The sequence below is a fragment of the Molossus molossus genome, unplaced genomic scaffold (assembly GCF_014108415.1).
Source record: "Molossus molossus isolate mMolMol1 unplaced genomic scaffold, mMolMol1.p scaffold_m16_p_5, whole genome shotgun sequence".
In the NCBI taxonomy this organism is placed as follows: domain Eukaryota; kingdom Metazoa; phylum Chordata; class Mammalia; order Chiroptera; family Molossidae; genus Molossus; species Molossus molossus.
In genome coordinates this window covers 26,303,300-26,375,388 of record NW_023425388.1, presented here as the reverse complement: position 1 = coordinate 26,375,388, position 72,089 = coordinate 26,303,300, and the positions used below count along the sequence as shown (strand labels likewise).

Sequence of the window (72,089 nt, the reverse complement as noted above, 5' to 3'; positions counted from 1 at the left end):
ACAGTCTGAGGAACAGGGTAGACCCAGAAACACGGAAGTAGGGTACAGACTGACAACCCTCAGAAGAGGGGGTGGGACGAGATGAACCACAGAACTTATATGCATGTATGCATAACCAATGGACATAGACAACAATGCCGGGGACGGGGCAGGGGGGATGGGGAGGAGGGTATCAATGGGGTAAAAAAGGAGAAACATCTGTAACAAAAATAAAATAAAATAAAATAAAATAAATAAAAAATAAACAAAATAAACAAAAAAAGAATCAGAGTCAGACTGGGCAGTAGAGATCCTACCCATTCATTTTACAGATGAGGAAGCTGAGGCCTAGAAGGGTTAAGGAACTTGGATGAGGCTGTCAGAAAAGCTGGGGCTGGAGTGTAAGGTTTTCTGCACCAAGCAGAGTCCTTTGCTACTTGAAAAGTAACATCAATTTCCTGCTTTTGCATTCTGCTCACACCTCTGTTTATTCACTGTGTTTCAAATTGTGTGGTCCATTTCCCTGTCCCAAAGAGAAGTGAATATGTCGGTTCAGCAGGAATTTTCAGAGAGCTGAGCTGAGAAAGGCAGAGGGAGAGAGGGGGTAGAAAGAAAGGGGAAAGGAAGGAGGTTGCACCAGCAAGAATGCAAACCTACACATAAGGGCCTGCAGAGCTTAATGTAACCAAAGGAATGTTAATCGACAAACATTATCCAGATTTAACAACACTTGAGATAGTATAAATTGACACCCGTACAAACATATGAAACACAGAAAATAGGATTAGCCTTTGTCTTCAGGGGAAGTCATGCCTGCTTAAGGACAATCCATCATCAGCTGGCTGATACCTTGATATCGCCTAGGATTCTGCACTTAATCATTGCAGGTAACAGTCGTGTGGTGCCAAGTGAAATGGGATTTGACATTTTCCTGTTTAATGAGTGCAAACAAATCACATAATTTGGCATTCAGTAGATTGTGTTTTACTGAAATTTTCCAGTCCTGCAGCCTGTGTTGATCAAATCAACTAAATTATTGCCACTCTGGCTGTCTGTGAAAAAACACAATTAAAAATCCTGGGGCCTTATCTGCCACCACCTCCTCCTATAACACATCTGATGGTGGTGAAGTATCCCATTCTGCTGAGTCACAGTAGTTTCTCCCCTCCTTCACTTAGGGTGGGTCTGTGAGGCACAGGGACACTTTGGGAACGTATGCTGCCTTACATGTTTATATGCCCGTCTTATCTTTGCTAATCTTAACCTTGTTCCTTAGGAATGGGTCCCAAGTCTTCTGTACCTCTGACCCACCCAACAAACATTACTTACTGAGTGTTCACGGCACAAAGGTACCAAAGATACAAAGACACCATCAAGGAACTCACAATCTCGTGGTTGAGACATACGTTCAAATAAATAATAGCAACATAGTGTGGTAAGACAGACTTTGCCTGGGTGGTTATTAGAAAGTCTGTCCAAGAGCCACAGGCCCTGTTGTTTCTTCTCCTGTTCATCTCTGTACTCCTTGACCTTCATCCCTGAAGGCAGCCATCATGTTGACACCCCATCTGGAAGTCGGCTCAAGTGTTAGACACAGGAAAGGTCCCCAACCCCTCACCTTCATTTCAAATGCCACTTTTATCCCGATCCCCTTTCTCGGGCAGATGGGCAGAAGCTTTAAGTTGATAAAGGGGTGTGGAAAATAAAGTGGGGTGTCAACAATGATCAATTTAGATGAAGGACAAACATATTGGAACATCATTCACATTCATTTTTATCTAAAAGTTTTAAGAAAAATCTTAAATTTCCCTATCTTTTAACTTCTATGAGCTTGGCACTAGGCCTTCTGTTGGATGGGCACATGTCAAGCAGGCATAGTACCCTCAGGAAAAAGTGAGAAGTTCTCCGAGCAGAGGGTGGCATCTGCAGTCTTTTTGCCCATGTTTCAGGTTATCTGTGCTTGGTTGAGTGGATTTGAGAATTATAGGTTGTGGGCCCAGTCCCCAGTGGGGGGCATGCAGGAGGAGGCCAATTAATGTTCTCTCTCATCAATGTGTCTGTCTCTCTCCCTTCTTCTCTCTCGAAAATCAATAAAGAAAAATAATTATATCATCCTAACTCTAGGGCTGGCAAACTGTGGCCATGGCCAAATCCAGCCTGATGCCTAGTTTTGTAAATGAAGTGTTATTTACACAGCCATGCTCATTGGTGTGTGTCTTGTCTTGGCTGCTTTCAGAGAGCAATGGCAGAACTGAGCAGTGTGGGGTCAGGAGGCGTCCCCTTGGGGTATGCCACCATGGCATGCAGATTATTTCCAGCTGAAAACAATGAAAGCCAACAAACTCAGGGAGAGTTGTTGTTGTTGTTGAACTCCTCCAGTTCCTGCCTAAAGAGATTCAAATAGAAGAACCTGCTTCAGGAAGGGAACCTTAGCATAATCACCTCAGTACACTCACTTTAGCACACATGAATTAAGCGTGGCAGACAGGGAGGATTCCAAGCAAAACTCTGCTCACTAGATTCCCAGGAGTGTCCCATTGCTTCTGGTGGCCCCATAAGAATTTGTTTACCGAATGTTTGCTCTCTCTCATCTACCTGCGAATTGCCTACTTTCTCCTCCCTTAGTCCAAAGTGACATATGTACCTCATTTTGCTCCACTGCCTTTGGAATTTTCATGCTTATGTTAATTCCCCATATACATGCATTAAAACTTTTTCTCCTGTTAATCTGCTGTATATTATTTAAATTATTCAACCAGCCAGAAGAATGAAAGGGGAAAGGGACAATAGTTGCAAGAGAGATTGTATGGCTTGAAAATCCCGAAACATATACTATCCAGCCCTTTACAAAAAACAATGCAAGTCTCACCCTACATAGTTCCGTTTTTGAAAAATTGTGTAAAATGAGGAGAGAGGATAGCGGCCGTGAACATCTTTACATCACACTGAGGTTCACTGGTTTTCTCATGACAAAGTTCTTGAAAGAAAGGTAGAATTAAAGATGAATCATGCATTTTTATTTTATGAAAACACTAATGTTTCAAAGTTGTCCTTTTTTTCTGATGACAAGTAGCTGACTCTAAGAAGATATTTTTGGAAAAAAGACTCAAAACAAACAAACAAAAAATCCCCCATACATTTAAATTGTCATTTTAAGTGAAACTGTCTTTTCACTTTTGAACAATGTGTGAGAAATGATTATGTATTTCACAAGAAAGTGCCTATAGAGAGAGTATTTTGAAAAAGAGTAATTTGATGTGTTTTTACTTTATGTGATTCTGTTTCTAAAAAAAAAATAAGTGTATCACATTAAAATGTTCGCATGTGTATTCCTAGACACACTTGGAAGCAGAATTTTTCTGTTTAAAAACTATCTAAATGAAGAGTTTCAATTGAATTTGAAGCCATATGTTAAAAATATAAAAATTCAACACTTTTCTACTAGTTTGCAAGAATGACTGATAGACATCTGAAAATATGAATATTTACTAGCTGAATTTCAACAGAAATCTTTATCTAAGGAGGTTAAGAATGAAAAAATGAACATCGTGATTTAGTAAGCTCAGTCAATGGTAGACTTTTTTCTTTTCCATTTGGTTATGTGTCTTTGTGATATACTTTTCCCAGCTACTAATATTCTTTTTAAAAGCGAGGACAAAATATATTTGTGTACATTTAATAAACATAAAAACATTATATTTCTTGTTTCTAAATTTTAAAAATATTTCATATGCCCTGGCTGGTTTGGCTCAGCAGTTAGAGCATCAGCCCACAGACCAGAGAGTCCCGGGTTTGGTTCCCAACAAGGGCACGTACCTCAGTTGCAGTTTGTCCCTGGCCCCGGGTGGGGTCGTGTGGGCGGCAGCCAGTCAATGTCTTTCTCTCATGTCTGTGTTTCTCTCTCCCTCTTCCTCCCTCCTTCCGGCTCTATCTGAAGATGAGTGCAAAAATGTCCTCGGGTGAGGATTTAAAAAAAAAATTATATTATTTACTTCATCTTTTTCTTACCCATTTTATCTCTATTTTCGTGTCAGTTTTATAATGTATATTATTTATTAGTGGAGAAGAAGATATATGTAATTTATAAATAAATAAATATACATGCCCCCAAAATTTTAAAAATAGGAATGTATCGTGACAGTGTTGGGAGACCACTGGTTTTGAGAGTGAATTTGGAATTTGGCGAACAAGTTGAAATAGGGCTCTGCCACTCACTGTGCATTATTGATCAGAATAATTTATTGTAAGTCTTATTTTCTCAAGTATAAAATTGAGACAGGCCTGTGAAGCACTTAATATAGTCTTACACATAGTACATGTCATAATGTATATCAATAATTTTAAAATTGATTCTAGAAAGGAAGGAAAGAGAAGGGGGAGAGAGAGAATGAACATCGATATGAGAGAGATAACATTGATTCTGACTGGGAATTGAACCCTCGACCTTCAGGTGCACAGGACAATGCTTCAACCAAATGAGCCACACCAGCCAGGGCTCAATAAATGTTTTATAAACATCAGTAAACATTATTATTGTACCTAAATATCTCCACATTCTCTAGCCTTCTAGGATCACCCTTTTCTTTATTATCCCAATAAAATAACTCAATTCCCCTCATCTCACTCATTTATGGGAAGACCAGCACATGTCCCTGAATTTCTACAGAAGGTGCTTTAGTTTTGGGGTAGTTACATTTTTCTGTGGTTGCCTGTTGCCTCTCTCCTGGCTCAGTTGTCCATCACCTGCAGGCTTCTGTCCTATTCCTTCTCCACATGTCCCCAAGAGAGGACATGATGTCTTTTCCAGCACTCCTTAAGACTCAAGGCTGTTGTAAGACTTTACTTAAGACTTGGGAGTAACACAGGGTAAATACAGTTCAGAACAGTAAGCAACTTAAAATCTAGATATCATACAGTGCCCTTTCTAAGTTCATGGACTGCTGCCCACGGCTGAGGATTCTCGTGGATTCTGTACAGCCTTAGGCCCAGACTGTCTTCCTGTTGTTGACGCCATTCTTTCCCTTCAGAGAACTTTCTGCCTTCTTAGCTCTTCCTTGAAAACAGTCCAGCCTGTTTCTCAGACCCCTCCAGCCTACTCTGTCATGCCAAGGCCTTAAGCATAACATCAGTCTGGGCATTAAACTCCTCTAGGGATGAAATTAACACTGATGAGAGAATAACACTCCCTCAGTAAGGCAGCCTTAACCTTTGCCATCAACAGTGGAGGTGCATGGAAACACTTGATTTCAAAATCAAGAAGCCATTAACATCACTTCCTAAATAAAAAACCTGGACTCTTTCCTGATGCCAAATATATCAGATTAAATTCTAAAGCAGGGTTCAAGGTAAAATTTTTTTCTCCTTCCTTCCTTCCTTCCTTCCTTCCTTCCTTCCTTCCTTCCTTCCTTCCTTCCTTCCTTCCTGCCTATTCCTCTTCCTCCTCCTCCTCCTCCTCCTCCTCCTCCTCCTCCTCCTCCTCCTCCTCCTTCTTCTCTCTCTCTCTCTGTCTCTCTGTCTCTCTGTCTCTCTGTCTCTCTCTCTCTCTCGTCTTTATAGTGGAGCTGAGGAATAAAAAACTTAATACTTTCTTTCTAGATCTTTTTTCTTTTCTCTGTAATCAAGTCCTAGGGGTCTTGATTTCTTCCCCCTTTCTACCACCACCACTACAAATAACAACACTACTATATCATCACCTTCACCACCACTATGATCTACATGACCACCTGGACCATGAACATCACCATCCCCACTATCATCATCACCACCAACACCATCAGCAAATCATCTTCTCCATCCCCATTATGTCACCATGGCTACCATTACCAACACGACAGTCACCATCGTTATGAAGGAGCACTGTTATCACCTCGGTTGCCAAGATCACTACCACTATAGCCATCATACCTCCTTGTTGGCTTTTCAGAGGCCCTGTGGCAGTTCTCTGAAAAGCTGCCAAAGCTCTGTAGAGTTTTTATTTTTGGAAGTCTATAGGCATGTCTGCCAGCTGTTTGCTTCCAACATTTTTTTTTTTTTTTTGGCTAAATTTTTACCCATTACCCTTTTCCCCCATTTGTAGAGAAGGCTAGAACAAAACCCATGTTCCATTCCTGATTTGCTTCTATACAGCCCAACTGCAGGCTCTAACACTGGCTCCTCAGACTTGGGTCTGATCCTCAGCCTTACCAAACATATGGTCATGATTCTGTAATGGTTTTCTAGCCTTTCCACCCTGCTGTCCCCCTTGGTTCTCAGAGAGAGCTCCCTGCTCTATTTCCTGACACTGGAGAGGACTGTCACCATTCAGACAATTCTAACATGAAGGTGGGGAGTGAGAACAGAATGTGATTCCTTGCCTTTAGGGGCTCTTTTAGGCCCTTGGCCATCCTATGACAGAAAACCCTCAACGTCATCAAAGTTCTCCATCCATGTGGGACCCCCGTAAGAGACTCTCTGCCCTCTTGGAGCCAGTTGGTTTCTTATCTACTCTGCCCTCTGATGTGAGATTTCTGTTGAACCGAAACAGCAGGGATGGGATGGCTTTTCGCCTGGTGGGTCTAGCAGAGCAATGGGGGAAGCCTTCTCGGGTTCCTCACGAGCCACCGCTGTCCCCGAGCGGAGAACATGCATTTAGCACGCCTTCACAATAATCTCAGGCACAAAGCATAACCTTCCTAAAGGCTTTCAATTTGCTTTGAATTGAATATGGTCTATTATAGAACAAAGAGGGAAAATTAAATTTAAAAAAGTAATAATCATGCTTTCCCTGTGATTAGGAGCACAGCTATATAGTAAGAGCAAGAAGCAAAAAATTAATATATTATCTGGACATCTCGAGTAACAAATCAAATAAAAACTGACTAACTTTGGTTCGATGATTTAGACTGAAAGCGGTGTACAGCATAGGCAGCAGCAGGCTAGAAGGAAGGTGTACTGAAACAGTGCCAGGCTCATTCACTCACGTATTGTCTGGGGCTGCGCTTGTGCTAGAATGGCAGAGTTGAGTAGCTATGAGACTGTATGACCTACCAAGTCTAAAATATTTACCCTCAGGCTCTCTTTTTAAAAAGTTTGTTAACCCTTGCTCTAAATAACAAATACTTTTCTCTTCTTGGAATTGGCAGGAACATGAGTTGTACTGGTCTTTCTTTATATCATAGAAGTAAAGGCTGATAACCCACTTACAGTATTAGAAGTAGGGACTAGCATTTGATCCTAAGCAATAATATAAAAATTAGTCTTCGGCCTTGGCCAGTTTGGCTCAGCGGTTAGAGCATCAGCCCGTGGACCAGAGTCCTGGGTTCGGTTCCTGCTAAGGCAGTGGTTCTCAACCTTCCTAATGCCGCTCCCTTTACTACAGTTCCTCATGTTGTGTGTGGGCGTATCTGCATGTGGGCGGACGGAGATGGACAGAGGAGCGGCGTCTCGGTTCCTAAGACCATAAAAAATAGTGTTTTCCGATGGTCTTAGGTGACCCCCAAAGGGGATGTGACCCACAGGTTGAGAACCACTGTGCTAAGGGCATGTACCTCGGTTGTAGTTTGTCCCCGGCCCCGGTTGGGGTCGTGTGGGTGGCAGCCACTCGATGTGTCTCTCTCGCATCGATGTTTCTCTCTCTCTTCCTCCCTCCCACTCTATCTGAAGATAAATGCAAAGAAAAAAGAAAAAAAAAGATAATGTCGGGTGAGGGTAAGAAAAAATAAAAATAAGATAAAAATTAGCCTTCCAACCTTCAGTTAAGTGTACTTTGAGATTAGAGCCAAGACCCCCACTAATAAAAGTCTCTTTGCTTTGCTTCCTTTGGGCTAGTATCTCCTGAGATCTTGTGGGGAGATGAAGTGACTGATCCAAGGCGGATTTGGGTATAGCCAGAATTGGGTATTCCTGGATTCCTCGGTCAGAATCCTGCCTGGTAACATCCTAATTCCTTCAGATGTTGGTTTGCATTAATGAAGAAATTTAGTTGAGTTAGCTTCCTGGTAATGAATGAGATGATTTAACGTTATCATCTTCAAGTAGGTTTATCTCACTGCCAAAAGATCAAAGCCTGTCCTAGCAAATTCTGAGGAATGAAAGTCCATTTCTGATGCTGTTCATTGCCAATCTCATGTCTCCTCCCAAACTGAGTGAGAACTCGCCTTCATTGCAGTTCCATGAAGCTGGGAGGTTGGCGTTGATGCTGAGATGTGGTAGACAGAGTTAATTTTTGTTTTCATTATATTGATTAGCTGTATTTTATTATAGTTGCAGCTTATAAATTTTTAAGTTGTGACTGAGAAGTAGGAGATTTTGAATCTAAAACCAAGGAAACCATATGATTTAACTTTGCAGGGGTTTATCCCTACTCCCAAATATCAATCTTCACTTTGGCCTCATTCGAGTCCTTGGACTCAAGTAATAAGAGTCAGCATTATTACGGTGCTAAATGTTTTACATGAATTCGCCTTTAATCCTTAGATGGTCCGTGAGGTTATTTATTATAAGGAAACTGAGTCTTAGAGATGCTTACCTGCTTGTTACCCCACATGGAGAAAATGGTGCTAGGATTCCAACCAAAGTAATCTAACCAGAGTCTTTGTTCCTGTCCCCCATGCTGCAGAAGCCTTCTAAGTGTCAGTCCATAGGAAGACCAAAATTTCACATTGAAAACAGCCCTACTGAGAATCTGGAAGTTTCACAAATCAGACAGTAGTAAATACAGTTTTAAGTCAGTTCATAAGCTTTCTGAAACACCATTTTTGCTTCCATAACCATTGGTCTTTAAGTAAATGGATACCTGGAGTCTTTGTGAAAAGAGATTGAAAAATTTTCCCAAGGAATGCCTTTCAATGCAATCCCGTGATTAACCTCGCAAAACATGTATGACAGGTAATTGCTGGTTTTTCTCCCCAACAGCCATTTTCCTTTTTCCTAACAAAACCCCAATCTTTTCAGCTGACTGGACTACTGAACACATTGACTACTTGCTTAATGGATCACTCCCCTGCACTAGAGGGTGAATCTTGGTTAGACCAAATCATTCACAGTGATTCTGCCTCCCTTGCCAGGGATTGGTTTCGGCATGGTCTCAGGACACTAAGACAAAAATGGCAGTCCACTGGGAGCTTTTGTAAAGTTTTCCCAATTCTTGAAAGAAAAAAAAGCACTGATGAAGACCATCCTTCCTCCTTCTGGATGTTGCAAATGAGATGTAGAATTCGGAGCCAGAACAGTAATCTTGTAATGATGAGGGGAGAAGCAAGAGAATCATTCAAAATCTTTGGAAATGTTGTACCTTTGAATTAATCAGTGTTGGAATAACCTGTTCCCAATTTGTTATAAGAGAGAAAGAACTCATCATATTCATTATGACAAGAACACCTTTATTTACCAAAACAATCTCATTATTGTGACCCTCTCTATAAAACTCTTTGGAATAAGATACAATAGAGAAAAGCAAAGCTAAGTAGATGTTCCTTTCGTTCAAAGAAAAGCTTCAAGTGAGGTCCTGTGCTAAGAAGTTCCTGACTGAAAAAATAAGAAGCTAGTTAGGAGTTAGGTTATTCTCAGTTAGGTTTGAGACTTTAACAAGGTCTCTACAAAAGACAGGGTTTTCTAATATTCCTTAACAACGGAGCTGAAGAAAACCCTATACCTCGCTAAGTTATATCCTGGAGCACAGTGCCCTTTGAGTTGCCGAAACCTCCCCCACCCCTCCACAGTGCCCTTTCAAGGAGGAATTTCAGGGGTTCTAGGAGTTAATCAACAAATGTTTGTTTATTTATTTAAATAGCTGTGTACTATTTCCCACATAAGAACAAGAGATCAAAGGAGACTTGAATACGTGAAGTAAACCCACTAAACCACCTCAAATGCTAAAATTTCCATCCCTCCATTTTTCAACAAGCATTTGAATTTTTCATATTTGTAGTGCTTTTGTTATTAACTTATAAAAATAACTTCCTGAAGATTCTTCAATATAATTTATATTATACTTACTACTTGTATTAGCTTCCTATTGATGCTGTTACAAATCACCACAAACTTAGTGGTTTAAAACTACACAAATGTATTACCTTTTAGTTCTGGAGGTCAGAAGTCCTAAAATCACTGCAGCAGGGCTGTGTTCCTTCAGGAGGCTCTAGGGTAGAATGTTTCCTTACCTCTTCTGGCATCTAGAGGCCACCTGCATGCCTTCGCTCATGGCCTCATCCTCCACTTTCAGTCAGCAGCACAGCATCTTCCCATTTCTTTCTGACCTTCTGTCTCCCTCTTATAATAAACAACTCTGTGCTTGCATTGGGCTCCCCAGAATAATCTCCCCATCTCAAGATCCTTAATTTAATCACATCTGCAAAGACTCTTTTGCCTTATAAGGTAACATATCCACAAATTCCTGGGATTAGGGCTTGGATATCTTAGGGGCATACCAAATCTTTATTTGGAATAGGATGTCTTTATTCAGCCCACCATACGACTATTATTACTACTACTAGCAAAAATTTGCCAGGCACTGTGCTAACTGCTTTACATTCTTCATCTCAATTAGTCCACAAGCCACATACTAAGGTTGTGTAACTTTCTCAGACAGGCTTATGACTAAGCCATTGCTGATAATGACAGTAATTCATCACAAAATTGAGTAACAATCATACAAAATCTGCATTCCCACTCCTATCGAGCACTGACTTGTATATACCTACAAGTTTATTATAAGATTAGACTTGTATTTCTAGAAAAATGTAGTTATATGGGTAGAAATCAGCATTTAGAATAAATTCAGCTACATTTGAGTGGTTGGAGCAAAAGCTTGTAGTTACTGGGTTCAGTTAGCTTAAGATCATTGAGACCAATGCATTAGATTTATGATTGCTACTCTTAAGTGGTACAGTTCATTGCACTTAGCTTTAAGAAACTGTCTAAAATCCTTGACCAAAATGCTATGAAATGCAAACCTTCAAAAGTAGGACCTTTTTAAAAGTGTAGGTTAATGCCCCCAAACCATCACTGCTGCTCAAACCCAATCTATAAACTGAAGAATGCACAAGAATTTGTTAGCATTGAAGAGTCCCACATTATCATGTAGTTGAGTAGCATCTGTTTAATGTACTTTTGCCACTCAAATCTGTTAGATGCGGTCCTTAATGTACTGTGAAACACTCTGAAGTGCAGCTGATGTATCTAAACATAGGGCCCAAATGACAATTTGGCACCTAAGACTTCCTAAGTATTAGGCGGGTTAGAAGCTCTTGAACGTTGGGTTGAGCCTCTTAGCTGTCTGATTTAAGGCTATTTTAAGATTGAATATAATTAAGAAGTTATAAAAACCTGAATATATAGTCTAGCCCAGTAATTTCCAGCCTGTTGGCTATAAACTCTAGCAACATGTGGGAGTTATTGTAAGGAGCCCATTAATCCATCTGAGCACCAAATGTTGTCTGTAGACTATATCCTACATATCAAATGTTGATATGGTTGTAATGAGTAATAAAAATTTGCTTAAAATATCACTCAATTCATAGAAGCTTTTGGTCTTTTTGCATTTTATTAATATTTAGGCACTTAAGTACAATTAAATCTGTGAAATTCTGACATCCTCAAAGTGGTTGGGCACCTCTGCTCTAGCTTGAATTTAGCCGTGGTCAGGAAACACTTCTTACACACACACACACTTCCATTCATGTAAGATTAAAGCTTTAAAAGAGCTGTCATCTGAAAGTTCTATTCAGGAGTGAGTCTCCCATAAAGATGTTGAGGAGTGAGTTAAGCAATCAATTAAGACTAATAAAGCTGCCCTGGCCGGTTTGGCTCAGCGGTTAGAGCGTTCACCTGCAGTCCGGAGAGACCCGGGTTCGGTTCCCGCTAAGGGCACGTACCTCGGTTGCAGTTTGTCCCCGGCCCTGGTTGGTCGTGCGGGTGTCCCTTTCACATCGATGTTTCCCTCTCTCTCCCTCCCACTCTGTCTGTACAAAAAATGGAAAAATGTCCTCGGATGAAACCTTTCAATAGCATCTTTTTCTTTCTACAATGATAGCTTAGAGTAAGTTAAGCCCTGGCCGGTTTGGCTCAGCGGTTAGAGCGTCGGCCTGCGGTCCAGAGAGACCCGAGTTCGGTTCCCCCTAAGGGCAGGTACCTCAGTTGCAGTTTGTCCCCGCCCCTGGTTGGGTTGTGCGGGTGGCAACCATTTGATGTGTCCCTTTCACGTCGATGTTTCTCTCTCTTTCTCCCTCCCTCCCTCCCACTCTATCTGAACAAAAAATGGAAAAAATGTCCTTGGGTGAGGATAAAAAAAGTAAGTTAAGCAAGCTCTTGAATGTAAAAAAATAGTTTTGTTTCCTTTCTTTAACTTGCCTTCAAAGAGTACTTAAATCAATAAATTAGATGGGTCTGTTTTTAAAACCCAACACTATCTTTTCTAAGGAAAATGTCTGGCTTTTAATTTGTAAATAAATGCTATCAGTTGCATAGCACTTCACAAGAAATTTTTGCATTGTAGGGTCCCAGAGTTGGAACATTCTTATCATTGGTAGATTGTCAAAAAAGAAAAAAAAATCTCTACTTCAAAGATGAGAAACCACATGAAAGGCTAAGTGATTTGTCAAACATAGAAGAGTTACAAAAATAAATAAATAAAAATACATCACATACTAGCAACAACGTAAGTGACATGGATTAATTAGAAGTTAGAAAAGTGCTACACAGAATTTTCTAAATGCATTTTGATGATCCCAATGAAGAAAAACTAGAACCATTTTGTGATTTTCTTACCTGAAGAGGAATAAAAACCTGATTTTAAACTGACAGGTACAGTTTGGTTGTTGACTATATTCTCTTTTTTAGTTATTTGCAGACTTAGTATAATAAAAATTTCTCTTTAAATATCAGTATTTCAGGCCTGAATTATTTTTATATGTAAATAATTTACTAAAATAAACAGGTTTCTAGCTAAAGGCACAGAGTAGAGTTTTAGAACTTATAATTACAAAGGATCCAATATTTATAAATGTTTAATACATTAAACATTCTTCCTGTGTATAGGATTGTATGGCACTAAAATACCTTGGGGAGTTTGCACACTCTTCCTAGAAATCTTAACCACAGTTTAATTAAGAGTAAGCTCCAACTTTCTGAAATAATGTAAATTACAGCTGTGCCAGTAGGGAGAAAGATTTACTGGATGCCTTTCAGTATGTTTTAAATCCATGGAACTATTACAAAATTGAGACTCCAAAGTTCTTGCTTAGTGAAAACCACATACAATACTCTAGAAGAATTTCAAAGTTATTACACTGGAGGTTAAGTACTGTCAGATGCTCACCCTTACCACCAATCAGATGACTAAACGGGCTGAAAGCTAAGGTGCCTGACAGCTGACAAGATTTCTATAGTTCCCTTTTATATTTCCTTCAGCACCTGTTGAAAGGGACATTCTGCTCATATTTCGCACTATAGCTGTTTGCTGATATAAAACATGTCCTTTTACCCCAAATACTTATATGCAAAATAAAATATTCACTTTTCTCTGGTGACTTAACAGTCGACTGTTAGATAATACCCTTTCTGCTGATTCCCAGAACACACGCTTTAAGCTAAGCAGCAGGTCTGGTTAGTTTTGCTCATTCAGTCATTCACTCAATTCATTTATTCAACCAACCAACCAACCAACCAACCAACCAGCATTTACAGATCATCTACTACATGTTGAATTCAGTTATTTTAAATGGAACCAAAGCAAAAAGTTTTAAAGAATTACCAGAATTTTTATTTTTGTTTAGTTTTATTAAAAAAATAAATATATCATAAAGCTTTTTTTTTTTTCCTTTAGAGAGAAAAAAGGAACAAGTTTCATAAAATCAAATAAGCAAGGGTAAGGTGTCTTAACTTGAAAAAGACTGGGAATCACAGGTTTACAAGTTATAATCGAATGAAACAACTGTAACAGCCACAGTTGGCTGCTTCATGCCAATGGCAGCAAACAAGATCAACTAGAGCAAAATAAATAACTGTGTGGAAGCCCTGAAAAGTTTTTAAACAAGACTGATTCACTGAGACATCAGTAATAGATATAGCTTGCTTTAAATAACACAGAAGTTCCTGAAAAGTTTTGTGTAAATGAAATAACCACAAACATACTAGGAAAGCTTGGTATCTGAAGAAATTCTGTGAATTCTTTTGTGAACAGCCACTTCCACTTTTGTAAATCTAGGTGTTTGCTTTGCTTAAGGCAAAGTATACCTAGCTTCCACCTCTCTGAACTGAGGCATCAGTGTATTCATCTAACACTGCTCCAGCTGGGCCAGTAGCACAACTTCCAAGTTTGTGTTTCTATTAAGTAGTGTAAAATACAGAGTCAGCCAGGGAACCCAGCTGCATTGGGCAAAGCAGGCATAGAGGTGGGATTACCACCTTTAACAGTATTTCCAAGTCAGCAAATACTTTTGAGAGTCTACTTTGTGCAAAGCACAGTAATAAGCCCTATCAATTTGGTTACAGAGATACTTCCTTTCTCTAAACCTTCAGTCAGGGCCTAGATCTGGAACCCTTAAAGTAATACTTCTAATCTTTAAGACTGGCTTTAACCAAATTAGCTTTCCAACTTCTTCAAATTGAGTGGATGACAATGAAAGAGACTGAGTTTTCCAAGCGCTGAAGTTTAACACATATAATCACATATAACTGGCTAGTGGGAAATTTTGATGACAAAAATTTTTGAAATAGTTTCCTTTCTTTTTTTCAACTTTCTCTAAACAGAACTCTGAATTCTCAGGCAAACTCTGCAAAAGTTACTATTTGGTTGGGTGACACATTTCAGTCTTGCTGACAGAAATACTTCTTTCCGTTCCAGACAGGGAGTTATGTATGATAATACTAGTTCCAGTCAGTTTTATCATTGTAAATATATCAAGTCCTCACTTTGTTCACAGCTCCCATTTTATTTGGCCAAACTTCTACCAGGATTAAGTCACATTCAATTAGCGAGGCTGTTCTTTTTCTTAAAAAAAAAAAACCAAAAAACAATGCTTCTAATAACATTGCTGCCTATATGTACAGGTGTGAATGAAGAGTATGCAATCGGTAGTCTTTCCCACACTGAGTACACTAACAACAATTAGTAAGTAATTAAAGAATAAGTGGTCATTTTAAAACTTGCTTTTCTTTTAAAAAATTGTACTTTCTAGCACTTAAAAATATGGGTCTTAAAAGTGCCCTATTAATGTCCAATGCTGTTTCCCACTCTGTCCTACCCATCCAAAACCTGCTACAAATGCTGGATTGAGTTCTTATCAAATAATTTATCAGTACCAAGATTTTTCAAATGGAAACAGTGTTACTGACTTCTTCATATTGAATAACAAAATAAGGGTAACTCTGGTCATCATTAAAAATGACAAAAATCTGAGGCTCAAAGAAATTATCCACACAAGAGTCATACAGGTCACTGGTGACACTGCCCGGATTGACGGGAGGCGGTCTTCTCATGCCATGACTACCCATCGTGTATCTGCCAGTTAGCACTTTGGCCAGAAACATGAAATGGACTCCTTTGGAGGACTTCTTAGAAAAGTTATGAGAGTAGCTTGCCTTCTTTGCAAAATAACTGCCTTGTCCGAACATTGTAGCATGCTTTCCACAGACTCGAGGGTCAAAGTTGTGCTTACAGATTCCATCTACCACATCCTGGGATGTTCCATGAAATAAATGTCTCTCATTTATTATTCTGTCACGGCCACACATTTTCCTGTTCATATATTCCTTTTTCCTAATGCAAAGAGTGGATAGGGAATTCAGAAGAAAGAAGGTATAGATCAATTTAAAAGGCAAGATGTAGTCATAAAGTTTTCTTTATGGTTTCAATGGGGAGGAAATGTTAAATTTAAAGTAGCTATCAACAGCAAAATGCCATCCAAGATCATATTAAAAGTTTAAACTTATCTTTTCCACTGCAGACAAGAAAAGCCCTTTTCTTTTCTCCACTGTCAATATGCCTTCTCTTCCACTTTAAAACTAGTTCTCACATTTTACCTTCTCAGAATGCCTTCCTTGTCTAATCCCACCAACTAAGTGTCTATTAATTCTGAGATTCCTCAAACCTACATGTATTCCTTTTGCACTACATTAATTTGTTTGTTGACTTGAGAGGCGGCCCAGTAAAGTAATTAAGAGTAAGGTGTCTGGTGCTAGACTGCCAGGGTTCAAATTCCAGCTGCTTAATTAACTATATATCCTGTGGCAAATTACCAAACTTTTCTGTGACTCAGTTTCCTTTCTGTAAAATGTAGATTGTAATACTCCTTAAAGGTCTGTTATAAAGATTATATGTGAGTTAACATATTAAAAAATATAAATATATTGAGTTCTATGCAAGTCTTTACTATTAGGTCCTTAGCTATATTAAGAAAAGCTCTTTAGCCCTGGCTAGTTTGGCATAACAGCTAGAGTACTGGCCTGTAGACAAAGGGTCTTGGATTCTATTCCAGCCAAGGGCACATATCTGGGTTGCAGGTTCGATCCCCAGCTCCTGTTGGGGTCGTGTGGGAGACAGCCAATCGATGTCTCTCTCAAATTGATGTTTCTTTCTCCCTCTCTCCCCCTCCCTCCATCCCTCACATACTCTCTAAAAATCAATGGAAAATATCCTCAGGTGAGGATTAACCAAAAAAAAGAAAAAAAATAAGAAAAGCTCTCTTAAGCTTTTCATACTACTGACTCACCTTTTATATTTCTCCCAAAGAAACTGGTTTTGGACTCTCAATATTTGCAAAATTCTGTATTTAAACTCAGGCACAGTCTTATGAAAAAGATTGTAAATGATTCGATAACTTTTGTCCTCTGCAGAAACAGGCACTTGGATAAAGTCCTGAGATGGATGCATATAAACCCAAGTTTCAGGGTAAAAGTTTGCTGAGGTGACCCCATCTGGGCAGATGATTTGTGATGATGAGGTTGCTTCGAGAGGTGAAGGAGCCTGCATGGGAACACCACCAAGTGTCCTAGAACAGAGAAGAAGAAACATCAATGTAAAACCACTCAGAAGAACATTTCACATCAGAGTGCTCTACAGCAATACCTAATATTATAATCTGTACAACTTAAAAGCTTGTTTAAAAAATAATATATAAATTGCTATCAATTAAAGAAAAAGGAAATCTTAAGAGCAAAAACTGCCTATACACAGATATTATTTGCTTCCTCCTGGCCTTCTCTCCTGTGAAAAACTATAGAATATACTGACTGCTACAAGATAAGCAAACAAGCAAGAGTGGATTTATAAATATCTTTTATTTTTGAATCCTTGGACTCCTCTTTCACTTATAATAGTTAAAGAAACTTTATTTCAAGAGAGCAATGATAATTTATATGTGTTCTTCAAACTGCTGTACTAAACAGAAAACATATCAGTAATAATATCTATGTGGGGTGGGGGGAGCAAAATAAGGAGTAGACAAAATGAGGCAGGCAGCAAAGAGGGAGCTTACAGAGAGAAAACACAAAATATTAAAAATAGAAAAGCTTAAACTTTATAATTTTGTATAAAAACAAACAAAAATCATGGATGGCAAAGGTATTGAAAGCTTACATTTGGTACTTGCTTCATTTTTCAGTATCACACACACAAAAAAACTCACCAATACTATTCAATTTTTACAACTTTAGGTATGATGGCTCTAATTACTTTAAGCTCTAGACACCAGAACGCATATCCTTGAACCTTTCAATTCAGGCCTGTTACTTTGAAAGATGAGTTTAGATAAGCAGCAACTTTCCTCAGTTACTTATTCCTGCCTGATTAATACTTACATTCAAATCATATTCCTTAGCCACTTTCAAAACAGAGCAAAAGGGAAGAAGCAGAGAGAAAGGAAATCTTGACCCTGAGACTCAGATTCAGGGTTAAGGTACTGTAACACTCACCAGCATATAGTGTATCACAAGGAAGCAGTAAGAATGCCAAATTGCCAAATGGATTAGGAAAGTGAAATTTTCAAGAGCTTTGTGACACCAAGGTTACAACTGTGGGTGAACATGGATCTAATCTGCAGAGCGTATCTCATCACCCTCCTCATAATCATAGCCACCTTACACTAAGTACATACTATGGACCAGGCATTTTACACATACATTACTGTCATAACCACCCTGCAAGATGGCTTGGATAACCCTACTTTTTCAATAAAAGAACTGCTAGTGGAGCCAGCAAAGACCAGAGACAGGATTTCAATCAAGGTCTATCTAGTTTCTAAGGGCATATGTGAAATATGTGGAAATAGAAGAGTACATAGTTTTCCACCCCCACCCCCCCCCCCCCCAGTATATATAAACAAGGCTTGAAAGTGATAGATACCAGGATTACAACTCAGGTTTGCCTGGCTCCCACTTAACACTACCACCAGCTCCCACAGTGTTTTGACTTTTAGGAGATGGCTTGATAAGAAGCTAAAAATTATAGAGGCAGGCTGCTTTCTCTAATCCCCACCCCCTTTCAAGCTGTGCCTTTGATTTATCCTGCCTCAAAGTCCCTGTATGAGAGAGGTGAAGTTCTGGGTGGATCCGGGGCTTACAGAACTACCCAGGTGCAAAATTTTAAGTTCAAGGGTAGATTTAAAGGGGTACTGATTTCTCTAACTTTCATGAAAGAAGGCCCAACAGTTCTTGTCTTCTGGAGCATTTTTACCAAGCCCTGACAGATTCCTTCAGAATCTTCGTTCACTGGTACATCTTTCTGAAGAGAGGCCCCACTGTTTTAATCAGATTCTGAGAAGTCTGCAAATCCTTAAAAGCCATCACTATTCTGAAGGGTGGCAGGAAACACAGAATATAAGCTCCTTATTTTTAGGTGTCCCCTCTATCCCTGCTCTGCAAAGAGGGTAAATCTCAGCTCACCAGGTTTTCCAGTATTATCAGGGATTGAAGTTACCAACAGAGGTTTCTGGGTTAAGGGAGAAAGGTAAGATTCTCCTCAAGCACTCTACCCAAAACAGGTTTTAGGCTGTTGCAACTGTTTTGAAAACCTGGCACTACCAACAGGACTCTGTTTCCTTTTCTTTCTGATATCATTGCTGCCTAAAATCCAGTTTCATAAAATAAAAGCTTCAAATGTATCTTTTCCTTTTTCAGGGGGGACAGGGTCTATTATTTACTCACACATGCAAGAAGATGAGCCTGTGAAAATATATCTTACCCATCCTAAGATATTAGATTATACATATATATATATGGTCAGCACCCATTCCTACTAATAGATGCTTACGTTTAACAAGCCAACAATCCTAATTAGGCTAAAACGTAAAACACAAAAATACATTATAGAGCCCTGGCCAAACTGGTTCAATGGTTAGAGCTTTGGCCTGTGGACCAGGGTCTCAAGTTTGATTCCGGTCAAGGGCATGTACCTTGGTTGCGGTTTGGTCCCTGGTCCTGGTTGAGGTCATGCAGGAGGCAGCCAGTCGATGTTTCTTTCTCTCTCTCTCTCTCTCTCTCTCTCTCTCTCCCCCCCCCCCTCTTACTCTATCTGAAGATAAATGGAAAAATATCCTCAGGTGAGGATTAAAAAAAAATGCATATAGACATGTCTAATGAACTTATACACTGTAGTTGCCATGGGTTAAAAATATATATTCCAAGCACAGTGAGAAATGTGGTTTTATTTTCTGAGAATGCTGAGCTTATAGTCAGCTCATGGGTATTCCAAAAACATACTGTGTGCTTTACAGTGCTGTACCAGTCTTCTTTAGGGAAGCAAAGTTGAAGGGTAAGAAACTTGTCCTCAAGGATCTCTGAAGAATGGATTTTCAGAATCCAAGGTCACCTTTTATCACTCTCCTCCCTCTCTCCCATTTTGTCATTTTGAAAGATGTTTCCTAAATCAACTTCAGCAAGGAAGCAAAAACTAATTTACTTTATCCTTCTGGGGAGAGAAGCCAAAGAAATTGTATCAGGCCTTCTCATGACCATGAGGTGATCGCATGGGATAGATGTCCTTTCAGCTAAAAAGAACTCAAACCTCTAAATCTGAGATTTGTTTGCTTTTAAGCAGCCTCAGCACAAGTACTCTAAGAATATTAAAGAATAAGCTCCTTTTTATCAACCCCATGGAAAATAAAAAGCAAGCACAAGAAACAAATTTTTGTAACTATGAGGTGATGGATATTAACTAAACTTACTGTGGTAGTAATTTTGCAATACATACGTATTTCAAGTTGTTATGCTATACACCCTAAACGTACACAGTATTGTCTGTCCAATTAATTATATCTCAATAAAACTGAAAGAAAAAAAGGAGCAAGGAAACCCTCATTTAAAGAGCTGAATTTACAAGAAATTCATGAATTAAGCCAGCCTCCCTCCCCCATCATCTATTACTTCCCCACTCTGGCATTCCCAATTCTTAGACATCTCTGACTTCCTAATTAATTGTGGCTTTTTTTGACACCTGCTTTTCTTTGACCTTTCCTATTTACTAACACTTAACAAAACTTTTTTCTGGCTAAGATCATGGTCTCTCTGAAATCTATTTCTGAAATCTGCTTTTTAGAACTACCCTACTCCTCTTTCTGCCCATTCGGCCAGTCTGAGTGCCCCTGAGGCCCAGACTCAGGTGAATAGGAACTGAAGGGCTACAATTACCCATTCCACTCTGGTGAACTGCTGCTTCTCTACTCCTTTCTCACTGAAGTATCTGCACAATCTCTTTGATTTGCTAAACTCTTATTTATACCTGATTATGACTGTTTCAGACAATACTAAAACAGGAAATTTAAAAAAGAAAATGGGCCCTGGCTGGTTTGGCTCAGCGGTTAGAGCGTCAGCCTGTGGTCCGATGAGTCTTGAGTTTGATTCCAGTCAAGGGCACATTATCTCGGTTGCGGTTCGGTCTGGCCCTGTCCGGGTCATGCAGGAGGCAGCCAATCAATGTGTCTCTTTCACACTGATGTTTCTCTCTCTCTCTCTCTCTCCTTCCCTCCCTCCCTCACACTCTGTTTGAAGATAAACAGAAAAATATGCTCAGGTGAGGATTAAAAAAGAAAATGGAAGAACTTTGTTCTCTTTGAGTCTAAGTTATAAATAGTAAGGCCATATTTGTGGCATTGCAGTCACCCCTCGTTTATTGCAGTTAATCTATTCCAGACTCTAGCAGTTGCACCTGGCATTGAAGGATTCCTGGGCTGCTCGAATACATAGGCCTACAGTCCATACGTACAGTAATTTTAATTTTAATTGTAATACAGGGGTGTATATAATTGACTCAGACAACGAAGTGTGCACTATCATTTTCACTGTCTCGATCAACTTTTTAATGAATATATTTGAAAAAACCGTGACAGAGTGAAACTATGAAAAGTCGAAGCGTGAAGTGGCAAGGGACAACAGTAATTCTACTACTGCTTATATTATTTTTATAGTTCATGCTTTTACAAAACAAGCCTAAATTTAAAAAGGGGTGGAGAGGGAGGGAGTATTTCATAATTATTTGTCTTAGAATAGAAACAAATCAATTTTCACCATTCTATAAAAGTCCCTCAACAATGGAGCACTCAAATGAGCATTCTTTCTTTCACACAGAAACTACATCTCACTTGATTGGCTCAGCATGACAAGATACTGTTCTCACTAATGAGTTCTACTGTCTCACTAGGAGGACGATATGTTAACTACTGGACGCTGACACTATCTCCAGCTGTGCTAATGAAATCATAGAAATGGCATCTTTATTAACTTATAATTTAAAAAACCCTACAAGGTAAAATTTTTCACACTTGGAGTAGAAAGAAAATACACATTTACCCAAGCACATATATATTTCTAAAATTAGCCTTATTACACAGTACTTTCGGATACTGAGAATTTCAGGAATTTTTATTTGTTTGTATTTAGTTTTGTTTTTTTTTTTTTTTAATCCTCACCCGAGGATATTTTTCCATTTTTTTGTAATGGATAGAGTGGGAGGGAGAGAGAGAAAGGGAGAGAGAGAAACATCGACGTGAAGGGACACATCGAGTGGCTGCCACCCGCACGACCAACCAGGGCCGGGGACAAACTGCAACCGAAGTACGTGCCCTTAGCAGGAACCGAACCCGGGTCTCTCCGGACCGCAGGCTGATGCTCTAACCGCTGAGCCAAACCAGCCAGGGCTGTATTTAGTTTTTAATGTTCCCTTTCAGTATAAGAATTAGAATCATTAAGATTCTGTCATAATGATCTAGGAAAAACAGTATGGGCTCAGGGGAAAAAAATACTACTACTAAGAATATAAAAAGAGCATCTTCACCTCAGATGAGCAGAAGAGACCAACCAATATTGCTCTAGCTCTCTAAAGTTCATAAAACCAAGTAAACCCAGTATTATTTTAAAAATCAGGCTCTAAATATAGTATATCTAACTATATATAATTGATTCCCTTAGAGATACTAACTTTCAAAAATGGCCATGCTAATGGCAATGTGCCCCACCTATTCACATCTATGAAGATGTGCCAGTGGCCTATCTAGACAGAGAAAGAAGAAATAGCACTTAGGAAAATGAAAGAGCTCACCTGTAATTCAGAAAGATGAGGTCAGTCTCAACCTAAAAGTGCCACAGGTAATTTTAGTAAGTATTACAGGAAGATGGGCCTTACTTAGCAAATAAAAATGTAAATTATTTGAAAAACTGAAGTCTTCCCAAAGAAGAATTGAGAACACCACCTTGAAGGACTCTCCCTACGTGACCAGGCATTTTACTGGGGCTGGGAAGTAGTTCCATAACACAGAAGGGTATCATCAGAAAACTCAATCTTCCATGAAGGAGGCAAATGTAAACTCTGCCTCATTCCAGATATAATTACTTTTAGTTGTAAAAAAAAAAAAAGAAGGTAGCTCTGTTGTGCTCCCAGTTTAAAAAATCGAATACAATACTTACTATTTTAGTGTTGGGTTAACTGTACCTTATCTGAATTCTACTTAAAAAATTTTTTTTTTCTCTTTAATTTTAGAGAGAGAGGAAGGGAGAGGGAGAGGGAGAGAGAGAGATAGAAACATCGATTGGCTGCCTCCTGCATGCACCCCACTGGAGATTTGACACACAACCTGGGCACGGGCCTGGACCGGGAACTGAACCAGTGACCTCCTGGTGCATAGGTAGATGCTCAAACACTGAGCCACACCAGCTGGGAAGAATTCTATTTTTTGAAGAATTAAACCCAAAGAATAATTTAGAATTTCACATTCTAGAGTTAATAACTGAGTTAGTTTTTTAATTTAAAATTTTTTTCTCTTTGGCATTCAGTTGTACATTTACATAAAATTGAGTGAAAATGAGACTTCACTGGACACTTACTGTAAATACGGAAGCAGTATAAAACAGGAGCGAAAGAGGGGTCTCCTTTTTATTTCTCTCCTGAAAAATGAGTTGTGGAGGATATAGTGGTTGTTCCACATCATAAATCGAACCTCTTTTAGACCCCGAGAGTTGGCTTCTTCAATCAATCGAATAACAGTCTATGGAGTAGTAAACAGAAGGTAAAGAAAAAAAAGCACGTTAATAGATAATTAATATAAAATATAAAAAAGGTTAATGCTACTAAAGCCAGAAATAGTTAACCTTGCTGTTAACATCAGAAGAGTTTCAGTAAGTACAGTAAGTCAAATTAATTCCTTTTATACATAGAAATTTTTTCCTTTTTATCCTCACCTGAGGACATTTTTCCATTTTTTGTTCAGATAGAGTGGGAGGGAGAGAGAAAGAAACTTCGACATGAAAGGAACACATCAAGTGGCTGCCTCCCGCACGACCCAACCAAGGCCAGGACAAACTGCAACCAAGGTATGTGCCCCTGGCGGAAACCGAACCCGGGTCTCTGGACCACAGGCCAATGCTCTAACCGCTAAGCCAAACTGGCCAGGGTGGGTATGCCTCTATTTATGTTTTCTTTTTGGTACATGCCCCTAGCGGGAACCGAACCCAGGACTCTCTGGTCCGCTGGCCGATGCTCCAACCGCTGAACCGGCCAGGGCTCCTTTTCTTTTTATGGAGCCAAGATGCAGGGTAGAAAGATGCTCCCTATTTAGAAGAGCATGGATTTCCATCTTAAGAAACATGTGAGGCCTGGGGAACTGTTCTATTCTATTTTGAGGCCTTAACAATGTCCTAGAGATCTTTATTTCTTTTATTATTTCGCCTTTTAATAGTTTTTATTACTCAAAAAAGCTTCATTTTTCAAATTTAGCTTTCTCACTCCGAGCTAGTGCTGTCAACACTTTCACAATGATATTTAGCTTCTCAATAAAGCAAGCATGCTTGATCCTGTCACTGACACATTTAGCACACACAGATCCACCATAGGCCCTGCTGACACATTTTTTTCATTTTAGACAACCTCATTACAACTTTAGGTCTCACAGCATGAACTCTGCGATGTCAGCCAGAGCACATGCCACATGCAGATTATGGTGCTTTCCCAACCTTCTTGGTATAAAGGTAAACAACTCTATGACCAGGGGTTCAGGAAAGCCTAGTTTTGTTAAGAGGCTGTATTGTAGGACAGCCTCCAACAGTGTGTCAAGCACTGAACCAATGCCTGAAGACACTGTCCCCAGAAGAGGAAAGAAGATTTTCTATATTCCTTCAGGGAATTTTCAGAAGAGGATTAAAGATGGTAATGTTCAAATAGCTCAATTAAATTCCAAACCTAATCTCTCACAGGGAAAAAAAGGGACAGTACAAGTATTCTGAGAATACACTTTTAAAAAAATTTTAAATAGTTTTTATTGATTTTAGAGAGAGAGGAAGGAAGAAGGAAAGAGAGAAACATCTATGTGAATGAGAAACATCGATCGGTTGCCTCCTGCACGCATCCCTACCAGGACCAAACCCACAATCTGGGCATGTGCTCTGACCAGAAATTGAACTGGTGACCTTTTGGTGCACAAGATGATGCTCAATCAACTAAGCCACACTGGCTAGGGCTAAGAATACATAACCTGGGCGTGTGCCCTGATCGGGAATCGAACCCAGGACCTCTCAGTCCATGGGACGATGTTCAATCCACTGAGACACACCAGCTGGGCAACCATCACCATTTTAAAACCTTGTTTTGTGATAAGCTATTCTTACCACCTTAGGTTAAGGATGCATGTGCACATTTGATACAATTTTAAATGACTAATGTGCTTGACCACAGCTCAATAAACATTTTCAAGTACTTCTTCCAGAGGCCTAAGAGTGATTGTTTCCCACTGGACTTCTGAAATGCTAAGTACAACACATGACCTAATCAACATGAGCCCAGGAGCCAGATACAGCCAAAAGTTACACTATCACTCATCTCATTAAAATTACTCCAAAAACAGCACTGCGCCTGAGTACTCACAACTGTAAATACCTTCTCTTCGTAATATAAGATACCGGGGAAGCATTTTCTCTAATAATAGTGGTCTTCTACTTATGGATTCCAGAAATTTAATGAAAAAAAAAATGCATTTTCAGAAGAATTACGAAAAAAGTGTTACATATCAGGTTGACATATATCAACAAGACTCAATTTTATATCCATAAACTCTTTGATATGTAGTTCTGTCTAGTCATTGTTGGAAAGGAAGAACGAACAGTGAAAGACAAATTTAAAATGCTTTTGAAGGGAAATAAAAAACACTTGTAAATACCTCAGGATACTCTCTCCATCCAAAATGGTCTCTACAGAAGAATTTCCAGACTGTGTGGTAAATAGCGTTGACATTGCTAGAGGGTGGTGTGGACAGCCTTCGTAGTTGGTCGAATTCAGTTGTTTCATACACATTCATGGCATTCAAATCTGCCCAAAATTCTTGTCCCCTACAAAGACCCAAGAAAAAGTGATGTTAATATTAATACACTTACAAAATAGAAATACTTAAGTATCTTATTGGACATTAAAAACATATGGTATAGAAGGGCATTACTGATTGTTTCCCCATTTCCTTCATGCCTTTGCTTAACAAGACCGAAATCTCCAGGCCATGGAGTTATGGTAGAATTGATTCTATCCCACGGCATCATTGGCCCAAACCATTAAAAGAATTCCACCCTCCCCACCACAGCTGGATGAGCCAAACCCTTCTGTCAGCCAATCAGGGAGTCAGATTTAGGATGATACTGACCAAGCAGACAGAGAAACAAAAGAAACTTATCTCAAAAGCTTGTCCTTTTTTTCAGAGGCATCAGTTTACCTAAGCCAATATAGGACTACATAACTACACAATACTGACTGATGAAAGACCAGGGGAAAAAAGAAAGGAAAAATAAAATGACTCTAGAAGTCAGTACTGCTGATTTACCCACCATCAATATTTTCTTTTATATTCTGGGTGAAAAAGAGAGTTGGCAAAATATGAAGAGAAAAATGGTTTGATTATGAGGTTTAGCTATGAGATATTATTATTTTTATCTTCACCCAAGGACATTTTTGCATTTACCTTCAAACAGAGAAGGAGGGAGAGAGCGGGGAAGAGAGAGAGAGAGAGAGAGAGAGAGAAAGAGAGAGAGAAACATCGATGTGAGAGAGAGACATCGACTAGCTGCCACCCACATGACCCCAACTAGGGCTGGGGACAAACTGCAACCGAGGTACATGTCCTTAGCGCAAATCGAACCCGGGACTTTCTGGTCCGCAGGCTGACGCGCTTACTGCTGAACCAAACTGGCCAGGGCTATGAGATTATTTTTGTCATTTTTGTTATCTGATCTCTCCTGAATCAGTACTTTGCAAAACGTGTGAATACTGTTGGGGGGAAAAAATCCCACTGCATAATCAGAATTATTTAAGAAACTAATTTTGCCTGGCTGGTGTGGCTCAGTGGTTGAGTGTTTACCCATGCTCAAGAGGTCACTGGTTCGATTCTCGGTCAGTGCACATGCCCAGGTGTGTGCCAGATCCCCAGTGAGGGCATGCAGAAGGTGGCCAATTGATGGTCTCTCTAACATCAATGTTTCTATGTCTCTCTCTTACTAAAATCAATAAAGAAAAAAGAATTTTAAAACTAATTTATAAAGAGTGGTCCAATTAAAATATTTGTGTTTCTTTTAATGGAACTTCATCTAGTGTCTGAAACATCTGAACCATTATTTCAAGTAACTAATAAACTGTTCACTGCTCCTTTTTCTTTTCGTGTATGTTTCAAAATTTCCCTGAGAAAATAAAAAGTTAAATATATCATAAAATAATATCATAGATATAATTTCCATCCTTCCCACCCAAGATTTCTAAATAATGTCTATAACACAAGGGATACTCCAGATCCAGTGGTACTTAGAATGACTAGTTCATGTGAAACACAGATGTCTGGACAGATAAGCCAAATGATTATTACCTTGTTGTAAATTAGGATTTTGAAAAGGGTATTAATTTTGACCTATGGGTTTTGCTGGTTAGTGCAATACTATTTTCCAAACTCTGCCCTTAGAAAATATGTTTCAATGACTGTTAATAGGTATTCTGTGCAAAAAGCATTCTGAGGTCAAATGTTTGAAAAAACTGTGGTTATACAAAATTAAACAATTTATACACTGTGGCTACTCCTCAGCCCTTTAATATGCTAAAGTAGACATTGAAGTACCATGATGAGGGCTATAAAGTATCCTTCCAAACCTACCTCTCCCTTTCCCCCCCATGAATACCTGTTAACATCTCTCAATAAACACTCCTGACAAATGTCAGGGAAAGAAAATCTATTTCCCACTCACCATCATAATGTTCATAATTTGTGAAAATCAGCTTCTATTTAAAAAACAAACAAACCAACAAAAAAATCCTCAAGTTGTAAACCCAACTGATGGTACCACAAAGCACGTAACTTGTAAAAAACAGTATGGTCTTTAAAAATTCCTAAAGTGCTTCCAAAACCCCTAATTTCTTGTTCAGAAAGAGTACTAACTAGTAAGACCTGGTCTTAAAAGAACATATAATTTTTATTGTAAAATGTGAATAAGACAATAAAGTGTAGTTTAAAATCACATTTAGACATTGCTTTGTTTAAAATGATTATGGTAAATAGGAATATTCAAAAAGAAAAAAATTATTTATGGGAAATCCTTAAAAAAAAAAAAAGAAAAAAGAAAGAAAAAAAAACCTGAAAACAAACTCCTATACCCAAACTTCCCATCAACTTGCTGTAAATAATTTTCACTTAGGAGAATTTTTTTTAATCCTTACCCAAGGATATAGTTTTTATTGCTTTTAGAGAGAGGAAGGGAGGGGGGAGAGAGGGAGAGACACACAGTGATGTGAGAGAGAAACATCAACTAGTTGCCTCCCATAAGTACCCTGACCAGAGAATGAAACCACAACCTGGGTATATGCCCTTACCACCTTTTGGTGTATGGGACGATGCTCTAACCAACTGAGCAACACCAGCCAGAGCTTAATTTTAGGAAATACTTACCTCTTAAGATCACTTCCAATATCTAAACAGATTTTCCTGCTTTATGTTTATTTCCCAATAACTGTTCCTAATTATCAGTTAACAAATCCTCAGCATTTTCTTCTAAAAGTTCTCAGAATAGCAGTCATTATGTTAACATGCATTTACACATAGCCAATGCTTTTTGCTATTGAAGTATTAGATTTTATTCTGGACATCATTCTAGCAATTTCTGTTTAAGCCTGTATTATTACGATTTCATAGATAATGATTTGCATGAGAAAGACATCTAAAACTGCAGCTTTTGGTACATTCTCTGTGTATTTCAGTCCTTTGGGCATTATGAAATTTCTATGACAAATCCTAATTTACTACAATCAAATGTTCCTTGGATTGATGTATCAAAGTACTGTTTTAGCTCTATCTGATATTCAATATGCTTTTCTAGACTTGACAGAGACAAAACAACAAATCTGAAAAACATTAAATTATCTTTTTATAAGATTAATTTTACCACCTGCTCTCCTATAAACAAGCATTGCTTAAAAACTCTAAAGCCAAGAGTTTTTTTCCCTCCTCAATCTGCATAAGTTTAAATGCATAAAATACAGATGTCAAATGTTCAACATCTACCACTCTTCTTTATCAAACCTTTGTTTTCTATTATCAGAAAGCAGTTTTAAGTCATGTATGTGGTAATAGTGATAGTTGGCTGTTTAGGCAATACACAAAGAATTAAACAGATGTAGTCCCTGGCTTCCATGGACTTCAAGAGAGAAAGAAAAAAACAAATGTAAAACCAAGTAGTACTTCTGTCTATTTAAATTCATCAGTGACAAGTACAATCCTGGAATGAGAGGACAAAGAATAGGCATATATAGCATTATGGGAAAGAAGGTGGTTACTGGCACCCAGGAGTAGATAAAGGTCAGGAAAAGTAAGAGGCTTTACTTTATCAATCCAAGATAACTTTCTGTAAAAGAAAATATGCTAGGAACAATTTAAATAACAGGAAATATTGCCAGTAAGTAAAGGGTTATATGGAACAGCAATAACAACAAAAAGAGTTCTTCAAGCACTTTGCTTCTTGGAAGAAGGGCAGGAACAGAAGCGGTGCAGATAGTTGGGAAAAGAAACCTAAACAAGGGTACAGAAGAGATGAGGAAATGTGAAAACCAGAGTATATTAGGCAATGTGAAAAATGTCAGGCCATTTGCTAACGAGGTAAGTCCAGGGTTGCAGAGCCTTAAATGAGGGCAGGAATTTTAGAGTATTGAGCAGACAGTGATAAAGGGTCAAAGAAGTAAATAAAGGATGTGTGAAAACTGAGCTAGAGCTTGGGAGGACTTAGTAAAAGCAGAATGCAATAATCCTGGTGGATAAGAACCCTATCTAGCCCAAGGGATCCTTATTGAGAGATAGTGAGAAAAGAGTATGCAAGACAGCCACTGTTCAGTAGGATTTTAGATTTTGCTAAGTATATCATGTGGCTAAATCAATCAATCAATCAATCAGTATTGATTTACCCAAGATACAACTTTATCTTGATGAATCAAAAAACAAACAAACTTGTGAACAGACTGCTAATTTTTGCTATAAAGAATGAACCTGGCCCTGGTCTGTTTGGCTCAGGGGCTGTTAGAGCATCCATCAACCCTCAGACCAAAGGGTCATGGATTCAATTCCCAGTCAAGAGCATGTAACTGGGTTGCAGGTTCGATCCCCAGGCAGCCGGGCCATGTGGGAGACAACCAGGCCATGTGGGAGGCAACCAATCGATGTTCTCTCTCTCATATTGATGTTTCTCCTTCTCTTTTCCTCTCCCTCTTTCCTCCCTCCCCTTCCATTCTATCTTAAAAAAAAAAAAAAAATGAACTTGAAGTGTTTCCACATGCTTCATCAACAAACACACCACCACACACACCCATATAAGAATTCAGATACAAAACTAGTTTAAAATTTTGAAAAGGACATCCATTCTCATAATTTAGATGCTTTATAACAATGGTTCTTCTATTCAACAAATATCTCGACAGAGCAATTAAATCAACATTTTCCAACATTCATTGGCAATACCAACACCCACAGAAGTCAGAAAGTATGCCCCCACACCATCATTTCTTCTGTGTATATTTCAGTTACTAAAAATAAAGTAAAATGGGCCTATGGAGTAAATGATAAACAGCTGTAATGAATATAAACCAAAACTACTAAAGAAATAGTTGCTGAATGAAATACAAATGAGTAAAAATATGATCTCTTTGTTAGAAAAATAGCCCTTGGGATTATGCATTTGGGAGCTCAGTAGAGAATGTAACCCTTTGGGGTAATTTCTCTACAAACTGTATGAAACTAAGAAAGAAATGTTACAATTAAAGAAACAATATAAGTTTAAGAAGCCTGGCTGGTGTGGCTCAGTGGTTGAGTGTCAACCCATGCACCAAGAGGTTGGCGGTTCGATTCCTGGTCAGGGGACATGCCCAGGTTGTGGGCCCAATCTCCAGTGGGGAGCATGCAGGAGGTAGCCAATCGATGTTCTCTCTCACATCGTTGTTTCTATCTCTCTCTCCCACTCTCTTCCTCTCTAAAATCAATAAAGAAAAAATATTTTTAAAAAAAGTTTAAGTAGACATATTGATTAGTCATTGGGCAACGTATTGGAGAGAAGATGAAAAAAGCAAAATGCCAGTCAGTGGAGGGGCAGGGGAAGACAAAAAAGATAAACCCTGTGGCATAGTATGAAATGTGACACAAAGGTGGTTTGGGAACAATTCAGATACAGGGTCTACCACTGCTGAAAAAGGGGTCAGGAAATGTGGTCAAGGGAAGTATCTCAGAGTGGATGGAAGGAGAGCCAAATCTGGCCAGCCACCAGGCAGACAATGGGAGGCAGGACACTACTTGCAGAGTGACTGACATGTAGAAGCTAACCAAGCAAGGCAGGAGAGACCCAAGAGTATGCAGCACATGGAGTTCATGTGGGAGGTCAGGGTGTATATGTGTGTGAGGGGGATGATAAGAGATAAGACTGGACTGGATAGGTTGGCTGGGGCCAGATAATGAAGAGCTTTGTATTCTGGGTTAAAAGGTTAGGACTTGATCCTGTGGGCAGTAAGAATCATTGGTGGATTTTCAACAAGGTTCAGATTGCCTTTTATAAAGGTCACTCCAGCAGTAGTGGCATGGTCTGATTTGTTTATTTTTGGAAGGGGAGGTTGGGGAAAGGTGGAGGGAGGGTGGAGACAGGCACTTCTTTGCTTTAATATTTATTATTCTATGCTTAGTCATCTACAGCTATTAGCATTGCATGAGACAAATGATGACAAAAAATGGAAGAGGTAAGGGATGCTCTGCGGGGTACTTAAGAGTTAAAACCTAACTGCATGGAGGATGATTACATGTGGGGCTGAAGGGAGTAGAAAGAATCCAGGATGTGTCCTATGTTTCTGGTCTGGGTGACTGGATAACAGTGTCATTAAATGAGACAGGAATTGCAGGAAGTGGAACACATTTAAGTGAGAAGATGATGTAAATAAAATATAAAATCCAGACTTCAACAGAGGTTAATTAAGTATAATGTTTTCTGGATCCTACTCTGTACAGTTTTAACCAGATGGGTTAGACTTTGCCACTTTGGCTTCCTGCTTGTAAGAGTTAACTACAAGGACAAACCTGTGACCTCAGTAACACCTGCCTTAATCAACCGGACTAACTACACACAATTAGTAATTCCTCTTATTTTATTATTATGATGTAAAATGAAAATGTCTCCCCAAACTGAGGGTCATAATCATAGAAGGATAAAGATCAAATGCAGTATGAAGAGAGTGTTAAGGCTCTTCTCCTACAGACTTGAAACAGGCATGACAGATGGGGTATGTTTGCTGCTGCTAAAGAAATTTCACAGGCGCACAAAATATAGCTGGCTTTTGATACCTGGCTTTGATGTTTCCAGGAACTCATTTAGCAATGCTGGAATATCTGGCAGCTTATATATCCCTTCAAATATGTTACAAGGTGATGAGAATCAAAGCCATGGCACATACAATACCAACATATTTTGTAAAAGCAGTATAATTATGAAACTTCAGAGGACTGAATATGTACTCTTAATTTTCTGCTTTAGAAGCATAATAACTGTCATTTATTCTGTTATTAAGATTTTTTGCTAACACTGACTCAAATGAATAGCACAGGGCTATTGGAGGAGGCAATAAAAATTACCTATTAATGCTTACATACAAAGCAACATCTTTCAGTATTTACCAGAAGATAAAATTCTATACTTAACTTCTACACTATGACACGGGGTCTTGGTAACCACTGGGTTTTCCACTTTGTATCCAGAATAGCTGTAAACAGAGATATACCTAGAAATCAAAATTGGGAGTTTACATTATGCGTATGGCCCTCAGTAATTATGGGTTGGCTACAAATCAAATGTTCACTGTGGATTAAATTTGTCCATATTTAAGGAGATCTAATCAAGGCAGGATTGTTGAGGCTTAGATCACTCCATAAAACAGTTAACATTAATCTAGGATCATGGATTTATCTTATGGTTTTAAATGCCTCAAAATATTTTTGGGTAGATAAAAATATTCCTCACTTTAAGAATCAACTCTTAAAAAGGAATCATCATAAGGCAAAATTCTGACTGTATGTGCTGCTCCTTTGGTCCCTCTTGGGACATTTTGGAAATATGTGAATGAGAAGGAAGCAAGTTAGTGAGTAGAATCTAGAATCACATTTACCTGTGTGCAAAACCCCATATCTGATTTACAAATTGTTAGACATCTAATCAGTGGTCTTAAAGCCATTCTAGAAGTAAACACAGTGAAATATAAGGAGGATAAGAGATAGGAGAAAAATGAAAGGCAGGCAGATTTCCTAAATGAAAGGATGACCTGTTTTTAAGCTTTTGTAATTATATAGTCTCTAAAAGAATGTGGGGAACTAAATAAACACATAACACAGTTTATTATTAAAAAAAACTGTACTAAGACACCGCCATTTGAGAACATTTAATGTTTCTTAAACCCCTAAAAAAATAATACCATACATGGAAATCCCCTTCATGCAACACTAAAGGCAAATTACAATACCCACTTGCGGACAAGAAATGTATTACAAAACTATTGGATCAAAGCAAAGAATACACAAAAACTTTCTAATAAGATGTGGATAAGCCTATAATCTGTCATGAATAAAAACTATACTTAAGAGTTCAGAAGATATCACTGCTATCTATTTACAGAGGCATGAGATTAATTCTGCACCCTGAAGACACCAGAAATGTCATACAGTTTTAACTTTTATTCAAGTTTAATCACATGTCCTAAGACTCCTAGAAGGTAACTCAAGTGAGACATACTTCTCAACCATAGCCTGATGAGGAAGTGAAATGTAATTGCTGAAAGAAGCTGAGATAGAAAGCACACAATAGATTAAAATAATGTGTATCATGCCTTGCACTACCTTAAATTATGCAGCTGTTGCTTTTTATGAAGATGAGTAAAATATCCTTTATTAAGTGAAATATTTTTAAATTGAGATATTTTTTATTTACCTCAAAGTAAAATATGTGCCATGTACTCAAAACACAAATACTGATTAATTCAATTTTATGGATATAGAATTTGACAGCATTTAGAAAGAGCTGAAATATATTTGTTTATAAAACTTTTCTACATACACATTATAAAATCAGATGTATATAAATGCTAAAATTGCTTAAAATAATTGTTTTCAAATAAGCTCAAACAATTCAGAACTCACTTATACATAAATGAAATATTAATTATAATTATCATAAAATATACCCTCCAATAACTCCTAGTAAGATATACTCTATTAGCAACTTATTTCTTGGCTAATTTTTAAAATGTAATTTTTAAAAAGGTTTTTATTTAAAACTTTCTCAGTTTAGCCTTGTATTTTTCCCCAATTACTACAGAAAACTAATTGATAAATTAACAAATTAAAAATATAATCACTGACGGCTTATATAAGAACCCAAAGATAAGTGAGAAACTCTTTCAGCACTAGAGATTTGAATGTATACAAACTAGTACATAGCAAATTTATCACATGCTGAGAGTTTTTAAACTAAATTTCTGAAAGGAAAAAAAAGACTTCCTATAAAAAACATATCAAGAGATTTTTATTTTTATTGTCTAGATTTTGTAAACTATAACCACAAAACCTTTCAGTAGTCTTAAGTCAGTCAACTTTTTCTAGACGGGAGGAATTCTACAAAGCCAAGTTGTTCTAACAGATTCAATTTTATCAAACTTAAGGGAGTCTACACTAATTTTTAGTAGCAAGTTAATTGTAGAACACTTTACACAATGCTCCTGAGGTACAACAACATTTGAATAATCCAAAAACCTCAGAAAACAAGCAAGCAAATTCCTTCTGTTTCACACACTCTAACCCCATTCAAGGGTGTCTTTCATTTTTTTTTTTTTTATTAACTTGGAAGGCAAACCTAGTATTTCTCCTGTGCTTATTTTTATTCTCTCAATGCCTGGAAATGAAAGAGAGAAGCCAGGTGACAGTCAGAAACCAAAGACCAACCACAGCAGGAAATTATTTAGAGTATTTTTTGCCATTTGCCCTCTCTATGCCCTGATCAGCAGCATGAGCTGTGAAGATCACAGGGTGCAGGCAAGATTCTGAGAGGACATGCACTACTGCAAGCAAAATTCACCCTTGGGCTCCCTACCCCTGGCCTTTTTCACTGACTATTCAGTGCTGGTAAAATTTAGAGCAAAGAAGGTCACCCAAAGTCTTTGGCTGTGTGTCAAACGAGAAGGGACAGTTTAAAAATGTCTTAATCCAAAAAGAAAAGTAAGATTAATGTAATAAAAAGACATTCCGGTAAGTGTGGCCTAAATGAAACATTTTCCAATCATTGTGAGAAGTGCTGTTTTAACATTAAGACTATTCACAAATCCTTCCTTATGCTCAGAAACTATGACACCATTTGCATAAAGAATACAAATTTCCTGAACAAATATTCCTCAGCCAGTTTAGTCATAGGGGATTCTAACACATTCTTTACACAACATTTTGTGGCACATATACTCGCAAATCACTAGTTTCTGTAGAATGTGAAAGGAAACAAAGTCATTCTAGCATTCTCACTCTCAAATGAGCTTACCCTTTCATCGTGATGACCATGCAAAGGTTCTTTACTGGTCAAGTGAGTGTTACCACTAAGTAAACAGCACATAGCAGAGAAAGACTGAGGAGACAGGCATATTTTACTGTATGAACATTGCAAACAGGAATGCTTAGTTAACTCCCTTCTATGCTTGTCTTACTATCAGTAACTGACTAGGTCAGCAAGGAAAATTGGAAATTTCAGAGTTAGAAACTTACTATCATCAACTTCTAAAATTTGAGTTCCTAATCACAGAATTGGTTATATTTAGCATAAAACTGCCTGTTTTTTTGCACTGTCTTTTGTACACATCAAATATAAATCTTTACAAACTACCAAGTTGAATAAATAGACTATTTTACATAAAATCCTTTATTTTCAAAAATTTCAAAATGTTATTTCAGAACTATCCCTTGTAACTTCAAATTCCCCTATTAACAAGTAATTACTCTACACTGGAAATTAAAGACTTTCAATTAATGTGTCAGATAGTGGGTTGGATTAGTTTTAACACAGAGATTTTAAATAGAGGTGAGTTTGTGTAGTATAATTCTTGGTCCCTTGAAAGCACTACCATGAATAATCTTGATTTTGTTAAACAAGTTCCTTCATATCTAAAATGTGACTTGTTTGCTCCTATAGCTAGAAATGGTGAACTATAGAAGTATTTTATTCCTTTGTATAGTGTTTATGGTGTTACAAAGTACAGTTCAACCCAAGATCTTAAGCTATTATCTAACAATATCAAACCCAGATGAAACAGAAAATGACAACCCTCAGCATTCTGGTGTCTCCCAATGATAGAAAATCACTCATATTCACTTTAGTTTAAACCTCCCAGATTTATTTTAGAAGAGAAACTCTACTGCTTTTAACAAAGAGAGTTTCTGGAAAAACTTACCAGCCTTATAGAAAGTTGGGTCAAAGTAATCAAGAGTCATCTTGTAACTCAAAAAATATATATTTTTCCTTTGCAAAAATGACATAAGCACATATACTTAAGTTTTCTTTCCACAAAAAGAGGCAACTGCAACTCACAAACAAGACACTGGTATTATTGAAGGTTGCTGACCTAGGTGAAGAGAATCTGAGGTCCTAATTTAAATGTGATCAAAATTATTACCATCAGACAAAGGATGCAGAATCCAGTTATCTCAAATCATGGAATAAGTAGTAAGAAATGCCACAGGAAAACAGTTATAATCTCAAATGGCTGGATTTTAGTAGCATTCCTTGAGTAGGCAGAGTCTGCATGGGCAACATACTGCTTTACCCTTTAGAAATAGCCCCCAAACCTAATATAAAACTAAGAATCACTGACTAAGATCAGAGATGCACAGATGTAATTTATGAATTTACTTTGTTTTATGGTAGAATGCAAATCTAGAATCTAGAAATTCTAGTGTAATAATAGAAAATAGATTTACAGGGATACAATAGAGTTAATCAGTCAAAAGTTGCATTTTTTGCATGTCTACACAAGCAGAATGAAGTTTTACATGTTGGAGTTATTACGTACTTTTCCCCATTTATTTACAGTAAAAAGTAAAAGCTTTACAGTCAACTCAATAAGAAAATACATAATATATTATGTATCGTTAGGGACTGCCAGATAACCTTATAAGCTATTTACTCCAACTGTCTTTGCTTTTTGCAAAGTTCATTTTCATTACCATAAAAATGTTAGGAACAGACTAACCCCCAACCTGAAACCAGGTGACAGCTGCTTCAAAAAGTCTAGTCTGCTTATTGATTTAAAAAACAAAACAAAACAGAAAAGAAAGAAATGAATGACTGCTACTGATTCCTGTGATAGCTCCACAGACCCAGTAACTCCTCTGGATTAGTACAGAAAGAAACCAATTAGTTTTATTTCATATGTAAATAGCATCATAAAGAGATACAAAAAATAATTCATTGGGTTGCTTTATCCTAAAGCACAAGACACACATTTTGAAAGTCACTTCAAATACAGTTACTGCTTATGGAGCTCTCTCTTTCTCTTGGGCAGGAATTTTTTAAATAAATTCAAACTCATCCAGCTGTGTATATTCAAGAAATACCAAAAAGTCACAAGGCATAGTAAGTTTCAGCTGTTCTCATCTCTCCAGTATTATCAGTAACACATAATGAGTTAGTTCATACATCATCACAGCTGTGCAGGCCAGTGCTAACTTGGCTAATTTAACTATTCCAGTAGAGTTCAGTCAGGAGCTTATTCTATTTAAGATAACCCACTCTGCAAGTCATATAGGAAAGAACAGCATATGCTCTTTATTATTTACATGCAATTCTCCTGTTTTCATTCAGAGTTCCAGTTAAGTCATCTTTATTATCCTTTGGACAGATTAAAAAAAAAATACTTCTAAGAGCAATTAAGCAATTGAAATCACTCAAAACCAAGACTATAACAACACTCTAAGTGTAAGCCATATCAAGTGAAATGTATTTCAGAACTAATTCCAAAAGAGGAGAAAGAACACTGTCCTGAGAAAAATTAACCCTGGAGTCAGGGTTTGCAACTTTCTACTTCACCCTCCCACTCTCCTTCTGAAATTTCAGAATTAGAAATAATTACTGGTTATATTTTCACCTACAGATTAACTCCAAATTGAGGTTTACAGAGTGCCTCTTCTTTATGGTTGATAATAACTATAAGACTTCTGGCACACTTTAAAATGGATATAATGTGAAAACCAATGGCAATCTTAGTTGCTAATGGGAGATTTGCACATCCTACACAATTTCAATTATCCTCAATAGTATTCTACAGTTAGTGAGACTCTTAAAACTGCTTAGACCTGCCATTTAGTATCATTTTATAAAAAGGATGAGTGCCTAAACTGTCAGAGACTATGTTTTCTTAATTGAAAACATAACATTCAATGTTGTTTTCTTAACTACATATTTGGAATTTGGAAATTCTCCAAAGCCCATCCCATGTGCAAAAGAAGCCTCAGCATGTAAATACAGGGAGTTCATACATACAACTAGTTTCCAGTTGATGTTGGCAATGAACATCTGCAGATGTACAAAAGCAGAATGTGGCGGAAACGTAGGATTATATCATAATTTGGGGTGAATGCAAAATTGGAAAATAATTAATTTTACTAAAATGAACCAAATAAGCATTTATTATTGAAATTCTTTTTAAATGTGTTTTTAGTATCTAAGCATCTTGATTAAAGAAGTAGAAGGGACCTGTGAACTTATCTAACTCAACTTCCTTTCTAGTTTCATTCTTCAGAGTAAAATAAACCTTGCAAATCTAATTTGGATTAATTTAGCTGTTAAATCTAATACATTTGCAAAACAAAGAATTTTATCTGCATAGCAGACCAAGAACTATGAACTCTCCCCAAGTTCCCCACAATGAAGTATTATGTATTCATATGTAATAATGATTGACCAAGTCATATAAAATACTGAACACAAGTGAGATAAACAACTGTCGTTCATTATTTCTGAATCCAAAGACTGTTGGGGTCTGACTTGGACATATACACAGCTGAACACACACTTCCTGGTTATGTGCAATCTGCACAGATCGACCAGCTTTACAGGCCTGACCACAGAGATTAATAGCTTTAGCCAAATAATGTGGTAACCATGTGAACCTGGGCTGCTCCAGCTTGTTTGTGAATCTCTCAGCAAGGCTCAACATGCCGTTATCTGCATCTTGTTGCCAGGAAACACAACATCGCTTTGGAATACAAGGAAAACCAGGTTGCAATGACCACAGGTCAACTTCCCAAAAGCCTAATTTTTGACACTTAGCTATCTACAATCTTATAACATTTCTTACTGTAGTCCATGGAGAACCTTCACTTTACTAATAATTAACTTAATACTTTGCTATTTTTGTCAGGGCAGAACTTACTACCATTATTAACAATGTATTAGCAGCAATAGTAATTACAATAATAATTTACTCATACCTTTCCTCTCAAGTGTCAAATAAACATTACTTCAATAAAACTGATTTGGAAATCAAGCACTCACTGCAACTACTTTATAATTGACCCAACAATATCTATGTCTATTCTTCAGCAAAGTAATTTTACCAAAGGACAAAAACCCAATACACTGCTGACCTAAGAGTTCTTGGATTCTCTCCATCAAAATACCCGTCTTGCCTTGCTTGTAATAACAGAACGTAATGTGTTGGACAACGATCCTGACCAATTCAAAAATATAGAAACTTAATGTACCAAGATGCTGAAGAAATCAGTAGACAGGAAATGTGCTTCGTAAGAGTGAAGTAGGAGGCCACTATTCTGCAGTTTTGCAATCTGGAGATGGAAGGATTAGAGTGGCTTTGAGAGTATATAAAATTAATTACCCTTGACATACCAATTAGAATTGCTAGCTCATGGACAACAGGGATTTTGGACAATACCTTATTAAAAAGATTTTTAAGAGAATGGAAAACATTGTTGTCTTCCAATAATGGCTTTAAAAAAATAAGTTAAAAGTACTTAGTTTTATTACAGGATTTAAGAATTTCACTACCCAAGCAAAATAGAATCTTGGATGCAATCTATTATCAAGATAATACATTTATGATCAGAAAAACTACATTCTTGATATAATCTTTCTTTTATCCCAAAGAGTCTTCTATATAATAATGCCTTTAAACTTGGGCCCTTATATTTTTTCTCGTCTTTTCCATACATCCCTTTAGATGCATCTTAGAAGATACAAAGTTCTAGTCTCATAACTGAATTGCTGAAAAGACACAGAACTGTGTACTATATATCTGAAATATTAAAAAGAAACCACTTACTTAATACTAAATGGGAAGAAGAGCAGTTTTTAAAAAAAGACCAAGTTTCCACAATGCCAGCAATGCTTTGGCAATATGTTAGAACACAGACAGAAGGTGAACATCAAGACTAACAGAATTAAATAATTTGGACGTGGGTTTACTGCCACCATTTGCTCGTTGACTCTTGAGACACCTGAAGAGAGTAACCCAACTTATCTGTGAACAAAGATGACTCTCAAGGAAGTTTTTCTCCTGGACTTCTGGGTTAGGATACTCAGGGTAGTGTCCCGTCCCTCCCCACCCCCCCAATGGGTCATGCCTCTCAGCAATACACACATCAGGTCATGCATTATCTGTGAAGCAGTCAGGATACCCTCATGGTCTCCCAAATCAGGTACCATGAATAGAAGTGCTCTTTTCCCCCTAAGTAATTTAAATACTTACTCTTGGTCATACGCAAATAACTATTAACATTACACATTTTAATTTCTTCCATACTATAGGAGAAACAACTTAGAAATATAAAGGTTAATGTTATTATATAGCCATTTTTGCACTAGCAACTTTACATGTGACAACTATCATTTTCTTCTTTACTTAAAAAGTTCAGTTAAAGAATTCAGATGTGGAAATTTCAGTTCCCTATCAGTGAATATTGCTTAGACATCCACACCAAGAGTTGAATTATTTATATACATATCTTGCACACAAAAACATGAGATAACTGTTTTTATGTAAATAAAAAACAAACATACCATTAACACAAACATACCCTGTTAAAAGACTCAGGTTTAAAAAAAATACTCTGAACTGTAGGAAAATTTATTTTATCTATAAAATAAATAGAATGATAAACTTAATGTCAAAAAGCTTTAAAGACCTCCCTAACCCCCCTCTCCAAAAAAAGATTTAACATGTTTAGCTACGATTCATAAATCTGGGAGGAACTTCTGAATCGTTCACAAAAAATTGTTTGTACCATTCAAAATCAAGAGGGCCACAAAAGTCTTCAAACAATACTATTTTCCTTTAAAAAGCAGCAGCTACTCAATATGCAAAACTTTAAAATTCAGTATATTAGGTATTCATTATTTACAAGACTTACCATGGATTTTCTTTCAAGTTCTCCTGTGTGATTAAAATTGTATTTTATTTACAACATTCAATATACATGCAACTTCTCAGTCATATACATACTGCACAGAGTAACATTTGAATTGTTCAAATCAGAAAAACTTTATTGTCTGGTTAAATAGCCTGCATTCAACCACCATGAAAAATCAGCATAACATACAAGCTAGAACAGTAACAGTGGAAAAAAGAATAAAACCTGTTAGATTACTACTAAAAGAAACCACCCTATTAAGCTTTTAATTTATTTACCTTCTCTATAGTATTTAACAACAGCTTAGAAGAAGTTATAAATACATACCCATACTTCATTCTCATCCTATCATTCTCCGGGTTACAGTAAAATCTTTCCAAGTGCTCCTGGGAATCATTGGATACACTCTGCCACTTTTGGGTAGTTGTCCTCTTGATCTGCCAATGATAAGGCAAGACCGTGTGGTGCTTCAAACAATCCCTGCCATAAATACACATGCCTTGCAAAAAGTCCATGCAAATTTCAATTTCATTCTCTTGGTGAGTGTGGTACTGTAGCTGGTTCACCAACTCAAATACAAGGTCAAGGGAAGCCTCCTCACTTTTGTCCTGAAAGAGCTCGGTGTTCAACTTATCACTGGTGTCCAAAATGTACTGGATTGTAAAACTGTTGTCTTGGAAAACCCCTGGAACATAATCCATGACTTTGTCCACGCAGTCAGGACTAACAGGAACATCACTTGAAACTGGGTGCAAAAGGGCAGACTGGAAGTGCCCTGTTGTAGAATCTGCCACATTCCCACTGATGGTTTCTGGTGGAAAGCCGTGGTCCTGAATTGGGACCACTTGTTCTGGAGCATCAGAGGAAGGACGAGCTTCTGGTATTTGGTCCCCAACATTTGTCCCCTCAGGAATCAGGACAGACATACTGTTTTCTGCTGGTGGACACGATGGGTTGATTTCTAGGGGTTTTTTCACCACAGGTTCATGTAAACTGCTTTCATCTGCATTCTGGTTTCTGGATCTAAAAACCCCACCAAGTGAGCCAGATTCTAGCAAAGTGTTTAATATTGGCCTCAAAGACCTCAGGGTTCCGGTTCCCAATCTCTTCTGATCCTTTTTCTTAAAACAAGTCTTCAGTGGAGTGATCTTCTCAGAGAGTCTCATTTGGCATGGAAAGTCATCAGGAGGAGAGGGAGGCTGCACTACACAGTCTGGCTCAGGTTCGGTGGTTTCCATTTCCATAATGTGGATTAGTTCCAATTGCTCCTCAGAGTCTAAAAAGCCTACCAGGAAAGGAAAGATGATGATCACTTACAGGCTGATAACAACTGGGTACCACTCATTCATCAAAATGTTTTGTTTTAGTCTGTGACGACATCCCTGAAATCACTCCCCTTACATTATATTTCATCTTTATGGGTCAATTTTAAATTTTATTGAGAAATTAAGGTTCCAAAGCAGCCAAGGCTATTCAAAGGCCCACAGAAGGTAAAGGTAAAAGACAGACAATATTTTCCAATAAGTTATTGAAGTTAATTTGTGGACTTAATATACAACCATTTGTAATTCTTCTGGGGTATGAATTTTTACTTTAAGTCTAGGATGGAGTGGGGGGTAGAGGGGTAGAAATAAGTGTGTCTAACTGATGACAACAGGGAAACCACATCTTCACTGCTTTGTGGCTCTTTTCACAATTGTTTATACACCTACTTTCTCATAAGGTGACAAAACTGTTTCTTTGTTAAAAAAAAAAAATAGTTCATCAAATGAAGGATAAACTTCAAAGTTAAATAGTGAGTAAATCTGAGATGTGAGGACATACTCAGGAAACAGGGGCTTTCAATTTAAATATTATATGGGAGAAAGCCAGGAGCCTGTTGAATCATTTCTACTCAGTTAAGTTCTTACTTAAGGTCATCTGTGACTTTAAGGGAAACAACTACAGTATAACGAAACCAACTTTACCATAGGCTAATTGTTATAAACAAGAGTTAAGTTCACACAACAAACAATGTTTTTGACAACCTGCTGTATTCAGAAAGTTTCAACACAAACCCCACAGATGTTAAAAGGGTCTACTTTTGCAATTCCAAAAACATTACCACTGCTGGAGGAGGAATACCAGGGCTTGTTTAGCAACAGAAGCTACATCAGCAACAACCACAGCACACTGTTTTAGAAACCAAACAACTTCATAATACAGAAAGAGCCTCCTTGTCCTTGTGTTCAAAGTTACACACGTGTATATTTTTTAAAGGTTAAGTGAAGGCATATTGTAGAAAATAACACAAGAATATAAAACACAAGCCACATTTTTAGATTTCTTATGAACTATTGAAAGAGAATAAAAGTGCTTTCTTCAAGGAATCAGACCCCTTGAAGAAAGCTGGAACAAAGAATAAAGCAAAGAAAACTTTGTAAAATGACAGTGAACAAAAGTATAAAGCAAAGGAAACTTTGTAAAATGACAAATATCTTCTCCATAATCTAGCACTCATTAACTAATTCTGAAAACATTTATTGAGCATTGTGCCAGGTGGGAAAGGGTTGGTGATGAGCAATTAATACTCTTCTCTCTTATCCAATAGACTGAAAGAGATATTTGATGCAAGGGCCCATGACTTCATCAAGTATGCATCCCAGGTGCCCATTACAGTGCCTAACACAATGCAAACAGTGGGTACTCCTCGACATTTTTTGGCTGAATTACTGAAGAAAAATAACCTATTAAGTGCCACGTTCTATTAGTTTTTATGGGTCAACAATAACAAAATAATAAAACTGAGTCCCCAGAAAGTTAATATTAAAGACCTAATTGGAGAGATCATTGAATCTGCATATGTAAGAAGCGCATAATGATCCAACTCCGAAAAATAATTTTAAAAAACAACCTACAAGGTGTTAGCCTCCTCGGTAAGCACAAAAGGAAAAGGTAGAAAACGAGTTCAGTGTGAGCTGCCATTGTTAGGGAAAGCTTCCCGAAGGAGGGACTTGACAGAAGACATAAATCAACTGGAAAGCGGCCAAGCCAGGCGTTATTATTCATCATTCAGTGCTCTTGCCTCAAGGCACAATTGGCACAGATTATGGTATTCCCTTCTCCACCATACCAAACCGGCCTGTGCCATCCTCCGCGAGCACACACGCGCCCGCGCGCACGCACGCACACACACACACACACCACCCCACCCCCATCGAGGCAAAACAGACCCTAAACCAATCTTGACACACACAGTACAACTTTTCCCGTCATTGTCCTGTCACCCTCGGAAATAAAACTGAGAGGAGACCGCGAACGGGAGGAGTGGCTGGAGTGGGGAAGTCAACAGAACCTAGTTCCTCAATTAGTTTGCATAACAAAAAATAAAGAATTGGAAGGACGCTTCCTCGGGCCCCCCGCAGCGGGCCACCTACCGCTCCACCTCTCCCCTCGTGATGCCCCGGCTTCTCCGGCTCAGAGCCCGGTCCACGGAAACCGCCGCCGCCCGACACCCCGGCGCCGACCCGGGTCCGAGCGACGCCTCCTGGGGCCGCGGCGGTTAGCGCGGCTCCGCACCCGCGGCCGCACCGACTGGGCGCCGCGCAGCGCAGCTGAGACGCCGCCAGGCTCGGCCACTTCGGCCCGGGAGTTCCGAGCATCTCGCCCCACCGCCTTCCTCTCGGCAGGCGCCCCCCAAACCCTCGGTCCAGCCTCCGCCGCGAGCGCCTCCCGCCCAGAAGCCCCCCACGGCGCCTTCCAGTTAAGCTCTTCACCTCCTAGCCGACCTTCCCGGGAGATCGTCCCGCGAGCGACCCGCAGAGCGCCGGGCAATGCGGCTTTTCGCGGAGGGAGGGCGAAGACTCCTGCGCCTCCAAAGTTAATCTGAAAACAGCCTGCAAACTTCTGCCTGCGGCCGGAAGGCTCCCCGAGCCGCCGAGCCTGCCCCTCGGGCTGCGAAGTGCCCCGCGGGGAGGCCGCGCGGACGCTCCCCCCCGCTGACCCAGGGGTGCCGGGGAGGCGACCCCGACTACACCCTTCAGTGTCTTACTCTGATTTACACACCTGCCGGAGGCCCCCAAGTGACTAAGAAGTGTAAACCAATTCCATCTCGATGCTGACGGGATCCGAGTGAACTCGGTCCAAAAAAGCACAACCTAAGTATCAATCGCCCTGATCCGTGAGAGTCGCTGCGAGGCTGGCGCCCCTCTCCTCGCCCGCCATCCCCGCCGGGGTCCCTTGCCCGCTCCTCTGCGCTGCCCCGGAGCCCTTTACCTGAACCCGCAGCCTGAGAGAACCGACCGCAGGAGCCGAGCTGCGGCGCTGCCGATTCGCGGGCAGCGTCCGCACGGGGGGTCGGCGCCGAGGGCAGGCTCGGGTTCCTAGGGGTCGCAGGCTGGAGACGCGGTGAACGGCGCACGGGCCATTCCGCCGCCGCGAGCGCAGAAAACCGCGACGGCACTCCCGACCCAGGTCTCTCGCCTGTCACCTCGAGCTCTGCTTTAAAGTGGCTTCCGGTCGCCTGCTCTCGACAGCCCGGCCACGGAGGCGGAGCCTGGGCGGCGGGGTGAGGGGGGTGGGGTGAGGGGGCCAGGCGCTCACTGGGTGCCGGGAAGGAGCCCCGCCCCGCGTGCGCGCTCACGAGAAGGCGCGCGGGGTGTGCGTGCGGCGGCGCGGGCTCCCGCGAGGGGGCGTGTCCTTTCACGGGCCGGCTGGGGCCCGGAGAGACCTCGTCTACGCGCTTCAGGGAGCGCGCGGCGGTGAAGGAAAGAGTTCCGCTCCCCGTGGGGCGGGCTCCACCTGCCTGCGGGTAGATGGAGGGTCACTTTGTTCCGAGAAATCCCAGGCATCCAAAGGAGGATGTGAAACGGAACGACCCGTTTCTGTGCGGCTGGCTTTGTTTATTTACCTCCTTGCCAGACGCCTTCTGCCCCTGACGCCGCCGAACCCCTAGAGGAAGCAAACTGCTGCTTCGGCCGCTGCGGCCAGACGGGGTCGCCCGCCCCGTACCGAACAGTCCGGCCGGGCAGCGCACCGGGGCTAGTCGCCTGCCCAGCGGGGTCGCAGGCGTTCCTCTTTCAGGGCAAACCTAGTTTTAGGGTATCGATGACAAAAGCGCCTACAGATATGTTTTAAAGCCCACAGACCGTAGTGATTTATTGACTCAATATTTGTCGAGCGCGTATTACGTGCCAGGCGTGTGCGAGGCTTAGGCTACAGTCCTGATCAGCCCAGACCCCCACAATGCAGCATGCAAAGCACCACATACTCACCTCTAAAATATACACCCCGTGAGAATTTGCCATATTTTCTGAATTGTAAAATCCCTTTATGGTAAGTCCGTATGTTTAATAGCTTTTCAGTGGTGGAGGATGAAACACGTAAAATTCATATAATCACTATATATGGGGGGAAAGGCCCTGATCAAAAGAAAAGAAAGTTAATTATGGCTTTATCCCCAACAGCTGGCAGAGAGAGAGCACCATACAGCTTGCAAAAAAATGCTGTCTGCCTGTGGCCTGAAATACAAACTCATTTAATTCCATAATTTGGGTTGATAAGCCAACTATTACCTTAACAGACATGGAAGCCTATAAAAATAGGAGCTGAGAGGTAGTAGTAATAGACGTATGGTTCCAAGCCTTTCTTAAACTCTTCTAAATCAGACTGCGTGATAACTACTCTTCTAAATCTATTCAGCAAAGAATAGGTTTTTTATTATTACTATTTTTTTTAGCAAAGAATAATATCTCCCTAGCAGGCCTATTTGTCATTGCAACAAGGCAGGGCCATTAAACTAAGGTGGAAATGATATGGACAGGATACAGAGGCAAATAAAGAGATGAATTTTCTGGCTTAGAAACTGTATTGAGACAAAATCTTCGTCTATGTCTACTCATACATGGAATTGCCTAGAAGTAAGTATCTGAGTTTAAATCAATCTTACTGTTTGCTTTTATTTATCTTATCATCTGTTCTGTTTTCTTTCTTTTCATGCCTTCCTTCAGATTATGTATTTTAATTGTATTTTTCCCAACAAAGATTGTTTTCTGTACATTGTTTATTCTTTTAGTAATGTTTCAGTTATTTATTGCTGTGTACTAACCATCTCAAAACATAATGACTCAAAACAACTCTTATTTGCTCAAGAGTCCAGATTCTCTGGCTCAAGAATTCAGTTAGTGCATGATGTACATCTGTTCCATGATGTCTCAGTTGGGGTGGATCAGATGGCTGGGGCCTGGCTCAACTAAGGCCATATGTCTTGGGCTGTTGGCTAGATTCCCTGGTTTTTCTCTGTGTGACTTCTCCATGTGGTTAACTTGAGCTTCCTCACAGCATGATAATTCCAGGGTTCCAAGAAGGAGCATTCCAAGAGGACAAGCCCCAGTGTGCAAGCCTTTGCTTACTAATGTCAATGGCCAAAGCAAGTCACACAACCAAGAGCAGAGTCTATGGCAAGAGGCCATGAATATTAGGAGGTGAAGTTCATTGGGGGCCATTTAGGTTAAGGACAGATCACCTTAATCTAATCAGGGGTTATTAGAAGTTACTTCTAAGGTGTAGTTCTTTGGAATTCTAACTTAAAATCTTTCCTTCTTAGGTCCTGAACTCAAAATTTTCACGCTCCACTCCCAACCCACTCCCTTGAGAACTTTGCCACCTCTTCTCTTCTGCTTTCAGAACGTCAGTTGCCTCAGAAAGTAAAATGGCACCAGATCCTGGACTCACTCACCACTCTTGGATCTAGTCTCTTCAAACTGCTAAAGTTTTGTTTTATTTATTTATTTATTTTAATTTATTTATTTTTGTTACAGATGTTTCTGTTTTTTCCACCATTGACACCCTCCTCCTAACACCCCCCCCCCAGCATTGTTGTCTATGTCCATGGGTTATGCTTATATGCATATAGTACGTTCTTTGATTTATCTTTTCCTTCCCCCTCACCCCCCTCCTCTAAAGTTTGTCAGTCTGCTAAAGTTTTAATGCTCCAAAAAAGGTATTCTCCACAATGTCTACCTCAGACATGATCCCTTGAAGACAACAGAATAGAAAGATCCTCCTGTAGAACAGAACCAGAAACTGACAGATTAACTGACCAAGGGAAAAATTATCCAACAGGATTCGAGATTTCAATGGACCATAGAGACCACTGTATTTCCCATTTTCCCCTTTCCTGAGTAGGAGTTTTACCAACATTCTGTATCTTATCTATCCACCATTGCTTATTAGGAGTATTGAAGTAGATAACTTTTCTTTAAATATTGGTTGCCGGAGCATGAGGATCCACGCCCTTAATGGGAAGTACCCCACATCATCAGAACTTCTGGATTCTGGACCTGAGCTCATTGCAGTAACTGGATGAGATTTTGGATCATTTCTTTTAGGCAGGGATGAGTGTATTCCTCATATGAAAAGAAGGGGCAGACACTGTTGCCCCTATCTATTAGAAATATTCTGATATTTCTGTGGGGAGGGGAGGAGGGCTGGCAATGAGCCTAGCTAAAAAATTCATTTCATTAGATCCCGTAGGGTTATGGGTGGCCATGAGATACAGTTCTAGACATATAGTGAAGATTTCTAGGAAAACATTTTTTAAAAAATATAGAGATACCCCTTCCATTTCTCCCCTTTCTTTTCCTCCTAGCATACCAACATGAGGTTGGAGATGGATCCTCATGACAAAAATGAAGGTCAATATGATGTGGAAAATATGAAGATGGAATCTATAAGCTAGGAATGCTGAACAGAAAGAAGGAGTCTGGGTCATTTTTGACATCTTGAAGCTGCCACAGCAGTCCTAGACTGGCTACATCTGGACTTACTGGTATGTCTGAAAAACCCCAATTTGGTTTTCTGTTACATGTAGCTAAACATTTTCTTAGCTAATACATAAACTATCATAAGTAATCTTCTAACTAGTCTTCCTGCTTGGAGGCTCTATCAGTTGGATAGCAACATGACTGGTATGTTAGAGATATAAGAGCTGTCAGGAAGCAATATATCAACTCCTATAGCATTTCTTGCCAATTCAACAGTGATAACAAATTATATGATTAAGAAACATGCTTTTTAAAGATAAAAATAGAAAGTAGAAAGGAAACAAGAATACTTCTAAAGTCCCATTTTAACATTTTGCTATAGTTATGTTTCATCTTATTTTTTTGTTTTTTGTTTTTTGGTATGTGCCCCTAGCGGGAACCAAACCCGGGACTCTGGTCCATAGGCTGATGCTCCAATCACTGAGCCAAACCGGCCAGGGCTCATCTTATTTTACTCAAAGATTTTTTTCTATTGTAACATCACTATATATTCATATTTAACTTAACATATCATAAGCAGCCTTCCATGTTAACACAGCCTTTTAAACAAATAGCTGTTTAAAAGACAGCTATTCCAAATAAATATAAACAAATTTTACTTAACTGGTTCCTTGTCATTGAACTTATCAATTCACTTAAAAAAAAAATCAGTTAGCCCTGGCCAGTTTGGCTCAGCAGTTAGAGCATTAGCCTGCGGTCCGGAGAGACCCGGGTTCGGTTCCCGCTAAGGGCACGTACTTCAGTTGCAGTTTGTCCCCGGCCCTGGTTAGTCGTGCGGGTGGCAGCCACTCGATGTGTCCCTTTCACGTCGATGTTTCTCTCTCTCTCTCTCCCTCCTGCTCTATCTGAACAAAGAATGGAAAAATGTCCTCGGATGAGAATTAAAAAAAAAAAAAATCATTTATTCACTGAGTATCTAATACAATGAAGTCAGTAGATTAAATATTGTAAGTACTATACATGAATAAGTGGATCCTCTGAATGCTCTTCAAAAATGCAAAAGGTATAAATATATACTTGCAACATATATAGCTTATGCATGTGTATACTTTCTATATGTGGCCCTAAGCCATTTAATTCTTTTAAAATATGCTTATAGGATTGAAATATTCTAATTTCCTTTACTTATATTCCTTTTATTGCTTTCTGTTTTCCTTGTCTGCCAGATTTGCCTTAGCATTACTTATCAGTTCAGTAGAGTAATCCCAAAGAACAACTTATTAATGTAAAAGCCAAGCCTACATACTTGGAATTTCAAGTGACTCAAGACCTTCCTTTTTTATGTTCGTTAACAGAGTACATGCTATAAAGTACAAGTATCGAAATCTGTTGTTTCTGTTTTCATAATTATTAGTAATAGTTATTTCCCCAACATCCTTCTGGTGGAAAGATAATCATTTCTGGTTACTGCACCAAGAAGGAAACAGTGACTAATGTGACTCAGAGAGCACAATGAAAGACCTGAGATTTGAAAAGAGAGGCCTTGGCTCTTAGCAATGCTGTACTGAGATTACATGGAGAATGCAGCCAAGTTGCATAAATGGCAAACTGACAATTCCTTATCTATGAGTGCTAAGTCCACGCTATAATGTTTTCTGACTCTGTATAAGAACAATTTACTCTTTAACGCAAAAGAAGTTCATATGTGCACGTATCTAATATATCCAAAGTAAAGGAAAAGTCCAACTTATTATCTAGGCAATGGAATGACTTGCTTTTAAACATATAAAATCTAATATTGAAAATTGTGTCTTGATGCTGTTACTATTGGGCCAACTCTGGGAACTTATCTAAAGGAAGATTTCCTGTTTCCTGGAGAGGGAGGTCTGTACTTCAGGGATTCTAGAGCAAAAAAGATTTTGGCTAAATTTTTTCACCTCAAGTGGGTTTTAAATATGGTGTTTATGGGAGAAGATTGGAAAATGCCACCAGAGAATATATCAGAACAACAAAAGGTAGAGAATTTAATCAGCATGAATTAAAGGTGAATTAATAAAATGCTCAGAGGTGAGTTGGTTTAGAGCCTGACATGAACATGTCAGGCTTTGATAAATGTAAACTTCAGATTCATGTTTTCATAAAGTGATAGAGTATTCTCTTTGCAGACCATCCTGAGTTTTTAAAACATTTGTTAGTTATAACCTCTTTTTTCTTGAAACCCACTTCTCTCTGCCTTTGATGAGGCAACAAGGTGTCTCGGTCCAGAAAAGGTGAGGGTACAAGGCCTAGTGGAAAATGAAACATAAAATATGAGTAGGATGAGTTCTAAAATGCTTATACCAGATCACAAACTAAAGATGCTTCTTGACCTATGATGGGGTTACATCCTGATAAACCCAACCCATCATACACTGAAAAATTAAGTCAAAAGCACTTAATACACCTAACCTACCAAACATCATAGCTTATCCTGGACTACCGTAAATGTGCTCAGAACACTTATATTAGCCTACATGATATTAGCAAAATCATCTTGCTGTTGCTGCCCAGCACCATGAGAGAGTATTGTACCATATGTCACTAGCCTGGGAAAAGATCAAAATTCAGTGTACTGTTGCCACTGAATGCATAAATGTAAACTTCATGTTTTCATAATTTTTGCATTTGATTGTTCATGTTTTCATGCTTTTGCATTTGATTGTTCATAGAGTTGAATAATCATAAGTCAAACCATCATAAAATGGGACCTTCTGTATTGTTTTTGTGTGTTTTTTTAAAATGTATCTTTATTGTTGAAAGTATTATAGATGTCCCTGTTTGTGTTATTTTTAAAATACTTTTTCTGACTTTTTTAGAGAGGAAGGGAGAGGGGGAGAGAAACATCCATTGGCTACCTCCCACATGCTCCATACTGGGGACCTGCGCCCTGACCAGGAATGGAACTGGTGACCTTTTGGTACGTGGGACAACCAACACCAACAAGCCACACCAGCCAGGGTTGTATTCTGTTTATCTAAGATTCGCATTTGTAAACTGCCTAGTTATCTGTTGGACTATTCTTATCTTCACAGAACAGCTAAGTGTGCTCTTTAATCCCGCTTGTTTGTTGAGTAATTCCCACCACATATAAGCAAAGTGCTGTCTGATCCAACTGGTTTTGGTTCTATATGAAATGATTCTCTTAGAGAATCCCCATACTTTCCCATACCATTCATTCAGTTGATTCAGCACATGTATATGGGTGTGTATGTGCTGGACACTAGTTACGCAATGATGACTAAGATAGTCCCTACTCTCTGTCATTTTCTTATAGTGAAGTCTATGAACTCAGTACCCAGGGTCACTTGGGAAAGTCTGCTACAGATTCCCCCGCCCTACCCTAGACCTCCTGAGTCAAAATCTGAGAGGGCATGACCTGGCTGATGTGGCTTAGTTGGTTAGAGCATTGTCCTGTGCACTGAAAAGTCATGGGTTCAATTCCGGTCGGGGCACATACCTGGGTTGTGGGTTCGATCCCTAGCTCAGGTCAGGGCATGTGCAGGAGGCAACTGATCAATGTTTCTTTCTCACTCTCTCACTCTCTCTCTTTTTCTCCCTTCCCCTCTCTCTAAAATCAATGAACATGTCCTCAGGTAAGGACTAAAAAAATCTGAGAGGGCAGGGGATTCTGCACTTTGAAGATGTTCCCTAGGTACTGCTGCTTTAAGAGCTCATGGTTTTTTTAAACCCTTAGGGGTTTAGGGGTGGGGTGGGAGGGAAAGGAGACTTGGAGGGTGGCCAAACAGGAAAACAAATAAATACACTATAGTGTGGTAAGTGTTATAATAGAGGCATACATGCAAGGTGCTAAGAATTATATGTAATAGAGAGGAGGAATTAAGCCTAACTCTATATTGTCAGAGGAGAGAATTATACAGCAGATTTCTTGAAGTATCTAGGATTATTATTCCTCAGAATGTTAAGAAACTCAGTGTTTCTACTGGGAGTACACCTACATTTAATAGGAGGAAAATTTTTTTCTTTTTCAAAAAGTAAACTCCCAAAGTTTTCAAGATAATCTTGAAAATATTGTGCAGAGATTATCTGAGTTAACAGCATTTCTAATTTACATGGATTTATCCTAAGGATATAATTAGAGTTATATGCAAAAGTTTGGTTATAAAGCTGTTCCCTGCAGCAAATAATTTGTGTCCAAGTGCTCATTTTGATCAAGTCCCAAACTCAGTTCTCTGTGAGACAGTTTCCCTGTCCCCACTTCTTATAATGTCATGAGACATTTGGGGCTATAAATACTTCCCATATTTTGCTGCTTAGGCTCGGCAAAGCCAAACTCCGTAGTAAAAACTTTTTCCAGTGACAAAAATAGAATCAGGGAATTTAATTTATCATTAGCCCAGACTAGCCACACTGGGAAGGATTATGTACATAGCATACATGGTAATTCTGGCAAACTGGACATCCCAGCCATTCACTGAGGAGAGATGTGACTCCCATCTGCCTTTCATCTCTGACTCCTCCACTAGGCAGATAGCTCCTAGACCACTGATTTTCAGCCTGACCTGTTTGAAAATCTGTTTCAAGTCTACATATTTCTGCAGCAGAGGCAAACTGTAATCCCTTTAAACCTAAGCTAATTTACAGTTACCATTACCCAACTTTGTCAGTGAAGACCCCATTCAGGAAAGCTAAGAAATCACTTTGAGGCTAAATAAGTAAAATAGTTGTTATGTGTTCTATAGGCCTAGAGAAAGAAAAATAGCCAACTCCAAGACAAGCATATTAAAATATAAAATACAAAAATGGCACAGACATATACAGTTGGCCCTTGTTTAGCGTGGTTAATGAGTTCCAGCCTCTGCCCTGATGAATTTCCGTGAAGTAGGATTCTTTATTTATACTATATGTCTGTACCATTTTTGTGATGACTGTATACAAGTTTCTAGAAACCTAAATCTGGTTTTAAAACAAAAACCTATAGTATTAATTAGAGTTCCCATTATTTTTACTTCTTACCTACAAATTTTAAAGAAGCAGCTGTCTTTTCTTTTCAAATGCAAAACAGATGGAAATTTACTCCACCAGGAAAATCTATAGTCAGCAAATGAACATATTTGCAACATTATTTGCTGTATTATTTTTACTTCTATCACCTGCCTGAGACTATGTATTTTATGTTTCACTTTCTAAAGAGTTAGCTGCATTGGAAATCAAGGATCTGAATTCCTTTTTCTCAAGGATCAGTGTGTTTACCAAGGTAACCTTTGGTTTGTTTTGAAGTTTTACCAAGTCACCACAAAAGCAACATTTCTTTGGTTAAAAATAATGCTCTATTGACATGAAATCAACATGACCACAGGAGAAATGGAAACCGAAACTTTATTTTATTTTACTCAGACTTCAAAGTTAAAAGCCTGGAAATTTCAGCAGCATCAACAAAACCCTTGGTGCAGAACTTTTGCTGCAAATAAAGGGGCTAATTACATAGATAAGTGACCCAGAAAAGGACTTTTAATTGACAATCATTTTTATTCTTTCCTCTATTTTATTGAACACCTGTTAAAAGTAGTTAATGGGCATGCAATGGTAAGCAGACAGACATGATCTCTGCCTTCATATAGCATATGGAAGAAGACAGATATTATTCAAATAATCATTCAAATCAACATATAATTGCAAACTTTAGTGTTTTGAAGAGGAACAGGATACGTGACTGACCTATATAGGCTGGGAAAGTCAGGGAAATCTTTCTTGCTGAACTTTTGGCTGAGCTCTGACAGTAAGCATTAGCTAGGGCAGAGGGAGATGGGTGGGGTCAGTTAACAGTAGTCAAGAGATGGAAACAGCAATTACGAAGCCAGAATTGTAAAGATGTGGCATGCAAAGGAAAGCCAGTGTGTCTCGAAAATAGAAAGTGAGATGGAGGGTGACTGGAGATGATTTGGGGATGTAGATTATCAAGCCTAATAAAGGATTCTGAAGAAAAATAGACAGTCATTGAAGTGTTTTAATCCTCACCCAAGAACATTTTTCCATTTTTGTTCAGATAGAGTGGGCGGGAGAGAGAGAGAGAGCAACATTGATGTGAAAGGGACACATCATGTTGCTGTCTCCTACATGATCCCAACCAGGGCCAGGGACGAATCGCAATCGAGGTACATGCCCTTGACCGGAATCGAACCCGAGACTCATTGGTCTGTGGACCGATGCTCTAACTGCTGAGCCAAACTGGCCAGGGCAAAGGTCACTTTAAAAGGGAACTTTCAGTAACAGATTAGATAATTCAGGCTAACAATTTTACCATGAAAATCCACAGAAGTTAGACAAAATATTTAAAAAATCACTCCAAGAGTTAATATTGATACTGTTGTAATTTAACCCAGTTGTTAAATTTTTAACTGAAAAGGAACAAAGAACGGCCAAATAGTATATGTCATTTATGCAACTTTGCCAGGAAGCTGCAGTTTAGATGCATGCCCAATAAAGTCTGGATGAAATAGGGAAAGTAAGTGCTTGTCAGTCACACCTGGAAACAGGTCACTGGCCAGATTAGGCATGGCCACTGCATGCATGGAAAGATTTGGGATGCTTAATCTCCTAAACAAAGTAGTTAGCTCTCTTGGCCTGTTTGGGACTTGTTGCAGGGGGCTGCTCTCCTAGATCCCCTGCATTCACCCGTGGGCCATGTGGACCCCACACACAATGTAGGAATGGACTGCAACTAGACTAATGCTAAACTGGACCCAGCTCCACCATGGAATGGAAACTGGACACTGGCTTTGCTTCTAGCCCTACTGAATCCCCAGCTGCATATCTTCCAGGACTGGATTAAGGGAAATGGGACTTTGCAAACCCAAAGATGTAATTCCATGAAAATTAAGCTTTCTACCACATCTCATCCTCACATGGGGACCTCCAGAATTGCTTATTCCAGTGGTACCCCAAGAACCTCACTCCCACTATCAACAGAGAAAGACCACCTATGTATTTCTGCCATAACAACATGACAATGAAGAAGTAAGGTAACAAGATCTGAGAGAAAAAAACACAGAGAGGGGAGTAAAACATTTAAAGCTGCTTTTCCCAAAGAGATGGGTGGGAAACTGAACAGAAAATTTTTTTCCCCTTTATTGATTTTTAGAGAGAGAGGGAGGGAGAGAGAGGGGGAAAAAGACAAAAACATTGATGAGAGACATCAATTAGCCACCTCCTGCATGCCTTCCCCACTGGGGATTTGGCCCACAACCTGGGCATGTACCTTGACCAGGAATTGAACCGGCTACCCCTTGGTGCATGAGTCAGTGTTCAACCACTGAGCCATACCAGCCGGGCTGAACAGAACTTTTGACAGACTAATAGCTATAGGCATATAAAATTTAAGTTTGAAGGAGGTCAAGGGGACTAACTCCAGGCTTTGGGTTGGGACCCAAAGGACTACATTGGGAGTAAGGGTAAACCAGAAATAGGTCAGCCCTCCCAGCTTCAAATCCTCGTCCTCCAGTTGGATTAAGGTGACCTAAGATTGCCAGTAGCCTTAACTTCTTGCCAGAAACAAATGTAAATTCTCCTTGAAGAAAGATGACATTATTCTAAACCTTAAACTATTTTTACAATTATCCAAATGCAATATATGGTACTTAACTAAAAATAACCAGGTAAGCATTCACAAACTGGTGGGACATGTCAAATGACACAGAAGCCAGATTAAAGGTCTTCCTACTGTCAAATATAGGGCAATTGGAAAGATAAATTTATTATAACATATTGAATGAAAAAGAATCCCTGAATCAATAAAAATACTCAAAAAAGAGGGAGGGTGCAAGAGTGGAGGGAATTCTTCTACAGAGGAATGCCATCTAATAAATATAGATGCAACGACAGAATTAGAAAATCATCATTTTCATAACCACCAAAATAATAATTGGTAAGGAAAGAATTATTAGTGGATATTAACATCCACCACTGGGTGACAGATTGGAAACTAGGATATTCACATAGTTTCCAAGTATCTCCTTATACATTACTCTTTAATAACAAAAGCAGAGGTAATCTGACCAGCAAAAGATCTGATACATACCACTTTAACTGAGTGTTCAAACTTAAAATTACCACTGACATTATATACCTTCAGATACGATTAATAGAGGAGAACAAACCATCATCAGTGTAATATTATTGTCAAAATATATATATTTTAAAACTCAGCGAGCATCTGCTGAACTCCAATTATGAGTAAGGCATGTGTTAGGAGCTATAGAAAGTAAGATCTTAAGATAGCATTATAAACTGGTTAGTGAGACAAGCCATCCATGGAATTTATATTACAAAAGTTATTTTGTTTGCCACGACTAAAACAACGATATTTCGATCAGTTTTTTTTCAGCCGCGCCTCCCCATGCCTGCGCGGTAAGTGGAAGGTCGTCTCTGTGACCCGCTGGGCCATTGGAGCCGCTGTCGCCAAACTGCCAGTGGCTGCCCGCTCCGCCTGTTCGCGCCCGTCCTGTGGGCCACGTCTGGCGTGGTGGTGGGTGCGCTGCGGCCCCTGGACAGCCCGCGCTGCCGCCGCCTCGGAGCCGCTGGTGCTAAATGTGAAGCGGCCCTTCCTCTGCCCGGAGTCGCTGAGCGGCCAGGCCACGAGCCGGCCTCTGGTCGCCGTAGTGGGCCTCAGTGTCCCTGCTTCTGTTCGTTATTCCCACACAGATGTCAAAGTGCCTGACTGCTCTGATCGCCGTGCTGAAGTGTTAGTACAAAGTCTTCAAAGGAGAGCAGCGAGGCTAGAAAGGGTTTCTCCTGCTTGGTAACCGCAACAGCTACGGTGGCCGTCGCATATACTGCCAAGAATGTCGTCTCCAGCATGAGCGCCTCTGTGGACGTGTTGGCCATGTCGAAAATCGAAATCAAGTTATCTGACGTCCCAGAAGACAAGAACATGGCTTTCTTGTGGAGAGGCAAACCCGTTTGTGCGTCACAGAACCGAGAAGGAAGTTGACCAGGAAGCCGCAGTGGACGTGTCCCAGCTGAGGGACCCACAGCATGATTTAGAACGAGTGAAGGAACCTGAGGGGGTCATCCTGATAGGTGTTTGCACACATCTTGGCAGTGTACCCATTGCAAATGCAGGAGATTTGGGTGGTTATTACTGCCCTTGCCATGGGTCCCACTATGACGCACCTGGCAGAATCTGGAAGGGGCGTGCACCTCTCAACATTGAGGTTCCCTCCTATGAGTTCACCAGTGACGATGTAGTGGTTGTTGGCTAGGACCTGGACTCGAGTTGTAGGCTCTTTCTGTCTTCATGTCACCTCAGCAGATTATCTGAGAGCAGGTCTTCTGTACTTCAAATTGTTGATTTGCAGTATTTAAGATTTGCTGACAGTGTATTTGCTAATGTTAATGTGAAGTAAATTGAATCTAATGTTGAATACTTTCAGGCATTCACCTAATAAAGCCACTGTTAAATGTTGTGGACTGGAAGACTTGAAAGGCACAGTGTCTTTGACAGTTACTTCTAATTAAAAGTCGCTGGCTGGTGTACAAGAAAAAAAAAATTTTTTTCAAATGCGTACCTGGTCATCCATGATTTTAGCACTCTTCTGTATAAACAATTATCAATAGAAATAGTTATCACACTGAAAGCAGTGCTTTAATAAAGACAGAATTTGATTTGGAAATCTTTGCTGTTCCCCACTGAGCTGTGTGTCAATTCAATTCAATAGAGGTTCTATTATGCCCTGGGATCTGGATGGGCATAGATCTTCACAGAACCTAGCTAAAGACAAATCCTTCCTGGAACATGTATGTTTTTAAACCATTAGTAGCCATTTTATTTTTGTGTATGGGTTTTGAATCTTTCCTTAAGAGTTTTAGACTGGGATAGAGAACATGAGGTCATTTAAGCACCCAACTGATAAAAAGAGGGATGCCTTCTGAACAACAGAATGAAGAAAATAGTTGATAGAATTTCAGTCATTCCTAAGAATGTGTGGGATGGTTGAGGGAGTTAGTTGTGAAGTTGTTGGTTTGTTTTTTTCTTGGAGAGAAGAGAATTGGTTAGTTACTTGTTGGTAAATTAGTTAAGGAGAAAGAAAGGAATAAAAAGAGAAGAACATTACAGAAATTTTGTCATAATTTACCATAGCTACTTGGGCCCTGGTTGGGGAAAGGGAATAGGAAACAAGTTCTAGAACATAAATATTTACTGCAACTCCAAGCATGAGAGAATAATCAGACAAGTCCAAATAGTGGGACATTCTATACTCTTTAAAAAATATCAGTGTCGCGAGAGAAAAATAAGCCAAAAAAGCAGCAGAACTATTCTACATTAAAAAGGAAACAAATGGCTATGCCAGATGTTTATGTAGACACTGGACATTAAAGAATGCTATAAAGAATATTATTTAGCCCTGGCCGGTTTGGCTCAGTGGCTGGAGTGTTGGCCTGCGGTACAGAGAGACCCGGGTTCGGTTTCCGCTAAGGGCAAGTACCTCGGTTGCAGTTTGTCCCCAGCCCTGGTTGGTCATGCGAGTGGCAGCCACTCGATGTGTCCCTTCACATCGATGTTTCTCTCTCTCTCTCCCTCCCGCTCTATCTGAACAAAAAATGGAAAAATGTCCTCGGGTGAGGATTAAAAAAAAAAAAGAATATTATTTAGACAATTGGGGAAATTTGAATACATACTAAATATTAAATATAGTATCAATGTTAAATTTCTTGAGAGTGATAAGAGAGGTATTGTGATCATGTAGGAGAATGTCTCTGTTCTTAAGGGATAGAGGTACATGTTGAAATATTTAGGGGCATCATAGTATCTGCAGAATACTTTCAAATGGTTCAGAAAAAATATGTATACATATATGCAGCCCTCACTTTGTGTGGAAATATAAGACTATGTAAATCAAAACTGTGCAAAATGAGTTTTTCTTTTTTGTTAGTCCTCACCTGAGGATATTTTTCCATTGACTTTTAGATAGAGTGAAAGAGAGAGAGGGAGGGGGAGAGAGAGAAAAAAACATCAGTGTGAGAGAAACATATCAACTGGTTGCTTCCCACATGACCCTGACTAGGGATTGAACCTACAACCCAGCTATGTGTCCTTGCCTGGGAATTGAACCCCACTACTCTTCAGTTTGCTGGCTGATACTCTGACCACTTAGCAAAACCAGCCAGGGAAAAACTGTGCAAAATGATTTTAATAACCAGTGGAAAAAATTACCAGTGTTCCATGACCTTTAAACATTTTTGTCAAAACATTATGAACTCTCTTATGGTTAGCTAGAAATGAAGGACACTGAAAAACTAGTAAAATGATTTTTAATTTAGTACACTATAATTTAAAACACTAGAAAGATTGAGGATTAAAGTATTTTCTTTGTAAAAAATTTAAAGGATAGTTTGAACAATTCTTCTGATTGTAAAACTAGTTATATGGCTTAAGCATCTTCGCTATGCCTTTGCAAATTGTCATACTCTTTTCTAAATTTGAATCATCTTGCATCTCTTATCATTTGCACTTATGTCATGAAATATTTCCAGAATTTCCTTTAATGTGAAGTTTTTATCAATGTCATTTCTTCCAAGACATCTTCATCCTTTTCATACAATCACTTTCCTCATTAACCTTGATAAGTTCGCTTTCATTAAGTTCCTCTGGCTTCATGGCTAGAGTGTTTCTAGTGGTGGCAGAGTCAATACTCCCACTATCTCTTCTATAACTCCATTTATTCTAATTTGATTAGAATTTCTAATTTCCCTTTCAGTGCTATCACTTTTAATTTTTCCCCTGCACCTTCATCTTTTTTTTTGGCCAAATTCCTCTTTCAAAATCCATTTTTATAAAATGTCATGTAAATTTATCACTGGGAGACAAGGAGGCAACATAATTGCATGCTTTGCTGTCTGTGCATGAACTGAGTAACAGATGCACAGTGACCCATCACTGACAGATTTGGAAAGAAGCATTGTGATTGGTCACTGTCACTGATCATGATGGGCATCTGTTAATTATGTGGAGCTTTGAAGACTGAAGTTCTGGCAGTGAAGTTTGTACTTTATGTGATTACAATTAGTATATCATGGTAATTAAAATTTGAATCATGCCATTGTGTAACTGTGTGTGTTTGTGTGTATATGTAGATATACATATATCTAGAATATATGTGTGAATCTAGATAGAGGGTATATAATAGTTGTATTCTTGCAACTTTTCTTTAAATTTCAAATGATCATAATAAAGTTAGGGTGGGGAAGCAAGTCATGAGGAAAGACACTGCAATCAAGTCTAGAGAAACAATAGCTAATAAAAACAGACCAACAGAAATCCAGAGAACAGAAGAAGGTATGGAATCTGACTGCCTGGGTTCGAATTCCATTTTACTCATCATCTGTGTGGTCTTGGGTAAGTTATATAATCTCTCTGGATCTGTTTTCTCTTAAAAATTGAGATAAAAATACTACCTACTTCATAGGGTAATATGATTATTAAATACATTGCATATGTGAAGTACTTAGAACAACAGTGGTACATAGAAATCACTGCTACAGGTTTGTGTAGACAGAGGGAACTTTAATATGTTTAGATTCTGATAAGAATCCAAAAAAGAGAGGTTGAAGTTAGAAGAAAGGATAATTAATGGTATATGATTCCTAAGAAGATGGGAGGGAAGGGGATCCAAGGAAGAAACAGAGGCACTGGTATTGGATTAAAGGAGGAACGTTTCTATTTTAACAGGAGGGAAAGAGATTAGATGGGTGCAGGTGTTGGTTGGGTGGTAAATTTGCTAGGGAGAAGGTGTTACAGTATGACTTCTGTGTTCTCTAAGAAATAAAAGGTGAGGTATTTTCTGATAGTGAGTAGCAAGGTGAGGAACTGGAGGTTAGGAGAGTGAAGAAGACTGGCCCTTGCAGAGAGCAAAACAGCTAGTTGGGGAAATAAAGGTAACTGGATTGTTAACAGTGTTGAGGGCTCAGAGCTAGACCTTAAAATTATAATATCAGCTTGCCCTTTTGTGTTTCTCAGTTGTGGTGTGCGGCTGCCTGGGTTCAGACATGGAGGATGTAGGCTGTTAAGTTCATCCAAGATTGAGGTTTTTCCAGATTGATGTGAGGAAAAGATAAAGGGACTAGAGAATTTATGATATCGACAAGAGTATTATTGAAAGTATGGGCTGTGAAATCTAACCTGGGAGGGAGGGAGGCAAGAGAAGGCTAGTGATGAGAGAAAGTAAAGGGGACCATGAATGGGGGCGAGGATCCTCTTGAGGTCAAGTAATGTCCCTAGTGAGAATTACTTAGCAGGCAAACTAACCATTTCCTGATAGGGAGCAGTGTTCTGTATGAACTAGATGTTCAATTGGGGCTCTTTCTGTTTGGTTTTGGTTGAGGCCCTACAGAGCAAGAAGCAAACAACAGGTGCTATAATGAGAGGCTATATCACCTGATACAGGACTAGCAAAGAGTGGGTCAAACTGGTGTTATGACTCTTAAACCATCACCCGCCTGGAGTGTGTACAAGAATTGGATTTGAAAAATTGACAGAGAACTTTTCTTTGGAGAATTGTTGGAGTGCCTTGACTTACTCTTCCCCTTTATTCTAGTGAAGGGAGTTGGGCTCCTCCCCACCTAAATCAAGTGAGAGACATACTTTAAGGAAACTACTTGAAGAGCTTCAACAATGCCTCCTTGAGTTTGAAGAGTGTAAGGACTGGTAAGAGAAACTGATCAAATTAGATGGGGTGGTGGTGGAGATACAAGGCTGCATTGGGAGCAAGCTACATATCCACCAGCAGTGGGACATGGGTGGGAGCAGCCAGTCTTAAGCTATCTCAGATTCCTTGACTGGCTGGAGGGAGTGGCTACCAGATGGCCAGGGGCTGGGGAAGAAATTGTAGGAAGCCAAGAGGAGGCAAGAAATATTGCCTTCATCAAGAAGAGAGTACCTCCTCAAAATTCACAAAAACACCCACTGAAGGAAAGGGTGAGAAATAGGATTCTGTCATCCCAGAGGCTGCCATGGTGGATTGTGTCTGTGCCAATCAAGTGAAACCTTGACAATCTCTTCTCTCTCTTCCTCTGTTTGGCCAACAGAGGTAGCCAAACTGGGGGTGGGATGGGAAAGACAGAAGCTGCCATCAGTACTCCTTTCCAGCCAGCAGTAGTAACAGGTGGAGGAGGAGAAAAGCTTTAGCTTTGAATGTGGTTCAAATTCTATTGAACATTTAAATGCTTGAACTGAAACTATTCTTGTGACTGAGAGTTCCCAGGATACTTTTTATGCCTAAAAGTAGCCAGAAGAGTTAGTGGTCTAGGCTAGGGGCAAAACAAAACAAAACAAAAAAACTAGTTTGGGAGTTGAAAATGGCCAGTGAAAGAGAAAAAGAGCTCACCTTATAATTCTGCCCTGTAGAGTGCAGCTCATTTACTATAATACTGGTTACTCCAAATGAGTGAAATAATAATGACAAGGTCCAGAGTATGGCTGTGGGAGGCTCTGACAGACTGGAATAGAAGGTCATAGAAGGTGAAAAGGTCAAGATATGAGAGATATGGTGTTAGCTATGTCATCTTTGTGAATGAAGAAGTCGTCAATGATGCTGGCAAAGTTTGGGAGAAAGACTGCAAGCTATGTGCCCAAGACCATGGTTCTAAAAGTTTCAAGTGTATCAGAATCACCTAGAAAACCATTAGAAGATACAGAGACAGCCTTGTTGAAGTAGGATAGGGTATTTTACCAAGTTGCTAATGATCTAGAATTTACAACAAAGTGTAAGAACCACTGCCCAACATTTAGTGGAGAGAAGTAACTGACTAGTTGGTGCATAATAATATCTATTAGAAGAAATGAAGAGAAAGAGAGTAGTTCAGCCAAACAGAAGGGACCTCTGGGAAGCAATTTTTTGCTGTCAGAGGGTAGGAAAGTAGTGGTCTGGAAACAGTAATAGGGACAACTAGCCTCCTAGCCCATTATCCATAACTACCATATTTCCTTCTTTCTTTCCTTTTTGTGAAAATGAATGTTATAAATTGAATTATGTCTACTTAATAAAAGATATGTTGAAGCCCTAATCCCTAGTACCTTAGAATATGAACTTATTTGGAAATAGAGTCACAAAAATTTGGAAATAGATGTGATTAAGATGAGATCATACTGAAGGAGGGTGGGTCTCTAATCCAATATAATTTGTGTCCTTAAAGAAGTTGGCAGTGTACAGACACAGGGAACACAATGTGATGATGAAGGCAGAGATTAGAGTTAGGCAGCTGTAAACAAAGAAACTGCACTGCTTGCTGGCTAATCACCAGAAGCTAGAAAGAGGTAAAGAAGGATTCCCTTACAGGTTTCAGAAGCATCATGGTACTGCTGACACCTTGATTTGGGGCTCCTAGTCTTCAGAACTAGGAGACAATACATTCCTATTGTTTTAAACAACCAAGTTTGTAGTACTTTGTTATGGCAGCCCTAGGAAACTAATATTATACAATGAAATAACAAATACTATGAGATATTCCTTTCATGCTGTACAGTAAACTATGTCTCTTACATTCTTCCCATGTTTTGTCCCTGTCCCTTTGCATTGAACTTACAGTCCCAGAACACAAAGAAACCATGTGTAAGTCAATGGGTGCCATTGGAACAAGAAGAAAAAGTTCACAGCTTCTTGCCATGCTTAAGCTGAAAAGCTTTGTATTCTTGATGGAGTAGTCAGCCCCCATAATGGCTTTTGGACTTAATATTGACAAATGAGTCAGCTCATACAAGACTGGTAGCTTATTTGAGTAGGTGTGAAGTTAAAGTTATTTAAAAAAAAAAAAAAAAGGAAAAGAAGCCTGTAAAATATACCTGTGTGCTACACTCACAAGAAAGCATTCCCATGAGAAATCTTAAAACAGTCTTCATCAAAGTGCTAAGAAAACATCTCCAGTCATACATAATGGGTTCCACCTCCAAAAGTACTCCCACCTCTTCTGATTTTCATAACTACTCTTCTTCTTGTATTGAAAGAAAGTCATGGGCATGGAATGGCCCAAGAGACCATGCTAACTGACCCCAGGAAAGATTAAGTTCCTGATTTATTTAGCAAAGGCTATAGAAACCAAGCAATAAAGTGCAACTCAGAGCGTGAAGAAAGAGACACTGAGTATCTCATTCAGCTTTTTCCAACTTCCCACAGTCCCTAAAAGGGTGCAAAGCTGCCTCTGACATGTCAAGTCAAGACATACCTTATGGTCCAGAAGTGCTATTTCAAGAAATTTCTCTTACGAGAAAAAAACCAAAGGGCCAAGTGAAGACTAAAGTGGCTTATAGATTCTAGAGCAAGGATGGAGTCAGTGGTTACTAGCTGAGCTGGGTAGTCCAAGATTTATGTCTGGAAAAGGGGTTATATGTTACATCTCTTCTTTTACACCAGGACTTTGAGCATGTACTGTAGAAGAGAGGGGCTGTGTTAAAAGGGCGTCTGGGTTAGAGATTCTTGTCCCAGCTTTGGCTGCACATACATGGTTCCAAAGTTCTCTCTCAAGTTTTCTGTAAGATAATTTCACCTGGAGGCTCTGCAGCTACTTGAAACTCACTATTCCTAAAAACTTACTTCATTTTAGTCCCAACTCCCTTCCCCAAATCTCCTTTCCCCTTGAATTTCATTTTTATATGCTCTCCTAAACTCCCCCACAAAAGAGTTATCGACGTACTGACTCAAATTGCTCACCTCTCCCAGAGTCTCCAATCTGTCTTCAGTATCCTTCACATTCTTGAAACAGCCAGGTTAAGGCCTCCAATAACCATGGTGGTGTCCAATCTAATAGTTACTTTATTCTCTTCATGCCTACTTCTCAGCAGACTGTTCTCCTCTCTTGACCTCTGGTACTTTACACATCCTGGTTTCCTTTCTACTTCCTTTCCCTGTTTCGTCTCTATCTCCTTTCATTCTCCTCTTCAATCTCTAAAATACAGAGTTCCTTTAACATATCTTACATGATGACTATCTTGACATCTCTCTCTCAGGCATCTCAAACATAATACAGCCCCAATCAAACTCTTGATTTTCTTTCAAAATCTCTCAGGTCAACTTGTCCTTGCCAAGTCTTCCCAACTTAGTAAATGGTATTACATTTCATGCAATTGCTCAAGCCAAGAACCTCTCCCTTCCCCCCACCTCTCACATCTATTCCATCTGTAAACCCTATGGTTTCTACCTTCACGGTAAATCTCAAATGTACTTCTCTTTATTCCCCTTCTACTACTTTGGTCTAAGTTAAAGCCTGGCCTCCAAATTGATTTCTCTGATGCAGCTCCTGCCACTGTCACCGCCCCCCACTCCACCCCCAATCTCTTGACCCAGAACAGAGAGTAAACTTTGAAAAACTTCTTACTATGGACTGCAAGACCATGCATGATTTGGCTTTTACTAGCCTCCCCAAGCTCATCTTATTCCATTTTCTCCTTAGCCCACAGAGCTTAAACCTGATGTCCTTTCCGTTCCTGGGACCAGCCCAGCTCTTTCCTGCCTCAGAGCTTTTGCATAAACTGTTCCCTTTTCCTTGAACACTCTCTGCCTACTCCTTTTATATGTATTCCCTTTGCCTAATTACACTTGACATTAGGTACAGTGATTGACTCATAGTAGGCTCTCAGTAAGTACTTGCTAAATTAGGGCCCCAAATGAATTTAACCAGAAAATTAACCAACAACTCACTGGTGAGTGACTAGGACAAGGGAAAAAAACCACCCACTCTGTGCAGAAAATACCACGCTCCTTTTCCTGAAGAATTCTACAATCTCACTGGGCAGGTAAAAAAATAACCATAATATTGTAAGAACAATATTTAGCTAGCATGAGACAATGTAAGTGCTTCCGGAAACAAGTAGATTATATATAAATCACAAAGAAATAATAAATACTCACTTATGCAGCAGTAGTATAGAAAGATGACTAATTGCCAGATGATTACTATAGACTCATGGTTCCCAACATTTTCATCACCAAGGATTTCTTTCATTATGTTTTTCCCACAATTACCTCATGTTTAAAAAAAAATTTAGTAAGTAAACTACATTTCTCATGCAATAATTTATTTTTCCATTTTTAATGATATGAATTTCCTAATTAGAGGTATAAGACCACTAATTAGAGCATTTAGTTAATCAGCATGCTATGAAAAATACAAGCCAAAAGTAGGGCCAGGTAGCTTTGATTTAGTACAGAAAGATTTTTCACTGGGCTTTCTGAAATATTTAAAATACTTTGCAAACTTCTACCTGATATTCCATTCAAAGCTTTAGCATATGTTTTGTAAAGAAAATAACACACATGGTTCATTTATCCTTTTCTTCATAAAAGTCTCCCTGTGGTTTTTCATGGATTAATAACTGTAAAGTGAATTGGGTTCCTTGGGGGAAAGAAACTCTTATCACTGTGGAATTTTGATAATAAAGCAATCGAGGTTTAGATAGTCTACCAGAGAACCAAAATACATTAACAAACAGCAGAGCATTGTGCTACGTCATGGCAGATGCCACTATGGAATCTAACATGCCTCCTCTTTTCTCCAATGGTTGCCATGCAGCAGTATGGAGAGAAATGGAGAGGAAAGAAATGAATAAAACTTTCTTTTTTTAATAGAACTAAGGGCATTTTTTTTTTATCCTGTCTTTGTGATAGGAAGTAACACTACATACTAAGTCAAAGCTAATTCAAGCACTAAAACTCTATTTTTTTCTCTCTATTATGTGATTTTAATCATTTTAGATACTGTGAGATCTTAAATAATTTCCATCAAGGGAAGTAAAAACATGTAGATATTTTACATCCATAAAATGAACACTCACTCATGTGTTGTAAAAATGTCTGAAATAAACTAATACTTTTCAAGCTGTCACACTTTGAGAACATTTCCTAAAATCTGACCATTATCAACAAAATTAGTGTTTCTCTAGAGGATTCAAGATATACTAGCAAATCATTTTATGTAAGTTCTAAAGAAGAAGACTGTTAATCATATAGTTATTGAGTGATTTAACACCGGAAGTCAAGATATTTCAATTCATAATTTTGCTAACAGGAGCTGAATCTTCTATATTTTAATAGCTTTTGTGTGGGAAGCAAGCTGTAGTTTAGTTGGTGGAAATTTTATCTTACTAGACAAATGCTTGATAGATCAAGCTTTTTTGGTTCTTAATGTCCCCCACAATGAATCCAAATGTTAATTTTTCCTGTCAAGATGTTCAGAAACATCCTCAAGACCTTAAACGACTCTACAAATGAACATTTTCCTCCGCATTTTAGCCACAGAAAGAACAACTGTGGTGACTCCCTGAGTTACCTCCGTGAAGTTGGGATCCAAGCCTGTTGGTTCTTTCTCATTAGATATCTAGATATTTTCTTTTATTGTGATAAAATATATATAACATAAAATTACCATTTAACCAAAATATGGCATTAACTACATTCATGGTCCAACCATCAGCACTATTACCCCAATTTTTCCACCACCTCAAACAGGAACTCCAGTATCACTAGGTATATTTTATGCAACATGTTGAATAAGTGTTTATTCATTAAGTAAATAGTTCATCTGCTAAAAACATATTTACCAAGTGCCCACCATATGTATTGTCCAGTGTTCAATATTGGAGATGAACAATGAACAACTATGATGAGCAAGAGGGAACTATATAGTGGCCCATTTTTTAACATTTGTGTCTTTCTGTGAATGGCCATATGACCAATACAAATATCAGTGATAATATTAATACTTGCTATCTGACCTAAGGGCTTTAAATTGTTAATCCATTTAATCCTACTACAATCCTATGAGGCAGATACTATTATTATTGTCCTGATGCTACAGATCATGAAACTGAGGCAAAGGGCAATTAAGTAACTTGTCCAAAATTACATGGTTAATAAGAGTTGAAGCTAGGTTTCCAACCTAGGCTGACAGGTTCAGAGTGTGTACCCTTAAAGCACTATCTTAACTGTTTTTAACAGATACATTTTATTGAGGCATAATTTCCATAAAATTAATGCATCCAATTTAAGTTATGGCTTAATGAGTTTTAACAAGTGAATATAACCATACTACAACCACAGTCAAGAAATAACACATTTTTGCCACCCTAAAATGTTCCCTTGTATCCTTTTGCTGTTCACGCTCCCTGACTCACAATCTCTAGGCTCAGGCAACCACAAATGTGCTTTCTGTATTTCATAGAATTTCTAGAATTTCATATAAATAGAATCATATAGCATCTACTTCTTTACATCTAGTTTCTTTTGCTCAGCATACTGTTTGAGATTATTGATACTGTAGCTTATATTAGTAGTTCTTTTTTATAGCCGAGTAATATTTCATTGTGTGGATATTCTATCATTTGTTTATCAGATCATCTGCTGATGAACATCATTTGGGTTGTTTGCAGCATTGACTAGTATAAATAAAGCTGCTGCAAACATTCATGCACAGATTTATGCTGATCATATTTTCATTTGTCTTGGGTAAACACCTATGAATGGGATTGGTGAGCTGTATGGTAAGTGAATGCTTAGCTTTGTAAGAAACTGTCCAATTAATTTTCAAAGCAGTTGTAGCATTTTATGTACCCACCAGCAATGTATGACAGCTCTCGTTGCTTTTTGTTCTTGCCAGCAGTTGGTGTTTCAGTCTTTTTCATTTTAGACTTTCCAGTGGTTATGTAGTAGTGACTCATTGTGGTTTTACTTTGCACTACCCTGAAGACTAATGATATGAAGCATCTTTTCATGTGTTTACTGGTCATTCATGTATCTTCTCTTATGAAGTGTCCATTCAAAGCATTTTCCCCTGTTTTATTAGATTGTTTTATCTTCATACCTTTGAGTTGTAGGAGTTCTTTATGTATTCTGTATACCAGTCTTTTGTCAAATGTGTATTTTGCAAATATTTTCTTCCAGTTTGTGGCTTGTCTGTTTATTTTTCTTTCATTTTCATGAAGTTCAATTTATCATTAAGTTATTTGCTCTTATTTTTGTTTTAAGAATTCTTTCTCCCATGTTATCTCATTTAGTCTTTTACAGTTAAGTATGGTGTTATTTGAAGGCTTTTGTAAATGTCCTTGCTCAGACTGAGGAATTTACTTTCTACTCCTGATTTGTTGGGAAATTTTATCATAAATGAAACATTTATTAAATGCTTTTTCTGTATGTATTGAGATGAGCATATTGTATTTTCCTGTACTTTGTTAATATGATAAATTACATTAATCAATTTTTGAGTTTTAAATCAATGTTATTTTCCTGAGATAAACCTCACTATATCATTATATAGTATCCTTTTAAATACTACTGGTTTTGATTTGCTAATATTTTGCTAAGGATCTTTGCATCTACATTCATTAAGGATATTGGTCAATGGTTTTCTTTTCTTATAATGTATTTAACAGGTTTTGATATCCATAATGTGAGAGAGACAAATCGACTGGTTGCCTCCTGCACGTCCCCAACCAGGGCCAGGACTGAACCACAACCGAGATATGTGCCCTTGACCGGAATTGAACCTCGACTCTTTGGTCTGAGGGCCAAAGCTCTAATTGCTGAGCCAAACTGGCCACGGCAGGACTCTTTTTTATTTTAAATTTATTTTTGTTACAGATGTTTCTCCTTTTTCCCTCTATTGACACCCTTCTCCTCATCCTCCCCCACCCAGTCCCCAGCTTTGTTGTCTATGTCCATCAGTTATGCATACCTGCATATAAATTCTGTGATTTATCTCTCCCCTTCCCCACTTCCCCTCTTCTGAGGATTGTCAGTCTGTACCCTACTCTTATGACTCTGGGTCTATTTTGTTCATCAGTTTGTTTAGTTCATTATATTCTAGAAATAAGTGAGATCACGTGGTATTTGTCTTTCTCTGACTGGCTAGTTTCACTTAGGATAATACTCTCCAGGTCCCTGCATATTGTCTCAAAGGATAAGAGATATTTTTTTCTTACAGCTGCATAGTATTCCATTGTGTATATGTACCACTGCTTTTTTATCCACTCATCTACTGATGGACACTTAGGCTGTTTCCAGATCTTAGCTATTATAAATAGTGCTGCTATGAACATAGGGGTACATATATTCTTTCTGATTAGTGTTTCAGGCTTCTTAGGGTATATTCCCAGAAGTGGGATCACTAGGTCAAATGGAAGTTCAATTTTTAATTTTTTGAGGTAACACCAGATTGTTTTCCATAGTGTCTGCACCAGTCTGCATTCCCACCAGCAGTGTACTAGAGTCTCCTTTTCTCCACACCCTCGCCAACCCTTATTGTTTGATGATTTGTTGATGACTGCCATTGTGACAGGAGTGAAGTGATACCTCATTGTTGTTTTAATTTGCATGTCTCTGATGATTAGAGATGTTGAGCATTTCTTCATATGTCTCTTGGCCATTTGTATGTCCTGTTTGGAAAGGGGTCTCTGTAGGTCCTCTGCCCATTTTTTAATTGGGCTATTTGCCTTCCTTTTGTTGAGTTGTGTGAGTACTCCATATATTTTGGAAATTAACCCCTTATCTGATGTATTGTTGGCAGCTATGCGCTCCCATATAGTGGGTTGCCTTTCCATTTTGATGTTTGTTTCTTTTGCTGTGCAGAAGCTTTTTAGTTTGATGTAGTTCCATGTGTTCAATTTTTTTCTTTGTTTCTGTTGCCTTAGGTGATGTATCAGTGAAAATTCTGCTGCGTATAATGTCTAAAATTTTGTTGCCTGCATTTTCTTCTAGGATTTTTGTGGAATCACGAGTCACATTTAAGTCTTTTATCTATTTTGTGTATGGTGTAAGTTGGTGGTCTAGCTTCATTTTTTTGCAAGTAGCTGTCCAATTTTCCCAACACCATTTATTGAAGAGGCTGTCTTTACTCCACTGTATGCTCTTGCCACCTTTGTCAAATATTAATTGAGCATTTTGTTTTTGGTCAATTTCTGGGTTCTCTGTTCTGTTCCATTGATCTATGTGCTTGTTCTTGTGCC

The 72,089-nt window shown here is 38.9% G+C and overlaps 1 protein-coding gene and 2 pseudogenes across 1 annotated transcript; 1 reads left to right on the top strand and 2 right to left on the bottom strand.

Annotated features, from left to right (window-relative positions):
- Positions 1–13,808: 13,808 nt before the first annotated feature.
- Positions 13,809–45,831, bottom strand: LOC118617097 (TCDD inducible poly(ADP-ribose) polymerase). Its single transcript, XM_036242684.1, has 6 exons — positions 45,621–45,831; positions 41,694–42,651; positions 25,593–25,761; positions 23,269–23,429; positions 16,668–16,946; positions 13,809–15,715 (listed from the first exon to the last, which is right to left on the bottom strand). The coding sequence occupies exons 2-6, from the start codon at positions 42,608–42,610 to the stop codon at positions 15,268–15,270; spliced, it is 1,974 nt and encodes a 657-aa protein (XP_036098577.1). The 5' UTR covers positions 42,611–42,651; positions 45,621–45,831; the 3' UTR covers positions 13,809–15,267.
- LOC118617546 lies at positions 23,912–25,255 on the bottom strand (annotated as a pseudogene).
- Positions 45,832–57,414: 11,583 nt separating the features above from the next.
- Positions 57,415–58,365, top strand: LOC118617668 (annotated as a pseudogene).
- The last annotated feature ends 13,724 nt before the right edge of the window (positions 58,366–72,089 follow it).

What these genes read in the sequence shown, in the direction of transcription:
- LOC118617097 (XM_036242684.1), bottom strand. Translation starts at nt 42,610, where the DNA reads ATGGAAATGGAAACCACCGAACCTGAGCCAGACTGTGTAGTGCAGCCT. An exon ending in ATACTGCTTCCGTATTTACA is followed by an intron (nt 16,947 to 23,268) that starts GTAAGTGTCCAG and finishes TCTCTGTTCTAG; the next exon opens with GACACTTGGTGGTGTTCCCA. An exon ending in CTTTGGGAGAAATATAAAAG is followed by an intron (nt 15,716 to 16,667) that starts GTGAGTCAGTAG and finishes TCTTTGCATTAG; the next exon opens with GAAAAAGGAATATATGAACA.